The following is a 71,753-nucleotide window of genomic DNA, read 5'->3' on the forward strand; positions in this document are numbered from 1 at the left end:
CGAATTATTGTAAAGCACAAAATTATTCAATAATCCCAAGGTTCGCGCGGCTAAATGAATAATTTTCCTCATTCCAGACCGCCTCTTGATTTTCTCCCAAGCACGTGTGGGGTGTCGAATGGATCTGCAGTACTAGTATGTCTTATGGTCATTGCCTTCCCTGGTTACAACTTACAAGGCGCATTATACCAATGGTCCCATGAAGTAGTAATTTTTTCCCCTCTGTTTGGCCTTTCTGATTTCTTTTTTCCACTAGAAAACCATTTTTGGTACTCAATACTCAATAAGACAGTAGTTTTTTGGTAGGAATAATACTCTCTAATTTTCTTGTTCGACGTGAATCTTGAGCATCCTGCGTGGATTGGATACTTACTCCATTTTATTAGCAATTATTTAACTTGAAGTCGCAAAATGAACCCAACAATATATAGTTGTTTTGGAAATCTAAGTGAGCTTCCGATTCATCAGATTGAGACAAATTAAAGACAATTCAGTCAAGAGTACGTGGTTAGATAGATACTGAATAATCATGAGCTCTGCCCAGGCGGCATAAACACTTTCTGGTGCTGTTTTGTGCAACCGAACAGTGCAGAAAGGAACAGCTTCCACAAACCACGCGATGTCCACAGAATCGGGTGCATGAACTTCAAAAAATACCCCTCATACATTCTTCCCATTTTTTCTCTTCCTTTTAAAAAGATAGATGGTCTTCTCCAGTGGTTAATTCGTTGACTTCCCATCCAAAGTATCAGAGTCGTAGTTGAAACTGCCCAATTGCATTTTGTCCTTTCTTGATACATGCATCCATCTTTTAAAGCGTGATATTGTTCCACAATTTCTTGATACGTGCTTGTCGAGGTGGTTTCTTATTCTTATATATAGGGCAATAGAGTTATCGAGCTGCTTCGTTTCTTTGCCCAGTTTCTCAATGCCGTCATGAAGTCACGTTTTACTTTGTTATTCTTTTACTATTTAACTGGAGTCTCTGGAGCTTGTTCGAACTACATCTTCTGCATAGTTCGTTCACTACAAAATTCCAGGCAGTGATAATTAAAGGCTAACATTGATTGAGTTAATCATTTGTTTGATTCTCTGATGGATGTGTGCTTGCTTGAGCCACTTTGTAGTTTACCCTCTCAAAGAGAGCAATTGATCATTTTCGATTAATTTTGTATGGAACTCAAAAGTCGTACCACATGCTACCATGTGGGCATCATCGATCATGCTCTAGACTTTTCGATTGGCGGCGTTATGCACAAGTTAGAAATGATAAAAAAAAAAAATAATATTCCGGTAATAATACGACAATTTGAGTCGTACTAAAGCGAAACACTGAAAATCCTTAGGTTGACACATGCATGATATTGATATAATCTCATCCCCCGGCTTTATTCTAAATCTTAAAGTTATTGGTATTCATGTCTACCAAGATATATAACAAAAAGGAAAAAAAAAAAAAAGAATAAATCTGTCGAGAGTACAATACAAGTTACGAGATCATCTATTGGTACAATGCAACACTCGATATTGAATTAGTATTTCGTTATATATATATATATATATATATAGTATTGGAGTCGTGGTATGGTCTTTCTGTTCAATATCATTCGATGGTTTGATTCAGTGAAAAGAAGATAGTAACGAAAAGGTGCTTAGTAAGGCCAGTCCGAGTTAAAATGGCCATGCACCATTTGAATAAGGTTAAAACCATGATCAACTTCTCATCACCACCTAATTGAACAAGTGCAAACCTGAAAGACCATCATCTGTTTGAACCTAATGAACTTGCTCCATCAGACATACGCTAGCTCTTTTCCGGCAGGCAGGTTTATTAATTTCGATGGACACTTGTAGTTTTATTCCGCCAACTTTGTGACACATATACGTACATATTTGAGCAACAGTATCATTCGTTCGTATTTAGATTTTCTAGCGGCAAACTCCGTATGAGTGCATGTGAGTTTGACATTCGTACAACCTCTATTAAACTATGTCTCCAACTTCATAGACTACCAACTCTATATATTACTACTAGCTACTACTTTGGTTAAACGGCCGGGCGTGGTCAATTAAGGGGAGACATCAGGGTTCGGTTATCCCCGATAAATTTGTTTCATATGATTAATACATCCATTTCAAGAATTCTTGTCCGTATTATACTGGCAAAGCCTTTGGCTCAAGGCAATGATAAGATAAGATGATGAATAATCAATATACTACTACCTATGCCCCGATAGTTTTGACTACTTTAGGAAGCCAAGTCTTTTTCTTTTTTTTTCCTATTACGTGCTATGTTTCAATGAATATAGATACTGAAATGGGTTATAATTCATTGCGTTTTAACCCTAAGAAGTGGGCAATAAAATGCTTTATTTCATCTTGGGATTAATTGTATCGTGTTATGCCAGATCGTCTTCAGATTTGAGCAGGACCATATACACCAAAACCTTTTGTGTTGTCGCTGATGCTACTGTATGATCTACTTCCTCAATCGCTTTTGATAATCAAAATTTTTCTGGTGCGAATTGGTAGGCAGGACAACCAACTTTCGGCGTGGAACTTTCAGCTGTGAATCCACTAGGTCGACATTTTCTTGCTACATCAAGCATTTAAACAAAGAAGAAGAAGATGACTAGGCCAGTGTTACCAACGAAAAAATCAGGAAAGCCCAGATTAATGTTTCAGCCCAATCAGGGAAGTGTTACCAAAGCGATGAATGTAGGCATACAGGAAACAGCCCACCTACTTCGTCCCACTAGGGGGCTGCATACAATTAGTCTGTGGCCCAGTCCGAGATACTCCTTCGTGCTTAGTAAAAAAAAAAAAAAAAAAAAAAAAAAAAAAAAAAGGCATGGGAAGACAGGAGTATTTCGGTTTCGATCGGATTCCTACGCACTGAATTCTTTTTGTTTTCTTTAGTCCGCCTAAGGATTCAAAGCTCTTACTTTTTCATTAAAAAACAATATCATTTTTAAGGATCACACTAAGAGTCAGAGATCAAAATTCCCTGTCAAATCCACAACATACCCCACTCTTCCAAAAGAAATTCGAAGAATTTTCCAGATTTTACCTTTCAAATGTTCGAAACTCAGTCCGTCAAGCAATTAGGACAACAGTTGCTAGATATTTAATGCGACAAATGTTTGATTCGATTTGTTTTGACCCAATCCACAAAAAGTAATAATGATATCATATTTAATTTTTTGTAAAAAAAAAAAAGAAAGGAAACGATGCAGTTCTATTCCGCTTGTGACTTGTGAGGGGAGAGCAGCAGAGCCTTTACCCATCTCTTTACAAGTGAGTTCCTCTTCCTGTCATGAATTTTTGCAGGTGAGTTCGTACCTTTTCTATCCTCAGTCCTAACTCTAATATTTCTTGGGTCAACAAAATGTCAGCGTAGAGAGAAGAGGGGGAAAAAAAAAAAAGGGAGAAAGAAACGGAAGCACAACCACTTAGCTAGTCTTTCGAAAAGTGATATAATCAGATAAAACCAAACCAAGAAGAAAACAAAAGGTGGGTGAACAAATCTCTCAACCAATTGGTAATTGTCCAACCTTGAAAAAACAGTCTCTGTATCACACAGAGAGGAGATGGACGTATTACAACGTAAACAGACGCAAGCTTTCCTGAGGAAATTTGGATAGCTGCATTGGCTTCTGGTAGTGGATAGAATCAAAGCCAAAGATAGAAACCACCAAAAATACAGAAATTATCATGCAGTAAATTCGTCTCAAATCAAGTGCCACTTTATGATTTTGTCCGCTTCAGGCCACTGCTATCTTTTCGACGTTCCCTTGCCTGCTGCTACATCACTGTCGACTGTCGATCATAATGGAAGATATATATATATATATAATCATAAGTACCATGTGATATCATCACCATAATGGAAGATATATATATATATACACACAAAATTAACATGGGATCGAGAATATGATATCATCAAGCCCAGGAGAAGGAAATCGGGTTGTTGCAAGATTTGTTCTCTGGGACCATGCAACTTCAAAGAGGATTTTCCTACAAATCACATGCTTTCAAAATGGAATTAATTGAAACGGAAATTTCTTAAACCCTGCCTGCTATGCAAGAATGTCCTCTGACTCAAAAAATTGGAAAATGTGGAATTTAGCCAAAAAGAGATCCATAAATTCTCTTCAAGTTTAAAGTCAAGAGGAAGAGGAGGAAATATACCCTATCACGGGCTAGTGCAAAAAAGCACTCAACCCGTTAACAGGATGATTACAACGACTAGGTAAATAGTGCAAGTGTACGACAGAAACACCCGCAAAAAGTGCAGGTACGTGCAAACATCCGTTTATACTGCGCGAGTTTATGCTGAGATTTCAGGATTTTGTAACTGAACATTAGCCCCTACTCCGGTTCATCGTTTCTTTTTTTTTTTTTTTTCTGCCTTTCCATGCTAAACAGGTACAAACATAATCATGCAAAGGTTGCACACCGAATATCGAAATTCGACAACAATGTTCACTGGCTACCTATTTCTCCGATTGATACTTCGCAGGACTCAATTTTGAAGGCCCCAAAAAAAAGACAGACAGATATATCTGATAGTGAGGAGTTCAACAGGAAAAACAAATTAGCGAAAGTTAGCACCAAAAGAAAAGAAAAGTGCAACAGCCCCAAAAAGGAAAAAAAAAAACAAGAAGAAGAAGAAGAATGGGAACTTTCAAGTATGAGGGATTTTTTTTCAAGCATGAGCGATACTTCATCAAAATAATTATATAGCTGCAAACGGGGAAAGTACTCCGGCGGACATTCAAGATCAATCGTTTGTTGGGAGGGGGAGGTTCCTGAAACTTTGTTGGGCAAAATCCCCAGGAAGCAAAAGCATAGATGACAAGTATAAAGTATAAACATACCTACTACGTCCGTGTAGTTGTATGATCAACAAGATTAGAAAGAGGGCAACCAAGGAAAAAGGAGATCGGAACATTTCTGAATTAAGAAAAGTTTAAACCAAGGCATTAGAACCCAAACTACATATACGTTACCCCCACATGGTCGGCTAAGATTGCTTTGGTGAGATCCAAAACAACCCTAATTGTCCATATTATGTCAGGCACTTCTGCTTAAATAGGCCTTGGTTGCACACTGATACTCGATTGTTGATGTTGAAAACTTTGTACATAGGAAAGGCAAATGAAAAGCAGCACATACGCGCATATATAGATATATTTATCTATAGCCATTCATTGCTGCTGCAGCATCATCAAGATTCCCGAAAGCAACGAGTTCTTGGAGTCAAAGGGAAGGACCAAATCATAATCATGATTACATTCCCCAATCACCACTCCAAAGAAACCCTAGTAAAGGTTCGTGAATCTTGATGATGCTCCACCCGCAAAAACTGACTGGGTCATATTCAGATCCTTATGAATCCTCATCACCTTCATCAATACATGCAATACAGGAAAAGGGGCACCAAACGAAACCTACAGAAAACCCTAATCATGACTGAAGCACATCCCCAGTTGAAAAAGAAAACGGGGAAAAAGGGATGTGAATTCAAAGCTTCAACCTCCTTGAATACAAAGAGATCTAGTTTGTAGGAAAGCTATTTGGAGGAGGTACTCTAGCTTGTAAAGCTATAAACTTTTACAATCAAAATACGGAAAAGAAGGTCTACAGCTGATGAACTAATTAAAGATTAAGTTGAAGAAGGGAAGAGAAGGAATAAAGCTTATGGGTCAGGGGTGTTGAGATGGTGACTATTTATAGAGTAGATCAGGAGGAGATATTAGGATTTGTTGGGTGTCAATAGATTTGTGAGGAGAGAGATAAAGAGAGTACATCACAACAGTTAGCCATCGCAATCCTAGGAACCAAAATATATCTGTATCTTTAATACTTACTGACTCTGAACAATTCCAAAGATGTCATGGGAGAGTAAAAGCATCTGACTGAAAATGAAAGGAAAATGAGAGAACCAATTAGCTAGTAATGGTGCCATTCAGGTTTGGAGATTTGTTACGTCCTCTACAAGCATTTTCAGGTTGGGAGAATTGATGGGGATTGAAATGATATCATGATATCGTTTGTCATCTGATCTCGGTAGGTTTTGGAAGGTTACGTGTTTTAGTTTCTCATTTTTTTACCACCTCCGTCATTTATGACTTTTCATTTTCGATGGAACCCTATGAAGTAAGTGGGCTTAAATGGATCTTGATCGAGTATTATGGTAGATGAATCTAACCTTTTTCCCCCCCTTTTCTCTTGCCTGCTATTACCTAAAGCTGTTATGTCTTCCTCATTTTTGTAGATAATCTGAAGCCCTTCAATCCTCTAAATTACAAGATCGATTTTGCGACCGAAGTAGAATTATTAATTTGCTTTGCCCTTTTTTGGTTGTCCCTATATTTTTCGCTTGGCATGCACTAAACCAAGTGTACAGCGAGAGTAGTTTCAAATGTGAGCAACGAAAGAATAGACAGAAAAAATCCGATTTCCCCATTGATCAGACTTGTAGAAATTTGTTCACAGAAGTGCTCATCTTATGTTTTGGGTTTAAATCTCTGGACTAATACGAAGAGATATTTTGTACCAGGCCGGCAAGTCAAACGTTTTATAGCTTAAATTTTTGTGAGATGAGGCAAGTCAAACGTTGTGAGACAAGTAATTGCCAGTACTCTTTTAGTTTTTGCTACTTGGTCTACCGAAATTTTCGCACCTTAGAATTGGTTGATATTTTATAGTTAACGAACTAATACAAATCCTTGAAAGCGATTGCCAGTGAGACTATCTGGTCTTGTTCCTTGTCTCTTAGGTAGCTGCTTGTTTTCTTGCCAGATTTCAGAAATTGACTTTTTATCTTCTTTTTTTTTTTTTTTTTTTAAACGCAGTCCCTGAGTCTTAAAATATTTGTCCTGACAAATTGAAAAACAAAAGAAAAATAAAAGATGAAACTGAAAAAAAAAAAAAAAAACCTTTATGTGTATCGCAATAATCAGTTCGAAGCTACAAATATTTTAAGAGCACCGATTGTGTTCTACGAGCACAGCTTCCTTTCTTTCCGGAATTTTTTTATTATATATTAAGATTCAATAAAAGAAATTATACATATTGATTCCCATAGAAATAATTAGCTAGGGCTCATAATTAGCATCTCCAAACGTTAGGCTTCTTTAACTAAGCTACAATCTAACGCATCCAATAGGAAACATTTCAATTACTGCTGGATCTAAAGGCCAGCTAAACATTTCAATTACTTTCGGGCAGTTGTACATGCACAAGTCTTATGTGTTGATGATTCCTCCTTATGCAATTAGCACAAATGACATGGCTGTCGCAATAGGAACCCTTCATGATTTGAGCCCCTATTCATGATCAGACCATTTGTAACCAAATTCATAGGATTGTGGATGCGTTGAACAAGGTGATGGATATTTGTTTCTAATTCAAACCTGAATTGTCATGTACGAGTGAATACCACTCGATAGCAACATTTATTTTTCTTTTTTATGGTTTTCATAGCCGTACGTGCTAATAATTTCTAGTATGAACTCTTATAATATCTCCACCTTTCCGTACCAGGATGATTTTGCATGTATTTTTTTTTTTTAAAACAATCCTATCAGCTTTTAACAAAATCTTTTGCAGGTTTAACGTGCATCAGCTTCTACATCTATCATGGTGTCCTAAATTTTTCATTCTATCAGATTTTGAGCAGAAAACTTTCTTCTAACTTGGTCTCTCACACATATATTCTTGCGCATAATTCTCATACTCGGTGACTTGACTCTAGCTACATTTGTGGATGTATAAAACGTGAGCAATAAAAGCTAGTGTATTTAGTTTTGCTCTTCTCCAGCTAGTATTATTTCCTCATTCATGGGTAACAGTTGCGATAATAAGGTACTTTTTTAAATACGAAAAATTAGGGTTATTATCACTTTATCCCCTTAAACTATATCACTACTATCGGTTTATCCCCTAATATTATCTTTTAGTCACTTCATCCCCTTAAGCAATTCAACTCAAAGTGTTAAGAAATTTTGGACAAAAATAACCTTTTATTCTATAGCATTACTACATTGTTATTAATAATTTATCCCTTTAAATTATAGTGATATAATCGCTTTGATTTCTAACATTATTTTCTAGACATTTTACTTCACCATTAATCTAACTAGTATGGTCAAAAATTTTTAAATATATTTACCCTTTTATATATAATTAAAAATAAAAAATTTGGAATGGTTATTCTTCCTTTTTTTCACTTTAAGAGATCCAAAAATATAAAAATAAAGGATTTTTGTCACACTTATTAATACTAAGAAAAGAAAAAGAGATAAGATAGAAGAAGACAGAAAATTAGATTTTGCAAAGAAAAAATAAAGAAGAGTCTAACATTATCATATTATTTTAAGGTTGTTAGGATTAGGATTGGAATTTAATCGTAAACAAAAAAGTGAAATAATTTTAAAATAATAAAAGTATTTAATTCTTTCTTATTTGTATTTATTTTAAAAAAAAAGAATCGAGCTCTCTCTCTCTTTCTCCCTCACTCTCCCCATCTTTTTATTTTTTTTAATATTAATGAGATTGTCAAGAAGAAAGAGATTAATTTTTTTGACTTTTTTTCTTGATATTAAAAAAGAGAAGAGCCGCTCTAAATTTTTTATTATTTTTATTATACAAAGAGGAGGGAATTTTCTTCTAAAATTTTTTTAACTTGCTATGTTGGTATAATGGGGGGATAAATTGTCTAAAAAATAAATTTATGGGGTAAATTGATAATGAGATTATAGTTTATGGGGGTAAAGTGATAATAACTTTAAGTGCTAAAAGACCATTAGTTTTGGATGTAAGGTGACTAAAAGATAACGTTAAAGAGTAAATTAATAGTGACACCAAACGTTAACGGAGTAAAGTGACAATAACCCGAAAAATTATGACCCTAGTTTACCTTCATCACTTAAAAAGATGGAAAGTGTTGATTCAAAGTTGCAAATATCTTGTTCCATACTAAAACATCTTGAAGTTTCATCATATTGGCCGATTAGAGTATGCTTCTCTGAGAGAGGGGACAAAACATGACCAGGGTAACAACTCTAGATCTTGAACCTTTTTATATAAAATATAAAATTCTAAAATTCTAATTTTTCCTATCTATTCTTACTGACACATATCTTCCACAATTGTTACTCCATTTCTCTTAAATCTGTAGAGGGAGTGAATCATTTATGGCACGTCATTGACTAGGTCAAGCCACATATCCTGGGAACGGCTCAGTTGTATCGGTGTAGCTTAGGCACTTCTTACGCATTGACCAAGTTTGGCCTCCTGATCAAGAGTGGTGCTCTTAGGTTGTTGCCATTTTTTCCGGCTGATATCCACACCTTATCGTAACTGTTGAACTAATAAGCCATGGATTTTCATACTAGTTTCCATCACAATCAAACACCAAAAGATGAATGGCTGATGTCAAATAATGATTTTTTTTTTTTTATCTTTTACGACAAGAACATCATTAAACTTGTCGAAGAGTTTGGCAGCTTAGATTGTTTTGCTAGAGTGATCTCCAACACTCAATAAATAATTTCGTTAATCATGTATGCCTCCAACCCTCACTTGTTTGTTAGCATTAACACAACCCCAGGATATGAATTACGAATGTGATTATTACAATTGCTGTGGATTAGCAAAGGTTGCGTGTTTGTTTGCAAAAATGTCAAGACCGACCCACCAACCAACCTCTTGGGCCAGCCAAAGAAAAAAAGAGGGGATATTTATATGAGACACGGTATGTTTAACCAAATTAATTGATTGGACTCAAATTAACAGAGGGTCCGGGGAGTAAGGCGGTGTAGTGGCTCTGGGGACATTCACTGATTTACCTCCGCTTTCTCTCTCTCTCTCTTTTATGCTCGTACGGAGCACAGTTTTTAAAAGTTATACTACAATTGATTTGACCACCCTCTTCCTCTTGGATGAGCATTTCCACCAGGCGTCGGTGGTTTCCCTGATTTCCTGGACGCCCGTTTTAGCTTGCCTGTATTTCTGCCTAGGCTAATGCGTAGAAGTGTTTGGTTAGTTCAGAGCTTCTACAACGTCCACTCTGGATTTACGCCTTTACTAGTTCTTTGCGGAATGAAGCAATGGAATGGCTCACTGATCAACTTATCGTACTCTAACTATTTGTTCCAAATATGTAGGTGATGTTCGGATTGTCAATTTTTGCCCAAAAATTTTTGAAAATATTTTTTCAATCATTTTTTTTATCTTACATATAATAAATTATTATTGCATATTTTTTTTCTGAAGGATTTATTGTTTATTTTTCAATTAAAATTTTAAAAAATAGCAATTCAAACGCAACCTTACTTTCCACTATGTTATGCAACTAAAAGGGTAAATGAAGAAATCGTCAGCTTAAGCTCCAATCTCTTTGTTTCTTTTTCCCAAGAATCATATAGTTTAATAGGTATGAAACTTCTTCTAGAAGAGATAAATGGTAATATTTGCTTCTTCTTCTTCATTTTTTTTTTTTTTTTGGTAGAGGGAGGTTTTGAACTCGTAACCTCTTACTTACTACATTTCTTTTTTCCTAACCATCCAACCCATCTGTCCCTGCTTTTCTTCTTCTTTATTGAATGAACAAAAAAAAGATAAAGTATAGAGCCTTGGTTTGGTGAAGGATAACAAAATAATTCATTTTTTTTTTTTGTAAATCAATAACAAAGTAATTTAAGCAATAGTGACCAGAAACAGAAACTTTCCTGCACCAACTAATACCAAAAAGATCTGTTTTGGCACCTTTGTTTGGATAGGGTATTATTTGAAATATTAGTTGGAATAATTACTGTAGCACTTTTTGTGATGTGATGTATGTGAGATAAAAAGGTAGTTGGAAATATAAAAAAGTGGATTGAAAAATGTATTTATGATGCAAGCCAAATATTATTTGGGATAAGCGAAATATTTTAGTAAGACATTATTGATAGAAATATTCTATCACGCGTTAGGCTTTACGGCCCGGGAAGCTGAATTTTTTAAAAAGGTCTTTTGAAACAAAACAATTAGTAGTAAGTTTAAGGTTCACTTTGTAATGAGGTTTGGGATCGTCAAGTAATACAGCTTCTCCACAAACAAGGAAGTGGGAATATATCAGTGAAAGACAAGTGTTACGAGTACAACATTGCAACAAGAAAGCCAATGCTCGTCCCAGGATTTTATGATTATATTTCAGTGGAAATCTGAGAAATTTCAACATCAAAAGAACCCGTACATTTGTATTTCAAATCGCACTTGTCTTACCTTTTGAATCTTAATAATGAATCAAATGCCTTTTAGTGGTCAGGTCCATTAAAAATCTTCCCCTACGCTATCATCACATGCCACCCAGACTCAATTGTTTACAGCTGACAGTTGATCCTCATCAGAAAGACAACAAATAGCATCTGAGAGTCTATCAGTTTCAGGTGAAAATAATAGGAAACAAATTGTTATGCAGATATGCTTACTTCTTGATTTGCTGGAGCTCTTCTTTACACGCCAGTGTGGGCTACTTGCTGATCTTCCCATGGCCTACAACATTTCCTCTCTATCGCCAAATTTCAAGCTCTCGACAGTTTCTTTCTTTTTTTTTTTTTTTGGAGCTTTGTCAATTGTATATATATGCACTTTGCCATCCCCAAATTTCGACCTCATTTACCAGCTACGTACTATTTCTATGCTGGATTGTTTTAGATCTCGTTTGATAACTTAATTCAACACTTAAATTTAATGGATTCAAATCTTAACATATTCAGACGCATTTGATAACCAAAAATTAAACATCTGAATTAATTAAATGACACTGAATTTCTTAAGCAAAACTTGCTTCCAAAAATATGTGATAAGCTACTCACTTATCACTGAATGTAATATACACTCAAACGTATTACATTTAATACTTAACAATTTAAGTAACTTAATGGATTCAAACTTCAAATTTCAGTTTTATCAAATGCACCCTTAGTCTCTGTTAAGGTTTTAAGCTCTTGTAAAATTGATGGTGGATAGGTATTCACTACTTAGCGATGCATGAAGCATCCTTCTCAAAATCAGGAATAGGAATCAATAAAACTATCATCGCTAGCTTAGCATTTCCTAAAACTATTAAATTGGCCTTGTTTGATTTGCAAAGTGAACAAGATAATTACAATTTACAAGAAACAAGAAACAAATTACGGTTTGACTACTTTATTCTGATCTCCTAGTTTTATACATCTTTAGGCAATTTATTCAGTTGATTATTCTTGTCGCATAATCAAAATAATTCCTTCAAACACCAAGAAAAAAATAGCAAAAAAAAAAAACATGAAATCAAATTTAGCTCGTACCTTCGTGGACGAACCGAAGGAAGACGGAAACCCTAATGTACCTCGAGTTGCTTGGTTTTTCGCAAGCTAAGTAATTGATCTGATTCATCAAACTCGAGCCCAGAAATTCCGCTGATGGATTGAAGAGGACAGGACATCCTACTATATATTGGACAATATCACGATGCAGCACCGCACAAGTTAGAGATTGCTTTCTTCATTTGGAAACTCACCAGTCCTCAGCCTGTACGTGTCTATGGCCCTCTTTCAACACATGCCACCAAAGAGTAACTGCCTCGTACACTTTTTCTGCCTCCTATTTCTTGACCTTGTTCAATTTCCCTTTTTTGTCAAACTTTATTGCTTGTTGAATCCCGTGCAAGTGCAACCATATCTTTGTCTTCTGTCTTTCAGATTTTAATACCAGTCGAATGGCGTGGTACAAATGAGACGCTAGTGTCGTTGCTCGTTATTAATGTCTGGTTGAACTATTTTCGACCTGACTCCCTTCATCTTGAATGAAGCCATGTCATGCTAACATGATTTTGGTTTTTTTTCGTTCCTTATGTTGATCCCCCCCCCCTACATGGTGGAACACTCTTTAATATTATTATGTTTTAAAGTAAATTGGGACCTGGCTAATATAGCATATGTTGATACAATGGGACGGCTATTGCATCCGGAATTAGGAACCCTTTTTATCCCCATGGAAGTGAAGGGAGTCGATCTCTGGGAACAAGAACTTTAAAAGATCAACTTGTTTTTTAGAGGCCGCGAGCAGCGAAATTGAATAATGATAATGAAGAATATTTAGGTAGTCGTGTATGCCACAAATTTATGAATCGCATCATGATCACATATCGAGAGATGAGAAAAGGCCGGCTTTAGGTGCGGGAATCTGAGGAAGAGTTGGTACTCGACACTATCTGTGGGGTTCATATTCAAAAGGTAAACTATGTGCTTCTCTGTGGAATTGCTATTTTCGGTTTTATTGACGCACATCTTATTGTTCATCAGACTTGAGAAAGCAAACATGGTGTAACAATTCATTTTTTGTGCATGCATTCATTAGTCTCTGTATAAGCAACAAGGCCTTAATTGTCTTTACCAATAAACATTCATGGAGTGACATGACGTTCATGATCAATTTCATGAACAAATTATATGAATTGCTGAGATCTTTTGCAGTACGCAATTAAAGTACTTTGAAACACAAGTCGACGTTTTGAATGAAGTCTAATTCAATGTAATTTTCTTAGACAACATGGGTTTTTTTTTTTTTTTTTGCCTTGAGAGAATGTAGGCAATTCTCTCTTGTTTTACGTGTTGTACATGATGAAGCCTATATTTTGCCTGTATTTGACTTCAAACATTCCCATTTTCACAGTATAACTTCTTCTCCATATTGATCAAGGTCTACTGGCTTGCACTCTCATTTACTATTGCATAAGCAACGCTTACTGATTTGCTCTTAAGGACGACTGTCTAACTTGAATAGTGGAAGACTGGAAGTGGACTGTCTTAATATACGAGAGAAATGTCAATGGAATCGCTTCTTCTTTGATTTTTGTCGTACTGAAGACTTGATGTTGGATAATTCTAGCTTAAAATAGCGCACAACTCCAACAGATTTTTTGTTTCTTTTGTTACGCTAGTTTAAACAGATTTTAAGAGTCAAATTCTAAATATGTATATGAGTTGCAACGAAGGATGATTGCCGCTGGGCTTGAGACCGTGAGGTGATCGTACCATATCGGTGACTGCCATCACATGCATAAAGATGCGGGAGTTTGGCAATGATGGCATTTGTGGGATGCGAAGAAGGGGATTGATGGTTTGATATCTCTCCCGTTCAACCTTTGTTTAGTTCCGTCAAGTTGTACAAAATAACACAATTTTGTTGTAATCCGGAGTTTTGCATACATTGAGCACAAAATTTGTGTTTATTAGTATTTTTAGCACACCCTAAGTGGGTGCTTAATTCAAGAAAACGTATGATTATTTTTTTCATACTAAGTTACATATCATGACAGACATATATGTATTTATCTAAAAAAAAAAAATCTAAAGTTCCTACTTTAGAGGAAGTTATTGTATTTAAAATCATAGTGGAGAAAAAAATAGGGATGTAAACGAGTTAGTGCGATGAAGCGATTGTGACAAATTTTTTTTTAACAATATATTGGTATCAGTTTACCCTTATAATTAAAGGTAAATTAGAAATTTTAAAAGTGATACCGTATGTTTACACCACGCACCGTTACACTATATATACTATTATCCAAGGCACACATTAATATATGTACAACTAGTAAGAAAAATGTTTGTCAAATTTGTGGAGTACACATATAGAAATTTTACCAAAATAAAAAGTATAAAAAATAGTTATTTGGTAGTAATTCAAAACCATAATTGGTAGTTACCAATGAAAATTAAGATTTATTAAATAAGTTGAAAGTTAAAATAAAAAATATATATTACTTGACAGAAATTATATTAATGGTGGATAAGTGCATCAAGCGTAGTTTGGACACGCACCCACTCGGCGAATTTTAGATCTGTTACGTAATTGGACAAAATTAGAATTGGAGAGGCCCATTTCTGATGGTTCGTTGGTTAGCTACTCAGCTTTTGCGCGCTTTAAGCCTTGAACGCTTGAATTCGCTCTCACGAACAAAACGTCCCTTCCTAAGGATCTCTCTTATGATTTCTAGTTCCATCTGACGCGACTGACACCAACAAATTGTCTACATATCCTATCAATCACTGGAGTCGGCATAGTGACATCAAACCTTAACATGTGTAAATAATTTTTGTGAATTTTTATGGCCCATATCACATGTGCTTTAAATTTTTTGGGCCACTGCATATTCTCGATATGTCGATTAGGTGCAGAAGACCCCACACACCATTCAAGTGGGACAATTGTCATACGCTTTCTTATGGATCACATACAGCACCAAAGCCTAGATAAGTTCGTTCAATTGGTAAAATCGAATAATTTTCTAAAAAAATAGCTCGTGTGTGTTTAAATTTTGTTATCGACACGAGAGCTATATTAATAAATAATTTGTAAAAATTTTTATAAGCAACTTATAATTTCAGAGTCATGCACTAATCCGTGATGGTGATCGAGTCGAACTCATCCAAACTTTTTATTATAAAAATAAAAATGAAAAACAGCACCACATGGTTTCGTCCACATATGTTGCATTTTATGTTGAACCAATCTATGCACATAGTTTAGCTAAAGATTTTGCCAAAAGAAATGAGTTGGGTGGAGGAATCGTGAGAAACTAAGCTCCGTAGATTCTATACTCTTTTTTTTTCCTTTTTTTGACAATACATTTGCATGGGCACGAGAAAAGAAGAGCAACGATTTCTGGTCTGTCCATTTTAGCACCACGGGGCAATCAAATTTTGTCCTTGCTATAATTTGTGCCATGGACCTGAGTTTGAGATCCGATCATCCAGCCTGGAGTTGGACTGTCGAGTCCACCTACCCCAGCTTAGGCCATATCAGTCAATTTTAATGGGCTTGTCTCTGCATGAAATGGGGCTGTTTTGTTGCGCAAATTCTTGCTCACATGTGCAGAGAAGAGTCTCCGTTCGGTAACGGTTCACTTCATTCATTTACCCATTTGATTTTGAGACCCAACGAAAAAGAAATTATCCTTCCGCAGGTATCCTCGGGACTGGTTCTTTATTACTCCCTCCATCCCACTTTGATAGTCCCGTATTCCTTTTTTATCTGTCCCAAATTGTAGTCCACTTTCCAATTAAATAATGTTGTTATATTTTAATTTTTCTAAAATACTCTTATTCAATGTAAGTAGTTGTTAGTATAAACTTACCCCATTTAATGAGAGTTGATTCTTTTTTTACCATCAATTTAAGTTCCCATAAAATTGTACCATATTTAATGTGAGGGTATTTTAGGAAAATAGCAATCTAAATTTACTTTTCTAACAAAATTAATTATTTTTTCTTAAACTGTGTGAAAAAAGAAATAATACTATCAAAGTGGAACGGAGGGAGTACAAATTTGTAGATGTAGATTCGGCATTCACTTTTTGCATTGCATTTACATTGTGTTTCAGAAAACGGCCTTCTTTGGATTGTTAATTTTGCTCACAAAAAGAAATTTTTTGGTGAATATTCATTTTACATATTTCTTAATTTTTTTTACCTCACATCTCATAAAAAGTGCTACAGCAAGTTTTTTCCAAAAAACTTGCCGAAGGTGCAATCCAAACAACCTCTCGTTTACAAAACAGGTCATAGTTTTCTAAGAAGAAAAAGATTATATACTTGTAATTTATGAATTATGATATCGCCTGGAAAACATGGTTTTTTATTTGGAAAATAAATTTTTTTACTACATCATATACATGCTTCCAATTATCTTTCAATCTCATTTGCATACATTACAAAAATATATATGTATATATATATATATATATTATGAAATTATTTTAAAAGTTTTCCCAAATAATTTTCTATCTCTATAATAATTAGCTTTTGTTTGGATACACCATTTTCTTTATAAAAAAATATTTTGCTTGTATCATAAATGCTTTTCTGAATCTCTATTTTATTTTCTCAATTAACCTTTTTTATTTTACACACATCATATTACAAAATATATTACAATAATATTTCAAAAAAAATTATAAATAATCGTCTTTGTAAACACACAAGTATCTTGAACTCGTTTAGTCGATGATTGCAATCTAGGATCTGTCTGGGTGGCCCTTTTTTGCTTGTTTAAAAAAAAAAAATTGATTCAAACACTGTCTACAGTAAATATCAAAGACCCGTACGGTTTCGAAAGCATTAAAAAATACATTAAATACGAAATCGGTAGCAGAGGCGAGTACAATGGTGAGTGGCAAAAATTCGCGATGGTGGTTGACAGGTGCTGGAGGGCGGGAGAACAGTGTTCTTGGTATTTTCAACAAATATCAATATATTAAAAAAAAATAAGTACATTTGTAGTAATATTTTAGATAAATACTCAGAAGAAGAAACAGACTACTCGAGCAGAGTCTGTAGAAATATTGAACAGCCTGAAACTACTGGTCCATGCTCGAACTCCAGAAAAATCATATACCAAAATGCTTTTTATAGAAAACGAGGCTGACATCTCAGAGGCAGTATGATTACTAAATCCTTCGGCTTGTGGGTAGGGACGCTAATAAGTCGTCGCTCATAAAGAAAATTCCAAAAAATTAAGAAAACAACACCGCTAAGGAAAAACTCAGGTCAATTCAGAAGCAGCAATGGTTAGACTGAGTGCAGAAGGGACCAGCCAGCATAGAAGGCCTACCGAATAATTTGGTGTTCTATAGCAAATACTGGGAAGCATGACCACTGTTACAAAGCTTGACAGCTGAATTCCGAGTCTTTGCATTTACTTGCGAAAAGCTTGACATGGGCAAGTGTTAAACGGCAAAGAGGATGCTTAATCTGACTACTTTTCGACTCTGATGGGGCAACAATAGTCCTCTAGCTAGGGAACTCATTATTGATGAACATCTAGCTTACCTCTCCCAAAGGAAAGCCCGGAAGAAGGGCAGGAACGGTTGGATCCTGCGACCAATTCCTAAAAGCTCACGGCCAAGATTTAGTTAAAAAAAAATATAAAATTCATATTTTATCTTATATTTGATTTTTCACACCATGTATGGGATTCTAAAATTTTATTCTATAATTGCATATTATTAAACATGAGTTATGTCGTGTGCGGATAGCGTTACACCGTGTGCATTTTGTACAAAACCGCATCCGAATGATTTTCCTGGTTACCGTTCCGCCCTTGTCCTCACCTTCATTCAATGCAGAGGCTGAAAACAACAACCAGAAATTTTAGCAACAGAGACTGACTACTTCTGCTCTGAGCATCCACCACAAGCCTAGAAGCCTCTGTTATTTGAAGTATTATCTTACAGGGGCACCTTTGAAAGTAGTTCTTACTTTTTCATCCAAAAAGAATCTACAAAAACTGTTAGCATTAAGCGCATCAATGGAGCCAATGCTTCTATAATTTGTGTTTATTAATCCTTTCTTTTAATTTTAATTTTTTGGGTAATTCCCTTCTTTTAATTTGATCTTCTCGTGGACTTTGTTCTAGCTAACAAAAAGTATTGAACTTCTTGTTCCACGGCTCTGGCAGGTAGTGAAGCAAAAATTGCCGGAATGCATCATTTCCCCTGTTGACCGCAAGGGAGAACCTGCAAACCATGTCATAGTTAAAAGGGAAAAAAAAAAAAAAAAAAAAAAAAGCCCAAAACAGAGAACCGGGTGAACGGTGGGAGGCTGTGTTTAATAGAAGGCTTTAACAGTTCAACGTTGACAATAATGTTAGTTCCTCATATTTGTAAAACCATCCACAAATAAATTAGAAAATTACAGAAGCCACAAACATAGATGACCCAAAAAAGTAACTTGGATCAGGAAAAGGAAAAACTAATCCTAAATCCTAACTCCTACGGCCTAACCAACTTCAGCAGTAATGTTCTGCAACATTAGTACTAATATACAAAAAGTAAGATGAGCAACAAACAATTAATAGCAGGCGCTATCAGGTCTCCTTTCAAAACAAGACTGGATTTCGACATAAGGTTCCCTTGTCGACATCATTTTAAATAGAAGATCAAGGTCGGGATGCTGGAAATACCCATCCTTGGGCTTCTGGGGCATGCTCCTCTGCTGCTGCTTCTGCTTCTTCGTGTAAACTCGTTTCCTTTTTGGGGCTGGCGGACACTCCGCCGCCACCACCGGAATCCTGGACCCCTCGTGCGTCGGTGTCCTATAGCCTTCCTCCACCTCCTCCTCCCCCATCATCATCCCACAATGATCATATCCGCCACCGACCTCCATGTTCAAAATGTCATTCAATCCTCTCGGCTAACCAACAAAGATGCTCAGCTGCTAGTATGCAAAGTTGCAAACGAAACAAAATGGATAGATATGAACCGGGTCAGGGTCTCACTCTATATATACAGAGACCAAAATTTAGGTGGCAGTAATGGTTGGCAATATACGGCCTATGGCTTCTTGCGGAAGCTGTCAAGCTTAACTGCTAAGTGTAATTCTTTGCATAACACATTTTGACTCATCCAATCTTTTGGTGGAAGCAACTCGTGACTTCGTCCTACTGGGCTTCCACGTGGCACAAAAAAGCTACAGCCTTTCTTTGGGCACCAAGTGGCAAGTGCAGTGACCCGTTTCGCTTGCATGGCAGTGGTTGCAAATTTGCGGATAAGGTGTCGGTGTAGTTGTGTTTTGTAAAGTTCTGCTCAATTTATTAATCGTGTTCAAATTTTTTATGTGTATATATATATATATATAAATATTGTACTAAATACATGTTAAGTATTTTATTTTTATACATCATTTTTTACTAAAAATATAACAATGTAATATGATTATATACCAAATAATATATAAAGTATAACAATTAGACTGATTCCTTTCCCCATATTTGCAATATTTGCACGGAAAGCAAGGATCAATTTCATTTTTGTTTGGATAGATGTTTATTTGGATTATTTATTTGAGATAATTACTGTAGTACTTTTTGTGATGTGATGTATGCGAAATAAAAAAAGTAATTGTAAAGATAAAAAGATGATTAGAATTTGTGAAGCAAATTATTTTATCTCAAATCACCTCAATCCAAACACATTCATTGTGTAATTACACCACGGTAGAACAAGATAAAGGGTCAAGTTAGTGAAAGGTTTAAAAGAAGTTGAGGGATGATTGACACCATAAAGCATAAGGTTTGTTTGGATTGCAACTTTTTGAAGTTTTTGTAGAAAATGTATGTAACAATTTGACATATTTGAGATAAAAAGATAATTGAAAAATATGTTTACGAAAACGAATAGATTTTTTTGATAAAAAGAGATTTTTTGATAACTTTTCTTTTAAAAAAAAAATTTACTCCATTCAAGAGAATTCTAACTTCTTGTTGATGAATGTCTTTGTATCTTGTAAATAAGTTATGAGCCATGTTGATTGATTTATTTAATGCACTAAAAAAGTTAACTATAATGGACACACCTTTTCATTTCCCCCGAGAGCCAAAATAGAAAAAATGCGATTTTAATCAACATGATCAACTACTAATAAAGTGCTCCTGTAAGTTATTTTATTGCATTAATTTGTTACGTCTTGTTTGGAAAGAGATTTTTCATTAATAAAATATCTATATTTTTTTATAAACATATATTTTTAATTATATTTTTACTTCATACATATCAAATCAATATAGTATATTTTTTTATAAAAATATCAAAAAATTTACAATTCAAACACAACCTTATGCTTAGTTTTGGAGTTTATGAAGGAAGAGAAAATAAAAGAAAAGATAGCTTAGGAAAGAAAGGAAGAGAAGGGAAAAGATGCATATTCCGTTTGGGAGTTTAATGAAAGAAAAGAAAAGAAATATCTTTCTCTTATTTGAGAGTTGGAGAGAAATGGATAGAAAGGATTTTATGAGAATACAATTTTACATATTTACCCTTTCAATTTGTAAATCAAAGTCCAAAAAATAGCTTTCTTGTTCCTATAAATAGAATATTTGAACAAGATAAATTTCTAAAACAATTGTATTTGCATTCCCACAAGGTGAATAATAAAACAAATTTCTTGCTAGACTTCGATTCTCTTGCATGCATGTAAATCGCCTCAAGTCCTTGTAGTATCTTTTAGGTATTCTTGACATATGATTTTTGATATTGGTCGGAAATGCCTAATAGATTATCTATTTAACATAAATTAAATATTTTTTAAAAAAGAAATATCCCATAAAGTACTAGCTCTTTATGGTTTTTCTCTATTACATGAGTCAAGTACCAGGTTTTTATGGATATTTTATTTTGAATAATTTAATTTATGTTAAATACATAAATATTTGCAAATAAAATTCAAAAGCCGTTACACAAATATTTTTACGAAAGGAAAACTAGCATGTTTTGTATTTAATATAAATGAAGTATTTGAAAGTAAAAAAAATTTGTCCATAACATACCAGTTCTTTACGAGTTTCTTTCATTAGATGAATAAAATACTAGCTATTTATGAGCATTTTACTTTGAATCATTTAATTTATATTAAATACATAAATTTAATTAAGTCAAGTTCAAAAAGTGTTACACTAATATTATTACGAAATGAAAACTAGTAGGTTTTATATTTAACATAAATTAAATACGTGAAAGTAAAAAAATAAAAAGAAATTACCCATAACATATCAGCTCTTTATGGATTTTTTCTATTACACGAAATACCTTTTGTTTGGTGAATTAAAGAAATACCATTTGTTTGGTGAATTATGAATGAAAAACAGAAGAAAGCCAAGTTTTCTCAACTTGCTGGAAGTATTGAAAGTACAGGACACATGACCGAGAAAGCTTTGCGGTGCTTTTATAGAAATCAATTTTAGGATATATTGGGAATAATAAATTTTTGTATCAGCTTTTAAAGGGCAAACTTGACATATTAAAAATGTTTTTTGGAGCCCAATAAGTTTCCATCCTTTTCTTCCCACTTTTGGGCGGAAACATTTTCAATAATTGGAGGGAGACTTTTATCCATTCATTTCACTTTTCTTCTGTCTTGTTAAACTCCCAAATGAAAGAAATGACCGTTCTTTCTCTTTGAATACTTTTTTTTCTGTCATTTTCTCCCTATCCAAATGAAGCCTTAGGAGGGATCCAATTTAACGAGTAGGAACCTTACTTAGGTAATCATCAAGTTTTTAAACAAGGGAGAGATAAAAGGGGGAATAAAAACCGTGCAGGGGAGCCGTATTGTTGGGGGAGGGCAAACGACAAAAGACAAGAAAGGCGTAAGGCTCAAGACGAAGCGCGCGAAGGTGCACGGAAGCGGTGGCTCGAATCTGAACCTCTCGCTTAGACTTTAGACTTTATAGAGTGGGGACTGGGGAGGGGATTTGCTTTTAGGCTTTTAGCGAGCTCGATCAATTTGATGAAAAGGATAAGACTTTATTCGTCGCCTTAAGCTGATATAATAAATAATTATTCTCTTTGATGGGGCCGGACCAACAAACAAGTAATGGGCTAATGGGCCAGGCTAAGGGCTATAGATGGTAACACGTGTAAGAAGAAGGGCTGATAACGTCGTTTTCGTGTGGACTCAGGACTGTGCCTACTTTTGGAGGATGCTACCCCGCGTGGTGTTACGAAGTGACTCGAAAGTTTGGACTTTTGGCACCACGGCGACTCGAAGGGTGAAGAAGCTGAAGAGGGGCGCGCGTTCATTTCCATTTTCCACCTTGCCTTTCGAGTTTATCTTCGCTCCTGATATGACGTGATTGCTCGGGAGGCCTTTTTGGTTGAACTGGATTCTTCTTCTACTTTTCTTTATGATGATGGGGTGGAGAAACATTTTACAGATGGTCTAAACATTTTACAATATATGATATACATTTTCTTTCGTATTATATGATATACATTTTACAATAGATGTTCATAAGAGTATATTTCCATCCTGGGAATTCTAGTCTTGACAATTGGTTGAGCCTTTTCGGTTAGCTTTTCTAATTTTTGGAAAATTGGCTTAATTTTCCAAAAATGATCTTCGCACATCGGAATGAGAACTGACTGTCATGTACATGAAATTGTATTTTGAATAATTACTAACTACCAGTCTTTGGGCTGTTGGCCACCACTAAGCCATTCAAATTTACCTTCAATCAATTGTCATATTAAGTGGCTTCTTGAAAAAAATTCAGACAGATGCGTAGTGTATCCGTTTGGTCCGGTGGTGGTTCAATCCCCATCGACCCCCGTAGACCCAGTTGGATCTCCTCCTTAGATTATATAATAGTGTAGGATACTATAAATAAAGTGACAATTGACAAAAAAAAAATTATTAAAATGTGATATATGTAAGATAAAAAAATGGTTGATAAAATTTTAAGAAATTAATTAAGAATTACGTTTGTTGTGCAAATAAAATATTATTTGAAATAGAATTTCCATCCAAACACAGGCATATAATTTTTCTCCGGGAACTCCCAAAGAAACAGACCAAACGGGCTTGGTAATGCTTTCAACAAGTGGCCGAATTCGCACTACTGGGCCAAGGATCGTTTCCTTTTTGGTCTACCGGATTGTTTTGGCAACTGATTAAACTTTGTGATATTGGACCGGCCCTGGTTTGCTGAAGGAAGTCATTAGTCAACAAAGATTTGTTGGAAAGATAGAAGACCATTGAAAACAAAGCATGTCAAGAGTAAATACTTAATTTAAATAGTAAAAGGTTGTTAATACTAGTAAATACTTGTATTATACTACAACATTTAACCCTTTATGCACACATCAAATGTTCTCTATCAAAAATATGAAATCTCAATTTGATGAAATTATTCTATTTTAAGAAAGCAATTGCTTGAGAAATAAACTTTTCGACATAGGATCAACACTTATTAAATCAACTCATAATAAAGTTTAGGATCTATTTTGATTTTTTTCCAAAATAATTTAGGAAGTGTGTTTGGATAGTAGATTATTTGAAATATTTTTTTTAAAAAAATATTGTATCACTTTTTAAATAAAATATATGTAAGATAAAAGATGGTTGAAAGATGTGTTTTGCTCCATCCAGTGATAATGGCAGGTAAGTTGACTTGTGGTTTGGAAATGAATTGATGAGTTCAATCAGAAAGGCCAACTAGTTCACGTATTGGTCAAAATTTCTAATACGTGAGTAAACATTTTCTATTGCAAAACAAGATCATTTAGTATTTTGCACTAAAATATACTAGATTGTTTAGTGAAAATTTGTACTGCAACAAAAGTGATGGTTTTGTGCAAGCATAAACAAATAAAATGGGATTGATGCAAGTTATAAATACCTTTAGTTTAAATATCACAATTTATCTGTATCCTCAAACTTCTTTTTTTGTTATTTATTTCTCAGGTCAATGAGATTGCTTATAAAGTTATTGAAATAAAAAAATTATATTAAATTCGATTAAAAAATAAATCAACATTAGAGTTTATTTCTCACTGCAATGAAATTGCTTATAAAGTTATTGAAATAAACAAATTATATTTAAATTGGGTTAAAAAATAAAATCAACGTTAGAGGTAACTCATGCAATTGGTTGCACATTGATCTTTAAAAAAAAAAAAAAAAAAATTCTCTGCGTTTGAGATTGTAGTAAACGTTCTTCCATTCTATGCTTAAAAAAAAAAAAAAAAAAAACTTCCATTCTAATTTCACGCTTCATGCAAAGTGCTATTGCATGTGCCACAAGAATTTATGCAAAAACGTAAACGTTAAATAACTCGAATTTATTAATTCACCATTATAGTTCTAGAATTCTACTCCTGTCCATCCGATTTAAAAAATGTGTATTTCGATTAGAGTTCTAGAAATTTACTCCAGTCCATATTTTAATAAGAAATTATTTACACAAATTTATCTGTTTACATTATAAATATATTTTTAATTATTTTTTAATATTATATATATTATGTCAAAAAATATTTTTAAAAAAATTATTCCAAATAATCTTCAATCCGGAGGCGTTCCAATGTAACTTAGCCGGTTCAATTAAACTGGTAAACTTGGAGGAGGGATGGACGCAGAGCTGAACCGGTCCGCCCTCACCAGGTAGACGCTAGGAAAGCCGCTTCATGAAAAAAGGTTCTTCTTTCTCTGCAATAAAACCTCTTCACCATTTGCAGTTGAGGTGGGAAAGTAACTAGGGTTCACCCGCCACATCTACAGTAAATACCACCAAAAAAGAAAAGGAAAGAAAAATGCCATTCATATCGAAGATAGAGAGGCAGACGGATTACACCCAGTTCGATTCAACTGTCCCCATCGTCATCGACAATGGCGGTTCATATTTCCGCATTGGGTAACAAAAGCCCTAATTCTTTGGTTCGCTTAGATTAATTTGCGTTGTGAAGTTGTGTTTTGATAAAATTACCGATAAATTACATCCTTCAATTATGATTTGGTCTGGTGATAGCTGGGCAGGGGAGGATGAGCCTCGGGTTATATTCCGGAACATTGTTCAGAGGCCTCGCCATAAAACCACTGGTATCTCTTGATATACATATATTCACATATATTTGTAATTTTCACTAGTGTAATTTTTCGGCATTATGCCAATGTTAATCTCCCTGCCTCTGAAGTTGGATTTGAACTGAATATACCATTGTGCTAGATTTTTCCCCCATCTTCTTCTTCTTCTTGGTTTTTTTTTTTAATTTGAGCATGACATGAATGATGGAAAACTTGTTTTTAACGGGTAGGCTAGATATCTCTTTTATATACTCGTTCAACATAAGCAAAAATTTATGGGTCATGTGCATACCAAACTTCTTTTACCAAAGTTTTGATTTTTGATTAAGATGAACGAGCTTCAAATGTCTTCCACCCTCAATTTTTGGTGATCTCCTGTAATTGAATTCTTTCAGTTTTATTTTTATTATTATTATTCCTGTAATTGCACGAGGGCGCAGTATATCTGCTTCTTTGTTTTTGCTGGAGCACTAGATTTGAGTGTAATTAATACAGTCAAATGATTTATGTATTTACATTTGTGGTCTTTCCTGTTCCACTCAACCTATAATTTATGATCTGAATGGAAAGAACAAAACCTCTGCATTCACATGTTTTAGATTGCAGAGATTTTGGACTCATGGGTTCAAAATGGTAGCTTCACATGTTTGAATCTACACGTAGTTCCGAACTTCTACTTCTTTATAATTTGATTTTACATCAATTAAAAGTTTTTTCTGCATTCTTTCTAATGCAGGTGAAACAGTCACAGTTGTTAGTGATCATAACCCAGCGCTACTAAGATATTTTGATTGCACACGTTCAGGACCTCGTTCGGCTTTTGATGGCAATGTCGTGTATCAGTTTGAGATAATGGAATATGTAAGTTTCATTAATTTTGAGTAGTAAATGGGTTTCAAGTTACCTTGCTGAAACTTTTCACTCTATATTCTCCAATGAATACTCTTTACTGTAGAATGGTGATCAACTTGTTTCATAATTCTAATAGGATAGAAAGCACGCCCTCTGTGTCCATATGCGTCACACAGTTAGCAGTTACTTTCACCCTGTCAATAATGAGATACTAAAAGTCGGTACTTTGTTAGACTCCTAAGAAGCATGTGTTATGTGTTACATATTAATAACTTGCTTTCTCAATCTGCATCACAAAACTTACATCTGTCATTTTGTAGAAATTTTCTCAGTGAATTACCATCTTGATTTTATGAGTGTTTACTAGCCATATACCAATCTTTGGAGTTTGTTAAGCATACAAAAGCCCCAAATCATTCTAGCCTCTTACTGCTTTATATAATATTACCTGAGGTCATATAAGCAGTATGTTTGATATTCAAGCAGTTTCCTCTGAAATCCACCTTACTCTTTATACAAGTCTGAACTGACTAATTAATGCCTAAACGCTTAGCTTCAGTTATAGCAATTGTACATCTTACAAAATGTAAAGTTTAACAGAACAAAGAAAGTCTGATTGGGGGCTGTAGATGAATGTAGAATAAGGCAGAATACATGATACATAATGTAATTTTCCTTTTATTTGTTCAGCTTTTCGTTAATCCAAATTTTTGGATATTTTAATATGTTCCATCAAGTTATCTTCAACATGTTTGTATGATGCTATTTTGCATTGATTGGAAACTGAAACATCTTTGTTTCTTACATCTCCTTTATGTTCACAGATCAAGTTGCTGAGTTGTGTGTTTTTTCTTGTATGTATAGATTCTTGACTTCGGTTTTGATCGATTAGGTGCTGATCAGTCGCAGGTACTGCTACATCACCTTTCAATTCTTTACTCAGCTATATCAAAGTTATTTTTGGTGTGATCTGATGTAAAATGCAATGCGAGGTTTATCAATTCGGAAGCTGCTGGTTTTTCTTACTGTCGTCATATTTTTATGTGATTATTCAGTTTTGCTTGCAAAGCTATTTATGTTGTATTGCGTGAATAGATAGTAGCTTTATTCTTGGAGATCTGTTTGTCATTGCGTTCATCCCCCCTAGTTTTACTTATTAAACTTTTGTGACATTTCGTACAGACCAAATGTTTCGTGTTGATTTTTTGCGTGTCAAAAGTCAACTGTTCATATAAGCAGTTGAGATTCCGATTTGCACTTTATATATAACTGAGGTAAATACTGTGGGCTCAAAGCATTGAATGTCTTCATTGATCTCTTTAAAGAACTTACAAGCTTTCTTTGCAAGTTCAAGCAGGCAATGTTTGACATCCCAAAAATTCTGTGGTTTAGAATAAGCTTTTTATGTCAATTTGATTCATTTCTTCATGTTTATTTTTGTGCAGCTTATACATGTCTGACTTCATTTATGTTGTTTGCAATATTTATCACTTCATATTTGATTCCTGAATTTCTTGATTTTAGATATCAGCATTGGTAATATTCATGTAGTTGATTTGATGGCAGAACAGATTGACCATCCTGTTTTGATCACTGAGTGTGCTTGCAATCCTATCCAGTCTCGTTGTAGAATGGCAGAACTTCTTTTTGAGTCTTATGGAGTTCCTTCAATAGGTATGCTTGCCAATTGTTAGTTAACTGAAGCTTCTGCTTGTTTGGGCAAATATTTTAGTTTGACTATGAAACAGGGATGCAAACCCTTAATATTATTGTCAACTGCATGTTTTATCTTTTTATGGATGTAGCATGATTGACACACCATGGTCACAGCATATTGTACTTGTATTTCTCATTTTATATGGTCTGATGCCATGAGTGCTTGGACTGTTGCTATTTTAATGTATCACTTACTTTTTACTTTCCCTTTAGCAGCATTTGGTGTCGATGCCGCATTCAGCTACAAGTACAACCAACAACTTGGAATATGTAATAGTGATGGTCTTGCAATTTGCTCAGGATTTATGACTAGTCATGCTATTCCGGTATGCTTCACTTGTTTTTATTGAAGTTCATAGTGATTTTGTGGATAATTCCAATTACATGGAGCATTGAGTACAGAAACATAACCATCACAAATCTCAACTATGCGTCACTGCCACAATTCTTTTGCTGTTCCATTAAAGGTTAGGTTAGTTTATTCTGAAGTTCAGTGCCATACCAAGTCACTATCTTGATCTGGTGCCACTGAGACTACTATTGGTATTAAGTATGAAAAGACCTACATGGAATAAATTATGTTCTTCTGGAAGAAACATGTTGTGCATGTAGGGTACACCCATGCTTAATAATTTCATGAATTTTGCCATTAAATTTTTGTAGATCAACACAAATATGCTTTGCCTATGACCTATTAAAGAATTAGTTATCTATCTGTATTTGCCGAAGTATTTGTTGGATATGCACAACCTGTAGGCCTGTCCTACAAACCAGCCAAACACCTAAGCTTGAGCTTGGCATCATGGATTCAGCCAAGTACAGCATCAGGTAGTTCACATGTTGCTCATAGGTGGATGCTGAAATTTTACTTTTAGTGGGCAACCTATAATTGACTTGTGATAAATATTCTCAAACTCTACGGGGGCAATACTTTAGTTTTGTAAAGGAGTAGTTTGAAGAATTCCAAATTTTCAAGGGGTGGAAAGGTAATATCTTGGATAAGTAGGGTGGTGGTCCTCCCCTACACCCCTGCAACCAAAGGTCTGGGATGGATTGCTCGAGATTATTTGTGGTGCAAGGTTTGCAGAGTTTGGTGTTTGGCATATGTAGTGCCTTGAATATAATATTTTAGCCCAGGATTGCTTATAACCAGCTTAAGATGCTTCTTTAAGGCTCAAGCTAGAAGAAGATGAATCACTGAGCTATGAACCAAATTGAGCAGCATCCTTCTCACTGGGGACTGGGAATGTTTGACAGCTGAGCAATGGTTTACTGCGGGGAATTATGAAGCCAGAATAACAAAGTGAAACATTAACACCTGCATGTAATACCAGTTAATGTATTCAGTCTCTGATACTTATCCTAGTGTTATATGAAGTACTGCACCTTAACAACTTGCGATGGTCTACAATGTATATGTGTAAGTTTGAATTCTTATCCATTTTTCCTATCACAGTTCATAAATGGAGAACCTGCTTACGAAGCATGTTGCCGAACTAATGTTGGTGGATACCATGTTACCGATTATCTGAAGCAGCTTCTCTCACTTAAATATCCCCATCACATGTAAGCTTGAGAATGCCGATCCCTCTGTAAATGCAATTGAAACTTTTCTTCATTTGTTTTTTTAGTCTTGATCGCTTATTTTTTTCAAACAGTTCTAAGCTCACATGGGAAAAAGTTGAAGACCTTAAGATGGAACACTGTTACATTGCACCAGATTATACATCAGAAGTCCGAATATTTAAGGTAGTGTAGTTTGGTCTTTTTGACTTGTCTGCAACTACTCTGCTTTGCTTTTGCAATCATCTAAGCAATTCTTGTAACAGAAAGGGGCTAAAGAAGCTGAAGAAAAGACCAGGTGCTGGCAGCTTCCTTGGACTCCAGCACCAGTGGAAGAACAACCTTCAGAAGAAGAGTTAGCTAGAAAGGCAGCTCTAAAGGAGAGACAGGGTCAAAGACTAAGGGAGATGGCTGAAGCAAAGAGGTCCTCTCGAATTAATGAGCTTGAAAATGACATTAGAGGTTTGGAATTCCTCTTAAAGCAGCTCAAGCAGGTTGAAGAGAATAATGTTCCTGCATTTCTCAGAGAGACTGGCTATGCCTCTAAACAGGAAATAGAATCTAATCTGGCAAAGGCAATACAATCTTTACGCAAAGCGAAGGGTGAACAAGTTGAAACTGAGGAGAAGATGGACGCTTCCACGGCTGACAAGTATAATCTTGTCAATGTGCCTGATGATGTGCTGACACCGGAGCAGGTGTGTGTTCCGATTCCAAGTGTTCTAACAGATCTTTGTTTTATAGTTTCTGTTGATTTTGGTATTTTCTACTGCACAGCAATTCCTAGTTAAATAAGATACAAGACCAGTGAATGGCTGCTAAATTGGAACCACAGTATGGTTTTCATATTCTGTTCGTAACTTTCAGAAATTTAAATTTTGCACTCTTGTTTCCATGGCAGCTTAAAGAAAAAAGGAAGCAGTTGTTTCTCAAATCCACAACTGAGGCCAGGCAACGAGCTAAACAGAAGCGGATTGAAGAGGAATTAGAAAGAGAAAAGCAAATGAAATTGGAGGAGGAAAAGCGCTTGTATGTTTTTGATAAGCAATCTTAACTTGTCTAATCATTGCTTGATGATATTGTAGATATGTAGTCTCTTTTACGTTGTATTATTATTACATTATGCTTTGCTTCTGAATGTAGAGAGAACCCAGAACGTTATTTGGAGGATTTACGTGCTAAATACCGAGAGCTTTCTGAGAAAGTGGAGCAGCGAAAACGCTTGAAGACAAATGGCAACAACACAAATGGGAACCAAAATGGTTCTGGAGGTGTGGGCCGTGGTGAAAGATTGAATGCTGCTCAAAGAGAAAGGATGCGCCTCCTGACAACAGCTGCATTTGATCGAGGGAAGGGCGAGGACACTTTTGGTATCAAAGATGAAGATTGGCAACTTTACAAGCTAATGAGTAGAGATGATGATGAAGAAGATGAGAAGTCAAATGAGGATGAAGCAGACCTTGCTCGCGTCTCTTCAAGACTGCGGGTTTGTGATTTTTTTAGATCTCACGTCCTTGTGCGTTCTTACAGATATTTCTTTTAGCAATTTCATCCATTTTTGCCTGTCATATCTGTACAGGAAATAGATCCGACATTTTTTCCCAAAGCAGAGTCAGGATCCTCAACTGCGGAGCCGCCACGATTTCGTCCTCTAACTAAGGAAGACTTCCAGCTCATTCTAGGAGTAGAAAGATTCCGGTGCCCTGAGGTTCTGTTCCAGCCCAACTTAATTGGGATAGATCAGTCAGGGCTGGATGAGATGGCTGGGGTATCAATAAGAAGGTTGCCGTGTAAGAACCAAGGGTTGGAAGAGAAAATAACAAAATCAATCCTTATGACTGGTGGGAGCTGTCAATACCCGGGAATGGCTGAGCGCTTGGAAGCTGGGATTAGGATGATTAGGCCATGTGGAACACCTATAACAGTTGTCAGAGCATCAGATCCAAGTCTTGATGCATGGCGTGGAGCTTCTGTTTATGCTGCTGCCATGCAATTCCCCAATCAGACATTTAGTAGGACGGATTACTATGAAAAGGGCGAAGATTGGTTGCGGAGATATCAATTCAACTACACACTTTGATTGTTGTAGATGAACTTTATATATTGTTAGGGGCTTCCTTGGCTTGGTGCTATTGAGAAGTGCTCATAACTTGGGAATTTGCTATTTTACACCATTCATCTATATATTTATGGGTATAGATTGATGCATCTGAATTCTCCGAGCTGTCCGGCTCTGCTCATTGATGAACTAGTAGGGAACTTTTGTAGTTGTCCCGGATATAATATACGAAGTACTTCCGTAGCCTCGTGATTAATCTGCCAGGTTCTGCCTCCCTCTTGCACTTGATTAATTTATTATTAATTTTACAGTGCTATTTTGATAGATCGTTGAAGTTATATTTTTTAAAGTTAATTTTATATACACTAACAATATATATTATATCATGGTTAGATGTGTATCACATTTAAACATTGAATTGCTAGTTAGATGCATGTCACGTTCATACGTCTATTTTCATCAAAATTATTTTTCCTTTCAAATCCACTTTAAAGAAACAAGACCTTGATAATAATAATAATAATAATAATAATACGAGATGTCATAATCTCTTTATGAGGATAATAATTGTACGACAGATGAATGTAGTGATCTACAAATTTCATCTTGACGAACAAGACATAGCGAACTCCATGGCTGATCTCCCCGAATTTGCTTGTTCAGATTTATAGATTTTTCCCCCTCCATGAATGACTTCCTTGGTCCTTCCCTCCCAAAAGGGGTTAACTAAGAGCTGATATCTCCACTGAACTCTCCAGTAAAGAATAACAACATCAGCCCGGTCCACGAACGGCTACTTTTTCGCAAACCAGCCCAAAAAATAAATCAGATAATCAAAGAGTTAAGGCTCCTCCGCCCATATGACAAAAAGTTCCACAAGGCTTCCCCGGCACAAATGACCGTTAGAACATGACCAATCTTCTTCAAATCCCTAAACGCCCTTTACGTTTCCTTACACAGAAAAATACGAAAAAAAAAAAAAAACTAACCGTTGAGCTCCCCTCCCACCAGCTCAGTCCGCTCCATTTCCATTCCTACACTGCCCACCCTTCCCTGCTGACATTCTCCTCCTCCCGACTAAAACTCTTGAAAAAGCCCTCTCTTAAACTCTCTTCTCAAACAGAGAGGGCCTCTTTCAAATTATTCTTTAGAAGGTGAAAGAAAACAGCAGAAGTTACAGATCAACAAAGGAAAAAAGTTGAACTCAGAAACAGAAAAATGGACTCAACTCAAAGAAGAAAAAGTGGGATTAACCTTCCAGCTACAATGTCTGAGACCTCTCTTCGGCTGGAGGCCTTCTCATCCGCCTCCCCGGCCCGATCAGTATCGAATTTGCCATCACCTATGACAATGTCACCAAGAACTATATCCAATCTTTCATCCCCTTCATCAAAATCTACGAGTTGCAGTGACAGGTTTATTCCTTGTAGATCATCATCGAGGCTGCACACGTTTGGGCTGATAGAGAAAGCGTCGCCAGTGAAGGACGGAGGAGGAGGAGGAGGCAATGAGGCTTATTTGAGGTTGCTGAAATCTGAGCTTTTTGGGACTGATTTTGGTTGTTTTTCTTCTCCTGCAGGTAAGGGGTCACCACTGAGTCCAAACAAGAATATGCTGCGGTTTAAGACTGAGGTTTCTGGGCCTAATTCTCCTTATTCGCCTTCTGTCCTGGGGCAGGACAGTGGGCTTTCCGCTGAGGTTTCAACCCCTCCTAAACCGCCTCGAAAGGTTCCCAAGACACCCCACAAGGTATACGACTTGCTTTAGCCTTCAATTTTGATTGTTAAAAATTGTCAATTTTGCAGACCCTAACAATACTAACATAAATACGTGAAAATCCAGCGATAAATTGTCAAAAAAGGATTGAGAAACGTTAGCTTGGAATTTTTAGATTTTGTATGTATTAAGTAATTGGGGAAGTGAGCAAAAAGGGTGGAGCAAAGTGCATAGTGATTGTTAATCGACCATGTGATAGGCTGCCTATTTACCTGGGGGACCCTCCTTTAATCTACTCCTGAACACCATTAGGCAAAATTGTACTAATTGATTATAGCGGTCTTTGGTTTGGTACAGATTTTCAATGCTTTTCCATGTTCATAATACCGTCTGGAAAAAAGGAATTGCAGCTTAGCAATAGTTTGATGGTCCAGAGAATTTTCTCTGCTTTGTTACGCTATTTTGGCTTGATGTCTCAAGGAGGGCTGCCCTTCTGGTGGCTGTAGTTAAGCTTTTGCCCTTATTCATTTAACTTGAAGCAAAGAGTGATAGAGTATTGTTCAATCATTAAGGCCTCTACGACTGCAGGTTCTTGATGCGCCAGCACTTCAAGATGACTTCTATCTAAACCTAGTTGATTGGTCATCTCAAAATGTCCTTGCAGTTGGCTTAGGAACTTGTGTCTATTTATGGAGTGCCTCAAACAGTAAGGTGAGTTGATGGTTAAAAGATCTTAATCTTCTTTGTTTCATGAGGTTTGAAGTATGTGATTATAATTTGCTGCAAACAAGAAAGTATTTATCAAAAGCAGCAGTTACTAATTTTCCTCTCAACTCCATATTTCTTTTTCCTTCTAAACCATTTTAGGTAACAAAGCTGTGCGACTTAGGACCTAATGATGGTGTCTGCTCAGTCCAATGGACCCGAGAGGGTTCCTACATTTCAATTGGCACAAATCTTGGTCAAGTTCAGGTATAATGTTTTTTGTTCTTTCTTTTAAAATATTAGGGGAGGGGTAGTACATCGTGCGCACCTTTTGATGTCTCGCATATAATTCGAATTTGGACGCGACTGAGCATTTATAGTCCTATCCTCAGGTTTGGGATGGAACTCAGTGCAAAAGGGTCAGAACCCTGACTGGGCATCAAACAAGAACTGGAGTCCTAGCATGGAGTTCACGCATATTATCTTCAGGAAGCAGAGATCGGAACATACTACAACATGATCTTCGAGTACCGAATGATTTTATAAGCAAACTTTCTGGCCACAAGTCTGAGGTAACAGCCACATTGTCATTTGGCTGTAGAAACTCAAATCTAACCAATGAGTACTTCAAGGGAATGTCAAGATAGCTAACATTTACTAATGTCCCCCGACTCAGGTATGTGGTCTTAAGTGGTCTCATGATGATAGGGAACTCGCATCTGGAGGAAATGACAATCAGGTAGGCAAGCTGAATTCTTCACATTGACAGAAGTAACTAAGCAATGCTGTAATACTCTTCTTTTATAAGTGACGTGCAGCTTTTGGTCTGGAATCAGCACTCCCAACAGCCAATTTTGAGACTCACAGAGCACACTGCTGCTGTAAAGGCGATTACCTGGTCTCCTCACCAGAGTGGGCTCCTCGCTTCTGGTGGAGGAACTGCTGATAGGTGCATTCGATTCTGGAATACTACCAATGGCAATCAATTAAATAGTGTGGATACAGGAAGCCAGGTTTGTGGTAAAAATTTTTATGAATAGCCAAGAGAACTCTCGATTGCTTACAATGGTTACGCTACCACATTTAACTCCCAACCACCACCCACACCCAAAAAAAAAGAAAGGAAAAGAAGAAAAGAAAAACAACGTTTGGAAGTACCATGCAGCGTATCTTGAATTTCCAGAGGGATTTTGTGAGCTTTTCTTATGTGTTCCATACATACCTGTAGGTATGCAATCTAGCATGGAGTAAGAATGTGAATGAACTAGTCAGCACTCATGGGTATTCGCAGAATCAAATTATGGTATGGAAGTATCCATCAATGGCAAAGGTAGTAGACTTCCTGGGCCAATTTTGAACAATCAATATTCTTTGATTTTGAAGGAAACCACCCTGAATATGTTATCCAAGCTCCATAAATTGTTTTTCTGCATTGACTTCGACAGGTTGCAACTTTAACTGGCCACAGTTTGCGGGTGCTCTATCTTGCTTTATCACCTGATGGCCAGGTACTGCAGCATGAAACAGAAGGTCCTGTTGAGAATATATTTCTCTTGTGCATAGTAAACAAATGAATACCACAACCTTTTTTTCCCACAGACAATCGTGACTGGAGCAGGTGACGAGACATTACGGTTCTGGAATGTGTTCCCATCTATGAAAACACCTGTAAGTACCAAGTAGCCGTAGAACAGAATTTTGTGATCAAGATATGCTATCATTCAAGAACTTCCTCTTATCATGCCTTTCCAAACACGGCGCATGCATCTAACTAGTAATCTTTCAGGCACAGGTGCAGGATACGGGGCTTTGGTCTTTGGGAAGAACTCATATTCGGTGACAATTTAGAATAATTGTTCAGGGTGCAAGCTGCTGGGCAAAAGGAGATTTTAGCAAGCTGTCCATATGTTACTACTCGCTTGTTTTAAGTTGTCCATCCCTTGCTTTTTCACCAACAGATTTATGGTTGAAAAGTTTGGCAAGAAAAATGGAATTCTTCTGAAAAATTTTTTCAATTCATTAACAAATTTTTTTTTTCAATGCATACAATAAATTCGTCTGATCTTGCAATTTTGCAAAAGAAAAATGTAAAAACATAGACCTAGAAACTAGCTTCCCAACTGGAAAAATGTTGCAATGCATTTGTCACATCAGCAACTAGAATTCCTGTATCTGAGTTATCATCATCATCATCATCGTGGTTTCAAATGTGTGAGAAATCATTTTCAGCATTTGTGTTGTAATGGGATGTTGGGGGACATTTTGTGATACAATCCAGTATGCATGTTGGATGAATATTTCCGTCCCCGTTACATTTGTTAGCACACCCGGCGGAGCACTCCTCATAGGCGCCCTCCGTACCGATTTTTTCTTTAGGAATTGGCGGGTCTGCTATTGCCGCCGCCGCCACCACCATCCCAATTATCATCAGACCAAGAAAACTCATCTTTCCGACTTCCATTGGCTGCATTTCTGTCATCGTAGGCTGCAAAAAGAACAGGACACATTTTCTAACACAACTCGGGAGACATTTTATACTTGAAAACATTGAAGAACTTGCTTGTAATTGAATGTCTTTTGCATGTAAATCGCTTGCTCCCACGACCGGATCCCTAGCAATTCAAACAGTGGCACTAGAGGTGGCAAAATGGATAAATGGTTTATTATTGGTTTTGACTTAATGGATGGTGGATGAAATTTATCCAATCCATTTAGATCCATTTATTAAATGGATGGATCTAAATGGATTAAATAAAAACCAATTATTCATTTATAATCCATTTAAATATTTTTGTTACTTTTTTTTTTGTATTACCATTTCTTGTAATATGAAAATACTTTTTTATGTACTTGTAAATTTTTGGTGTATTTGGATGAGAAAAAGGACAAATGAAGGCAAGACCTGATTGATGAAGCCAAGACCTAATTATCACTGGTTTAAAAAATGAGAACATTGAGCAGCATAAGACACCAGTAAATGAACAAGTCCAATTTGTTAGATAGCGAATTGATATCGTTGGGAAAAAGTAATGGGTTTGCTTTATATCGTTTCTTAAAGATAATAGAAGGAAACCACGGAGCAGGTTCTTTCAAAGCTACAAATATATTTGTTCGCTCAGATTCGGTCGCCTCCATTTTAGGATAGCTCCTTCTTTAGTCATTTTCTTTCATTTGGTATTTAAGTAAATGGATATATGTGGTTTTTGTAGGTAATCCATATAAATTCATTTAATTTAATGGTTTTACTTTGGTCAACCATTTAAAACCAATACTATAAATGGATAATTCAAATCCATTTAATTATGGTTTATATGGATGGATAAATGGATCTCGATCCAAATTGCCACCTCAAAGTGGCACAACACGGATCTAGGGCCAGGGATTAATTTTCGACGTCACGTCAAATGTAGTTACGATCAATATGTGTTATATAACATTTTACATTTTTCCCTTATGTTAATTAATTATATTTTGAAGTCTAAATTGTGCTAGTTTAGAAACGTAGTAGCAGTCTCGAACTTCTAATTTTACATCAATATCTCTAATCTTAATTAGATCCAACGTTCTTTCGAAGTGTAAGAATTAAGAATTTTTTATATTATTGAACGGACAATATAGATGAGAAAAAGACTTGTCAAAATTTTAAGGGAGCAATGTCGACAAGAAAAAGAATTTAAAAAATTTTTGAATGTGAAAATAGGGAATAGCTTAAAAAATTTCCAGAGTTTCCGAACTTTAAAAAAAAAAAAAAAAACTCTGTCAAAGTTGAGAGGATGCAGTGCCGATCCTCAATTACAATTTTTTTTTTAAGAAAAGAAATACCCTCCACTGTGCCTAGATGTGAGTGCAGGCGGTAATGATCAACCGAATTCCAAGGCTCGTCGTCTACGGTAATTTATATCTATATGTATTCAAAAAGGGATTTTTAGTAGAAACCTCTCAATGACTTCTAAACTTCTCATTCTTTTTTTTTTTAATTTTTATATTTATTTTAATACATAAAAAGTAGTGGGTTATAACCCACTTTATCACCAATCAAATTTAAATTTAAAATATTCTCATTATCTCTTAACTCATTCTATAACTACTCCTACAAATTCTCTAATCATCATCCCACGTTTTCCCCTACATTTCCTCCCACGTTTTCCACTCCAATTAAGAGTTTACTCCAACTATCTCTTAACTCATCCTACAAACACTCCTACAAATCCTTTAATCATCATCCCACGTTTCCCTCTATATTTCCTCCCACATTTTCCATTTCAATTAAGAGTCCATTCCAACTATCTCTTAACTCATCTTACAACCACTCCTACAAATCCTCTAATTATCATTTTATTAACACAGTTTGACAGTAGTTTGATTCATATTGTGGGATAAATTTGCTAATGATGATGCTGAACGGTTATATCAGTCTGCTACAAAAAATATTATTTTACTAGCATGTGGTATTTGCGTACGAAATTTCAGAGGTAAATCAATTGCTTTTAGTTATATTCTATATATTTTGAATAGCTTTTGGCGAATATAACCATACTATGTAAGACCATCACTGTGTACAATTGGATCTAGCAAATTGTATATTAATTACAATTTAAATTTTGCTCGATACCTGCGCAGTTGGTGAGTTTCTCAGTAACACTATATCAAACTATTAATATTGTTTCGTACTCTTATTGACATGTATTTCAAAAAAATTGCAGGTTTGAAAATAATACATATGCCCGCAAGTTAGTTACGTGGCTGAGATCTAGCAATTTCACAACACCACAAGCACCGTTGATAGCAAATTCAAAGAGAATATGGAAATCTGAATATACAATCATACCTACGGTAAGCTTACTCTATTTTAATTAATTACTGAATGAATTTTTTCAATTTATAATTATAACCTATATCTGCTTTCATTCGTATTAAATTAAATATTTTCGAATACTTGCTTACATTCAGAGCATTAACATAAAAAATATGTTTTACGAGCTATGCAAAAATTGTGGACAACCATATGAAGGTCATTTTTCAAAGACAGTGTGTATGCATTGTAATAACGTGGTTGATACGGTTATTAGGTAATTAATTTCATATATATTTAACTTCAATATATTTTTTTGTATTGCATATAATATTTTATTTGTCAAATAGGTATAATGTTAACATACAAATCAAAGATTTCAGTGGTAACATGTATTTTAATCTACAAGATAGACATGCACGATTTGTATTTGGTTGTGATGTTTCTTATTTCAGAGAATTACAAAGGAATGTAGAATTTCTTAATATATATTTATTTTTTATAATAATATTTATAAATTATATAAAAAAACACTAATTTCGTACGTTCTTAATTATCAGGAAAATGGTGATAGGTTGTTCGACCAATGAATTAATTCATGCAAAGATCGTGCATTTTCATTTGTAGTACGCACTCCACAAAATTCAACAAAATTAATTAAATCACCAATTTTAGCATTCGTACTAAAAGTGGATTGATGTGAAGAGCGTTCGCATCTACAAGTAAGATTATCAAATCGAATGCTTAGTATTTGTAAGTATTTCATTTTAACAACATTCAATTACATTTATTTGTAGAAATATATCATTCCCTTTTTTAATATAAATTTTTATTTTTTTTTCAAGATCCATCTTTCGAAAAAAGACAGTTTTTGAATGATATACACATTCTATTATATTTTAAACTAGTATTAAACAGATATTATATTTTAATTTTGTTGGTACAATTTTTTCACCTTTATTTGTTCATCATTTTATTTTTATTTTTTTCAATAATATCAGTACCGTGCATAGTACGGGTATTCACACTAGTGATTAATTAACCAGAGAATGGGAAAAACATTTTTTTCGTTATATATTTGTTTAAGAAAGCAAATATGCGACATGGGATAAGAGAACGATAGCACATCATCATCAGGAGCTATAATCCGGAAAACAGATGTAACATCTCCGATCCTGTTTGAAAGTACCAAAATTCCACACATTATCAAGTGATGATGTAACCAAAAGCCCAAATGCTATTGGCCACCACCAAGCCCTCAAGGTTTGGTGAAGGTTTGGTGGGATAGAGGTCAAGGATTCAAATCTTGACTCTCAACAATTGCCACAATATGTGATCTCCATCTGGCTATCAATCCCTCGTAGGTAGGTAGGCGACAATGCAGTAAACTTGCAATGTAAGAGTTATTAAGTTGGGTATACTGATTAGGCCTAGTACTTGTGTAACACAAAAATAGTTTTCCACCACGTCCGTTTACCATTAAAATTTCTCATGCATGAATAAAAATTGAGAATGCCCAAAGAACACATCTTGGCTTTGCACATATAAAAACGGGACGTGCAATTAATTGCCCTGCCTCCTTCATCAATTGAAAAGCATCCCGGATGGCAGAGCAGTGGAGCGTGGAGGACAAGTCTGAACACACTCGTCTACACATGTTTGGTTGAGAAATCCTCTAGAAGTACAGGTAACATAACATTTGTAGCGGCAGCACTGATTTGGTGTATCTGGAACGCAATGCATGAGGCAATTGTTTGCACAGGTTTCGTTGATGAATCCCCCACGAGAACAGTTCACGTCGCATTTGTATCGGCAGCATTCATCAAGCGGCACAGCCTCAACTGTTGATGATTCTTTGTCCATCACTGACCGTGCTACTATTGCCACTGTCAACAGTGTCATGAGTTCTACAGCAATCTTCCCTGCCTCCATTTTTATCTACTGCTAGTTCTCTTCTTTGTGACTCGCTAAAGATAATTCATACTCTATATAATAAAGAAAAGGGTTCAAGAAGTTAATTCCAAGATTTGGGCATTTAATTGAGTAGCTTTGAATGGCATCAAATCAATTACACTTCATATGAGCAGTGTACAAATACCTTGCATACAATATGGTACAAGGCAACCTTGTGTATGTATTTCAGGCAGTAAATCTTGTTAATAAGTTGGCCAACAAACTATGGTCAGTGGGGACACTAACGGTACTTATTTGAGTCTAAATCGGTTCTCAAAAAACTGAGGAAAGATTGTAAATGTATTTCTTTTTCACATTATTTTACATTCCTTCTTTACCTAATTGTTAATGCCTTTTACAACAGGGATTAATGCTAATTTGATTTTGTTTCTATTTGAAGATTTTGTGGGTGTGTGTTAGTTCCTGTAGAGTAATTAACAAAATTAAATTGGGGGGAGAGGGGTGTTTGGGGACAACAGCCTACTTTCAACAACGCTATTGCTGGCTAACCATTTCTACGAAATTAAAAGCCAGACATGCTAATCTTTTCTAGCAATGATGCTTTGACCTTTCTGTATTTTGTTTTGGCATTTCACAAAAAGGACATACTTAAGGTTAATCAAATAAAAATCCATGTCCTTAAGATCCATTGCAGTTGAAAAGCACATTAATCAGGTAGTCTTTCCTTTTTCCCTTACCTCTAGTAATGAATTTCTTTTCATGAACATTAACCTCGTTAACAAATGTAAAAAAAATTTTTGGCAGCTAGACCACAATGGATAGGGTAAAAGTTGGAACAAAAGCTTAACTTCAGATCATGCATGTTCTCTCTTGATATCCGCATTAAATTTCTGACATGACGTTATGTCTTGTACCTGAAAAATTAACCAACGGCCATTTTGAATTATTGACCACCACAAATGCCTTTTAAGTGTTTTTGTGATAGAGTTTTTGGCTAAAATAATCTACTTTTCAAAAAATAATTTCAAAGTAATACTCTTTCAGATTTTATTCCCTTATTAATTTAGTTATTGCCATGTAGACTCTCCATCAAAGGAAAAAAATAACTTGTAAATATTTTGTTTATATATTACACAGTTTTTCTTTATTTAGTGCCTTAAGGACATTCTGTAAACAAATTAAAAAAGGAAAGTGGATCCACAATTAGTGTTTTAAAATTGTTGATCACCCTCCAAATTACAATGATTTTGCCGAAGAACTTTTTTTTTTCTGCCATTATTCCTCCCTAGCTTTGTTCTTGACTATTATATCACAAGTTCCTTTCTTTTTTTCTTGTTACTTGCAATTCTATATATGGTAGTCTTCTAAGTTTGTATATTTTAAGAAGTTTCAAGATAAATAATAATCATAGTTTACGTGAACTATAAAAATTCCACTATAAGGGGAAAGAAAATTTGAAAAAAATTCTCTTGCATTTTTTGACTTATATCAAAAGACATATACATTCCAAAAAAATAGGAGAGAGAAAATATAACTAGCTCAGTGTTAGTATCAAAATTAACACGCTATATGAGCCAATCTAATGTGAGAAACACTGATTAACTCAATAATAGATAGAGAAATATTTTTATTTATCTTTAGAATTGTACATAAGTAGAAAAATTTGAATTATTGAAAAGTTATTAAAAATCTATTGACGTGGATTGTACCTCTTAATATAAGATGGAAATGTGAATACTTTCCATACTCAAAGTCCGTATGGCAACAAGTAGATTAACAAGGGAATATATTTTGAAAGTGCATTAATTTGGAAATAGTTTCAAAGAATGAGGTTATTGTAGAAATAGACTCTTTGTGATATGAGAGGTCAAGGATTTGATCATTACCTCTTATTACTTGTCACTAAAATATGACTTCTCTAAATCTAAACGAGTATATGATTCGATAGTAATTTAGTTCTCGTCGTTCCCCATGACTCAATTGAGCCCTCACTTAGACAGATCAGTTTAATTGTAGGAATAGGAATAATATAGAAAGCATGAATTGATTAAAAAAAATGAAAAATATTTATCTAGACCCAATCTTGTGGATCATGTATGGTCTCACTGACGAACCCTTTAGTGGCCTATAAACTATACAAGTTTTTTTTAATCAATTAACAACATTTATTCTATCCATCTAAATAAAATGGGTGTTTTGATATCGTTCTTTGAATTCTTTTAATTGTAGGGTGCAAGATTTGAACCCCAACTTACAACTCAAAGAGTGATTTTAAATCCTTTTGGTGTCCATAAAATCAAAGATAACAAAATGTGCCAAACTTGCTTTCCCCCTAGAAAAATGAAAAAAAAAAATGTTAAACTTTAGTTATCAACGATCTTAATCCTTGGAACATTGCGTTTTGAGTTGATTTGCAATTTTTTTTTTTTTACAAAAATTAAAGGGAGGAAACTAAGGCTTTATTTATCATATGATCACTAATACAAGAGACCGAAATTTCAAACAGCACAAAAGCTTATCCGTAAAGCTTATTTTCCGAAAGAAAAAACTAGCCAGACGGCTTTGCATGAGATGCCGTTGCAATGGATTCTGGAGGACACTTCTTGAGACAATTCTCCACACATTGTTCATTGATAAACCCACCAAAATCACAGGCAACATCGCATCGGAAACGGCACTCGGAGCTTGGCGACTCCTTGCCGATGGGTTCGCCGTCCCCTGCTGAGCTTGCCATTGCCACCGTCAACAGTATAGTCAGACCTACGCTTACCGTTCTTGCCTCCATTTGAAGTAGCTCTCTTTTTATTACTCCTCTTTGCCTAACTTGAGACATCTGATATGATGACCACGAGGTATTTTATACTTTCAACACAAGATGCAAGAAGTTAATTCAAAGATTTGAGCAATGTAAATTGAATAATTTTGGATAATGTCAAATTTAATGAGTAGATTCTGACGCGTGATATTATCTTTACATCTATATATTTTATCCTAACAATATAAACATGCAAATCGGTTGGATGAACAGTGAATTTCGTCTCCTATCAACACCATTAGTGTGTGGATTCTTTGGTCATTTCACACGGATTTTATGCTAATGGGTTGCCACGGTTGCACATATTTTTTGGCTGCAATTCGTTGATACCTTTTTCCTGACCATGCTACCCTTGGATGTCACTTTTACCCCTGATGGAGTAATTATCCAAAAGAAATAGAGTTGGCTTTATGGTATTTTGGTTCGGTCCAACTCTTTCAGACACCTGCTGTATTATGACATGGCTAAGCTTCCAATTTTCCGGTGCGGCTAATTTAAACCGCTTCGCACATAAAGACTCTTTTATGTTCCGATGAATAGATTATTTCTGCACAAGTCTGCTTCCAAGATATCTGGATCTTTTCCATATAGTTATCTATAAGGTTAAATTATTTTTGTTTTGCTAAAAAAATGCCAAAAATGTGGGCATGAATGAATGTATCACAAACAAGTAGAAAACTTCGGCAATAAAACCAGTGATCTGCATTGATGACTAACCACGCGATTCAGGGTGCTCAGGTATAAAGATTGAAACTGTTGCAAGTTTTTGTGACCATGGCACATTAGATTTTTAGTTGTGACTATGACCATATTCTAAAATCTCCTCACTTTTTGAAACTTACAGAGAAGGAAAATGAGGACAAAAGGTATGTTACTTGTCCTTGCGAGTTCAAGATACTAACATAGCAAATATCTTGTGGATTTGGAAATGCTCAAGACAATTAGTATCACAGGCAGACTAAATCAAGGAATTATCAAGTTAATCACATTGCTATACAGTTCGTTCATGCCATGCTTCATAATCTTTGGGAAGATTTTATAATAAAAGCTTAACAAGTATTAATGATATTTGCCATATGCAAGAAAACCTCTTTTTATGGTTCTTTGTCGTTGCTTATTTTGTATTCATTTTAGACTTTTACAACCATTTATCATTTTTTTTTGTTTTCAGAACTAAAATCCTATTGTTTCACTTTTTCCTCCGCCACCAAATAGCATTTCTATAGATGTACCATTTTCTTGGTTGAACATTATAGCTATGGTTCCTTTAAACATTGGTTAGGTAATGCAATCATGTCCCCTTATTCAGTTTTGCTTGCTTTCTTTTTCAAGTTTACACAAATAGGAAACCAAGAATAGCCATGGAAGGAAAGCAACCATGATTTCTACCCTCTATTGTTGTTCTCCTTACCAGTTGTTTCATCTAAGCCACTATCAGTACTGTGACCTCTGCCTCAATCTCTGCTCCCACTTCAGCTCAAGCTAACTGAGCTCTCAAAGAAAATAGAGAGCCAACTAAAACAACACAAAGCGAAAGGAACCTGCAAGCAGCAAAAATCCACTAAAGCATGCAAAACTAGAATAAATGCCCTCTTCATCCCCAGCTTCAAAAGCCTCCAACTGTTGTTATCAGCCTTTGCAGACCAAAGAATAAAAGCAGCAGAGACTCCACTCTTTTGTCAAGGTTATATTTTGGGTACATGTCAAATATGGCACATGGTTTAAAGCTCAGAACAACTGGAAGGGTGAAAAATAAAACTAAACCATGCCGTTTGCACTAAATCCACATATCATCTACAACGTTGCCTCGAGCTCTTCCAAGTAGGATCGAATACACTATTGCCAACAATTTGGCATACGCTAATCTATGAATTTCTGCATTCTGTTCACATTTGTATTCATGCTCTATTAAATCCAGAAGAAACAAGCAGCGTCAAACATCTCATTTTTTCAAAGACAATAATCCTTGGCAAATCAAGTATATTTCTCTGGAGTATGACCTCGTAGCTTTAGGTCTCAACCATGCTGCCTTTTTGAAAAGGGGTTTGCAGATGTGGCTAAAATCTGCAAAGCAAATGATAATACTTCATAAGTATATTATACGCAAATTACTTCAGACCAATAAGAATAAACTGCTCTGAGTAACAGGAAAGCAACCTTTAACATCTTCACTCTCCAAAAGCTTTACAACAAGGTGGCCTCCAGGCAGCAGAATCCCACGATGCTCTGGATCAGAACCAGAGACATCTGATTGTTCCTTTTGTTCAACACTATCATCAGCTTGCACCAAGCCAGCCTCCCCAACAGCCAATTCAAGTGTTCGCATGCCCAATTCTGCAGACAAAGCTGCATCCCTAGCTCTGATCCCAGAAACCAGCGGACACATATCAGACACAATGACTGAGAACCCTTTTTGCTGCACAAAATTGGAACCAATTAAGGACCAGCTAAGGAGTTTGCCTCCAGAAAGCATAGAGCTGACTCACAGATATCATCACAAATGCAACTATGTCATGATGTCACATAGAGCTGCAGAATACAAGGACATCTACAATGCCGAGAAAGAGATGTGCATGTGCAAAATAAGGAGAAAATTTCCCTTTGTCTACAAACATAATTATTATTGCAATGCCAGAAGGTTCCGGGCCCCAAATCAAATTAGTAACATAATTCTTGGCATGATATAAGTAGCATATTTCTTCAGCAATCACTACAAGTATTTACTCTCGAGTCCATATGGTACAAGCAAAGAAAACAGACGTCTAGATTGCAACTAGGAAGACACATTTCTTGCCCAATAACTCCCCAATTCACTGCAACGTTGTTATCAACTCTGTCCAAATATTGGGTACTCCATCTATTATCATGGAATCCGTTGAGAGAAGGCCAAAACTCAGCTAACTCTAGAGAGGGAGGATCATCATAGATTCTTAATATATACTCTGTTCTTCTTAATCAGTGACGAAGATGACCAATGCACTTTCTAACTCAAGAAAAGAATCAAATAAATTTTCTATTTCAGTTAACCACAATATATCAGAAGTCAGAACTGCAAACATGAAACTCAATTTTTGACAATACCTTGGGGGAGAGAGCCCTAATTTGATCTTTGGGTAAGTTCATTACATCAGCACAAACAGTCTGAACCCTTGCATCACAATGCATTGACGGAACCTTCACCTTCTGCTCTGCACCACAGCCATAACTCTCATTAAGTCACAATCTCTCATTACCCCACCAAGCTTAACGAAACTACCAGCATACATTCACAAAATAAGTTTCACAAATACACCAAGATATAATAAAGATTGGAACTTGACAGTAACCTTAAGATCGATCCCCACAACAGCCCCGCCTTTCTGTAATGGTCCCAAGCTCTGGCATGCCACCTGCATCGCAATTACAGATAAATAATCCTAAAAGCCATCCAAGAAGCCCACTTTTTTCTTCATCAATCCGAAAAAAACACCTACTTTAGATGAAAAGAAAGATCAAACTATCAAAAAAAGAAAAACGGTAGAACCTGAAGCCAAGCACCAGGAGCACAGCCCAGGTCAAGAACAGAAGAACCAGGCGTTATCAATTTGTACTGTTTCTGCATTTGCAGCAACTGCCCTTCCCATCACAGAATTTGTAGTTTTTCAAAATGTCAGAGCATGACCAAATCCAACTACCAAATGGGTTTTTCTCGTAATGTGTTTAAGATTACAAATTTCATATTCAATTTGTTCTGGTAGCATTTCATATCCAGTTTTATGATCTCTTCATTTTTAGCTCTTTTGTGGGGAAAAAAATTCAACAAAATTTACAGAAGTGGGGAAGGAGAAAAAATTGAACTGTACCTTGAAGGCAGAGCGAGCGACATAGCCAAGGCGTTGAGCTTCTCTGTAGAAGAAATCGGGCGATCCTGCTGCTCCACTCATGGTTCCTCTCCTTTTCTGCTTTTGCTGCTACATCCTTCTTGGGGGTTTAAAATAGGGCTTATGGAAATTATTTACGTTTTGAGACTTGAAAGTCTGGGGCGGGGTTAGGGATGTAATCGAACCGGGCTACTAGCGGATGTAATCGAACCGGGCTAGGATGTAATCGAACCGAGCTACTTGCGAGTAGCTCGGTCAAAAGCTTGACTCGAACTCGGTCAAATCGAGTTCGAGTCGAGTTCGAGCAGCTCGATAAGGCTGTCGAGTCGAGTTCGAGTATCCAGAAGCAATGCTCGAAGGTTCGACGAGCCTTATCGAGTATTTTAATTTTAATTATTTAATATTTTTAATTTTAATTATTTAATATATTATTATTATAAAATTACCCTTATACCTAAAAGAATTATCGAATTTACGAAATGTTTCAAGTCATATAAAAATTTTAAAAGGACAATAATGTCTTTTTGCTTAAAAAATATTAAGAAAATAAAATTTAATAACTCGAACTCAAACGAACTCGATAAGGCTCGAATGGATTCGAGCTCATGCGAGTCGAGCTCGAGTACTGCGAGCAAGCTTCGAACTCGAGCTCGAGCACCCTAACTGTATGTCGAGTCGAGCTCGAGTATGGCGATACTCGAGCTCGACTCGACTCGATTACAACCCTAGGTGGGGCTAGTCGATGTTGGATCAGGTCCGAAGAAAAAGTAACACATGCTACTTCAAACTCAACTTGGAGGCCCAAACGCAGAATTGGAGTTGCTAGACTCCAATTGCAATAAATTATCACAACTTGTCTTTTTGGTACAAAAAACAGGTTCCAAGATTAAATTTGAATTGTATTAAGATGCATCTTCCTTAGTATTATTCTGCATAACTGGCCATTTGGATAGCTCGAGCTGTCCGCTCCCCCTCCTTAGGGTATGGTGACCTTTCTGACTTGTCCGGGGTTCGAGTCCTATTGTTAACATGCTCGGTGTGGAGTGGGGCCCACGGGATAGCTCGAGCCGTCCGCTCCCCCTCCTTAGGGTATGGTGATCTTCTTGGCTTGTCCAGGGTTCGAGTCCCGTTGTTAATGTGCTCGGTGTGGAATGGGACCTCCTCTCCCGGGCCACAGGGGATTAGTCGGGCCCCGTAAGAATTGACCCGGACATCCCTGTGTTGACAAAAAAAAAAAAAAAGTTATTATTCTGCATGCTATATTAAATGGGATGTAAATAAAAGATCGATGGGCTACCTATGCTATTAGGTGCTTAAAATGAAAAAAAAAAAAAACGCTATTTCTGTATTCAAGGATGGAGGGGCCACCTTCTACTCAGAGCGAGCAATTGCACTCCCTTAAATTTCATGTTGCAAATATTAAATAAACAATTAATAACAAAATTTTGTTATTAAAGACACATAATCTCAAATTGAATAAAAAAAAATTTGTTTTTGACATAATGGCAACATCATTATAAGCGTACAATTTTGTCTCTATTGACTATAGGTCAATAGACTCCATCCATCATTGTTCATATCTCAAGATTTTCTTGGAAAATGGCTCTAGTTTGTTAAGAGCTGCTAGAAACATACACGCTTCAATGAACATATATTATTTATGACCCATCTTAGGTCAGTGTTAATACAAAATTTAGGACAAAGCATAGCCCAAAATTGAAAGATCCTTCCTGCGCGCACTGCCCAAAATTGAAAGATCGGATCGGACCATTTGCATGCATGACTTGCTGAGATCGATCTTGCTCAAACACTTCTCTAGTTATGGCCATTATGTTATGGCAGGTAGCCTCTATCGTGGCTAGTCAATGGGCGTAACTAGGGATAGGGGAAGGTTCCTCGGGTGTTTTTGAGTAGGGATGATATCTGCATTGCATGTTGTTCTCCATCACCAATAATATTTACAATGTCGCTGATGTCTTCAATGTTACGTTTGAGAGGGTTTGTTTTTTTTTTTTAATTTATTTTTTAACTGAAATCAGGGATTATGAATTAATCATTTAGAAGCTTGAATACTACTATATAATTTGCACGACATCTTTACAAGCTTTTTCTCTTTTTTTTTTTTTAAAAAAAAAAAAAAACTTATATCCACGGATCAAGTGCTGGATGGCTACTTACTATCATTTAAAGAAAGAAAGAAAGAAAAAAAAAACAAGTGCTGGATAGCTGAATAGTTAGTAAAAGTTGTTTAATTAATTAGGTAATCTATGTCAACACGCACGTATGATCACGAAGTCTATAAACTTCTAATATTTTAGATATAGCATTCCTTTATTATTATTGTTATTATTAATTTTGTTTTTTTTAGCCTAGTGGATGAACAGAGAAGAGTGGTTAATTAGTGACGCACATTAAAAACATATTATTATTGTGTTGAGAAGGCCTCAAAAAAAGACACAAATGCTAAATCACACAAGAAAGTTGGGGAACGTCTTTTGGGTCTCATGAGAATGGTGCGCACTGACGTTAGTAAAACAATTAAATTGATGGTTCCAGAAGTTGGTCAAACGAGTTGTATAGATTGGCAAATAAAATACTCACTCCACAACAACTTTCAGATGCCTCACTGACCACTGGTATTGTGGCTGCGAGTCTCCCCCGACGTTACCATTGTACTGCAGCATTGTTGCCACAAAGTATGCAGTACAAAACCACTAATAATCATTTGGGGTCATTCAGAGAGCTTTAAAATTTTATTTGGATGTATGTCAAACGATCAAATTCCTTGATTTACATACTGAACATCCTGAAAATATTTCATCAGCGGATACGTAGGTATCCATTTACGCCGGTAGTAGCCAGTCCCCTCCGAGTTCCTCGCTCGACCCCTTTGAATTCCCCTTCTTCCCCTAGTATAGAGTACGAGCAAATGTAAAATAGAATCTATTGTGTCCGATTAAAAAAAAAACCCTAAAGCAATGAAGCAGTGACACGCTTTAACAGTCAAAATGGAGCCTTTCAAAGATGGCTAGTACTAGTAGTAGTGTTTATGTTTCCTGGATTGTGAGATGAGTAACGCGTCTCCGCGTTTAGCAAGAATTCTAATGAGTGGTCTGCCAAGTCTACCTATTGGAGCGTTATCCGCAGGCTTAGTCTAAACAGACGGTAATGAAAATGCTGATCTTGTCGGCGCATACATTACAACTTTCAAAATACATATACTAGTAGTAGCCAATCCAATTGATGCATGATTACACGGTGCATTGGTTTGTTAAATCGTCACGTGAGTCTATTCCAAGATTTGGAATGGAACAGAAACAGTTGGATTCAGGTATGCACCTGCTTCAACTAAAGAGAAAACATACAAGTCAATTGCTTGTGCAAGTGAACTGGATGTTTCCACTCGTCCTCAAAGAAGCTGACTGAAGCGAGCCAAGACCAGCATATCTGCCCCTAAAAACAAGAAACAAGCACTAATTTTTAAGAACATGAGCAGTTGAATCAATGTGAACTTCTTCATAAGGCAACAACTATGAAAGTTAAAAGGCCCTCAGAGTTCCAATGAACAGTTGGAGGAGGATGTTATTTTGGCTGTCTGGCAACAAAAATTCTAAAACAATCTTTTACCATTTTCGTTCACTGAACTTGACTGCTAATTACAGATACCAGAGAATGCATGTATAAAAGCTCTCCAGTTCTACTTTATTTGACTACTACGAATCTTGTCACACAGGACAAGCATGGATGTCTGTTATAGGAATCCTATGACAACATAACACTGCTTCTAGTCATTCTATGTCGACTTGACAACCGCTGGAATTTCCAATTTCTAGTCCCCGTAGCAGGATATACCAAGACAAGAATTGGGAAATCTGCTTCCAATTAGCTTCTTGAAGAACGAAGAATAAAAAACAATCTCGATTATATCGCATTATATATGCTGACACTGATAATTTGCTGAAGTTGAGAAGTTTTTCACATCTAACCAGAAAGTCCAGAAGTTGATCAGTACCTCGTCTTCAAAAACTAATGCATGTGTGCAAAAATAAGATTTGGAGGATTCGATGATATCTGTCATTTCAAGAATAATAACCAACAAATTCAATCAGCTGGCGTCCAAGAAGAGAGAGCATACAGAATTCGTCCCTTCCAACCCTGCAACAGCCACTGGCTATCCTCGTCAATCACAAAATCCTTGTCATAGGACACTGCCCGTTCTTTTGCCATCCTCATGATATCCTCGTTCAATGGAAGCTGTCTGAATCCTGCCCGTAAATTTCGAACCAGCCATTGCTTGTAAGTCTCTGGTCGCTCAACGCGCTCAGCAGCTTCACATGCAATGACATTCATTGCCTCTCGTCCAAATATTGTTTTCTCAAGCAGCATTCTTTCATGAATTTCACGGGGAACATTAGCCTCTAGCATATCAAAGAAAGAAGAATAATGAAATAGAGCCTCTCGGAATCGAGTGACAAAGAAAGGAGCATTATATGCACCGTTGACTATCCCTAGCACGAAAACGTCCGGTTTCATCTTCCGAATGAGGTTCAAGACGATGTTTCGCGGACTATTCACCACAACAGTCTCATCGAGTAGATTCCTCATTCTATAGAGACAGTTCACGGCAAGCACCTCATCTTCACGGATCTTCAGATCTTCAATCCTAACAGTTTCCCACTTCTGTGCTATAGCAACGAACTCAAACGGCACTTTGAAAGTCTCAGCATAATTAGCCAGACGGCGACCTGTCTCCTCAACCCTCTCTGCTGGTCGAAATCCAGGATGTGGAAGATCAATCCCCGTGATACGAAGTTTGGGAGGGCCACCTGATCTAGATGAGAGGCGTTGTATGAGGCATGGCCACTGGAAACCATATAGAATACCAAAATCAATTATGTGTAGCGTTGAGCCTTTCTCAGCAGCATGCCAAATCGTCTTATTGGAGAAGAAATTAGAGATCTTCCTAAATGGGCAGGCAGCAAGATAAAGCTGGTAAGCTTTTAAGACATCAGCAGCTGATGTAGGCATGGTAATAAGGGCTTTGTAGATCTGAGTGCCGGAGCCAGCCATACGTGCTTCAAGACCATCAGCGAAATATTTGGCCAATCGTTGCATCCCATCCCCAGTTGGAGAACAATGTTGCCTAATCTGCTTCAAAAACTCATTTGCAGTCCTTCGATCATCAGCAGCAATCGCTTGAGCACAAAGGGTCAAGAGGGTTCTCAAATCGACCACGTTCCTTTTGGCCCCTTGTTTCTTGCTACGAGATTTCCCACCACTAGAACCCTTCAATTTATTGTTCTGTGGAACATTTTTAACCGCCATATCCTGTAATGCTTTACGGAGATCAGACTCATTTCTACCTTCACTGCATAACAGCACCTTATCAAACAGATCCGACCTCACAGTTGATTCAGTGAACACAGCTGACTGCTTGTTACTCCTACCTCCCTGTTGTTGCAAATCTTCATGAAGTGGATTTTTCTTCCCCCTCGACTCATCAGGTGAATATCCATTTTCACTCCTCTCTACCTTGACAGTCATAGGCCATTTTTTCTGGACCTTATCCAACAACCCGTTCTCTTGGGAATCAACAAGCAAAGCATTGCCATTAGGAAGGAATTTGCTTGCTTCCTCAACCCCCTTCTTAAATTGCATAGCAGACTGGCTATCACTAAATATATCAGAAATCCTAAGGATACTATCAGGAGAATCGATATGCCCATCAGCGACAGTCCCACTGCTATTTGATGAACTGTAGGGTGAGAAATGTTGTACGTAAGTAGAATCCGATCCACTAGTATCATTATTCCAACTTGGGCACCAAATAAGACCACCATAACCCCCAGGATAGCTTTCCTCCCTGCTTGAAACCCTCAGATTCGAACTGGGGACCTGATGATCAGGTGGAGGATACTTCTCGCCAAGAACATCATAGAATGATTTTTCCGCCGCTTGAAGAGCGGCCGACTCTTGAAACATACACCCCTTATCCTCCATCTCCTCTTCCATAAGCATGTCATTTATATACTTAAGTACCGCATCACTAAAATCATAATCCTCGTTCGAATCACCGCTTGACAGGGGAACAAATACATTTGGATATAGGTGAGATTGGACTGACAAACGGGAAGCATAATTTCGTTCGACTACATTACCATCGAGTCTTAAACTGCCAATCAGATTGGGATTAGGAACAACAGAAACACCTTCATCATTAAGCTCAATTCCAGAGGTGGTCCCATAGCCCACTCTTGAGTTTCCATCCATAACCATGGATTTTTTGTCAGCAGCAATACTTTTTAACTCCTAGAGCTTTCCAACCTCGATACTGTCAGATTCTCCTTGAAACACTCTTTTCCCAACTACTTAGAACCGGCACATACGGCTAGAATTTCCAAGGTACAAGCTTTGAACATCAAATTCAGAACCCAGAAAATAGAGCCCTGAAACAAGTCAAGAACACAAAAGTACAACTAAAAGTCATGATAAGAAGAATAAAAGATTTAACTAACTATCGACAAAATCAAAGAAAGAGCATAACTTTAAAGGAAAGAGAAAAAATGGATAAAAAGCAAAAGAAATCCTCAGAAATTACAAGTCACATAACATTTCCTTACACCAACTCTAACAATAGAGCAAAATCAGATTCAAAATCTTTGACGGCTCCAAAAAGTCCCAGATGGGAGCGAGATCAGATAAACAACGGTTAGCGTGCTTGTATACCAGTACTTGTATGTGAACACTTGAACTTTCAACATAGAACTTTCCATGGGATGGCGCAATAGGATAGCATTTTTCCCAGCATACATACTACTATCAAACAGTAGGAAAATGTTAAGCAAGTACCTGAGAGAAAGCGGGGGAAGCATGGGACCGAGTAAAGAATTTTAGAATGGATCATTTCTGCTAGTAGCATTCAAGCTAAAGGGTCTGAGGATCACAGAGGAAATCTGAGCCGTTGAATATCCAAGTGGGAAGGCTGGGAGTGGGGACTAGGCAGGCAGATTGATGAATGGGAGTTTTATATTTTTGATGGCAGATAGTCAACTAATTGCTCTGGTTGTTTCTTCTTAATGGTCATTAAGTAGTACGGTACTATTTATCCTGCAGCCAAAAATAGAAAAGATTTCCATTAATTTTCTGCAGCTCCATGGTACTTACTATTTACTATTTTCAACCCGTTTCGTCTCGTTCTCTTGGTCGTCAGTTTTCCATACGAGAAAGTTACCTCGTCTTATCCCCGGACTTGGATGCCACAGATCATGTCTTCATTGCTTGGAAAGTGGGTACATGCATCAATTCGCAATTATCCTCGTTTTAGAAAGTATATTAATTTCTCGTCGCTTCTAGTCGAGAACTGGATGAAATCTTGACCATCTTTTTACTCTACTTGGCAAGTTGTCATCTTCCTTCCTTCCTTCCTTCCCCGATGAGCCCCTCTAGGTTTTGATTCGATTTTGAGTTGAATCAAATTAACCAAAGATTTTCTTAAGCGCAATTTATTTGGATACAGACTGTAACTTCTCTTTGGCATCTTGGTCACAATTTCTTGTTCTTCTTTTCCATTTTTATCCCTTCCTCCTCCTTTGTGTAACGTTTGAACATAGTATTATTTGAAATATTATTTAAAATAATTATTGTAGTATTTTTTAAATATAATTTTAATTTAAATAAAAAAATTATTAAAAATATATTTATAATATAAGCGAAATATTATTTAATAAAATTGAGCTATTCAAACACACTCAGCAAGTGTTGTTCAAATTGGTCCAACTTTGTATATCAAATTTCGACAGTATCATAAACAAGTTTTTAAATTACATTTTTATCAAAAAAATTTTTATTTTACACATATCAAAAAAGTTGTATCATTATCATATAAAAAAATTTCAAATAATCTTCTATCCACATAAACCAGAAATGCTTTGGCAAACAATTAGTAAAATTTTTCGAACTCTTTAAAGTTGAAGGAGTAGTTTGGAAGCCAAATTTATTTAAAGAGAACGAAAATCGGTATCGCATAAAAACACTTTTTGCCAACCACCCTTGCTGTTTGGGTTGACTAACACGATAAAGGGGAGTGGACAAACTCCATTAATTGAGATTCTGTCAAAGGTCCAATAATTACCGGCTTGAAAGTTAACACTGAAGGCTGCGTTTTGCACATGTTAACAATTGCCCCGCCAGCCAATAGATTCCGTATTTTGGAAATTTAAATTCTACTGCGTCCAGGCCATGCTTACTCCTATGGATTGCATTCTGGATTATTGTAGTGGGGGACTTGGAAGTTGGGACACAGTAAAACTGCACAACAGACAAAAAATGATTCATTATCTCTTATTTCTTTCGTTCCACTTTGATAGTTTTATTTTCCTTTTCGTCTGTCCCAAATTATAATCCACTTTCCCATTAAGAAATGTAGTAATCTTTCAAATTATCTAAAATACCCTTATTAAATATCTTGTTATTAACACATTGTTATTAAATACTAACCCACTATATTGAATACATTGAGCTTTTCCAATACTAACCCATTAGTTGTAACTGATATTAATTGACACTCTTCGTGATTAGCATAAGGGTATTTTAGGAAATTATTAATCTAAATTTATGTTTCCAACCAAATTAATTACACTTTCTTAATCTGTGTGAAAAAAAATCAAGACTAACAAAACGGGACGGAGGGAGTATGAATTTTGTAGGGCAAAAACAAATTATCTAATTGGGATACGCAATCCTGAATAGGGAAGAAATTCTTTATGGAGGACTTAAAAAGCAATAAAATAAAATAAAATTCTATAGAAGAAGGGCAATATACATTATGTGTAGAATTAGTAGCCCCAAATCAACATGGATTGCATCTCATAAAAACTGAAAAAAAGAATATCAACTTATCTTTTTTCTTAAGAGGAAATAAAAACAAACAGTGATTTTATTTGTGGAGAATGCTTTAATATGATAAAGGTGTCAAAAGTTTTTATTTTTGTTTTATTTGGGGTGAATAAGTAGTCTAATACTTGAATATTTATTTAGGGATAATTTCAGAAACCTCTCTTGAGGTTTCATGAAATATCATCTATCTCTCTTAAACTTTTTAAAATCTCACTTAACACCCTTGAAGTGATAGCATGGCCATATACTAATATCAAAGGTGATGAATTGTCAATAATACCCTCATATTTACATTTTATAAACTTGTTTTTCTTTCTTTAAATTTTCTACTTTTCTTTAATAATGTCTATACAAACATACATACATACATATATATATATATGTATGTATAATTGAATTGCAAATGTCAATGAAATATTCAATACATTTGGAGAAGAATAGCTGCAAGTTCTTTTTTATTTTTTCCCTTTTTTGGTGTTTCACAACTTTATTTATTTATTTATTTATTCCTATTCATGTAGAGTGCAAGAGAAATAAAGTAATTGAAACTCCGAATAGTTTTTCAAATTCTGACTTTTTCTATAATAAAATTTTCATATTTCACACCCATAAAAAAAATCTGTCTATTTTGAGTAAATTTTTTGTATGATATTGAAGTTGAATTTTATCTATTACTAAATTTTTTTTTGCTCAAATGTATGATTTTACATGCTAATAACCTTCAACACTTTGAAAGGTTCTATTTGTAGAAATAGTTTAAAAAATAGTATTTGCTTTTACTATTTCTTCCTACTGTAGAAGTGACTATTGGTTGTAACATAAAATCTTATCAATTTTCATCTCCTCACTTTTAAGATGGTTCCAATTTAGTACTTTTTTTTTCTTGGTTTACAAAATGTTTATTTTTTTTATAGCTTAAGGGTATTAAAGACACTAAAATAATCTCTCTCCTCAAACATGAATTTTTTAATATTACTTTGGTTAGAAGGGTTTCCAATATTATCAAAATGTCAATTCAAGAGGTGTTGAGTGAGATTTTGAAAACCTCAAGGGAGCTAGGTGATATTTCATAAAATCTCAGGAGAGGTTTATGAAATTATCCCATTTATTTATCCACGTCCTCATTTCTAGAAGCAAGTATGACAGGCACATGCCAATGTTGAGTGGAATGCTTACCATATTTTAGTGGGTACCAGTTGTTGTTGCCCACTTGGCCCTCGTTATATTTTTTCCGGTTCACAAGTTGTTGGCACCGTATAAAAGACAAATAGAACAGTTTGATGAAAATTGGGGACCAAAATTTTCTGTCTCTTGTAGAAAAGCTCATCGGAAGAATGCATCCACGCCAATTTTACGGCGTTTTCTTGGGTCATTCTTCATCTTCGTCACCGTCTGCGGATCGGATCTTCGGGTGGCGAGCGCATATGCCTTGGTCCACCCCGGTTAACTGTTTGTCACAGAGATGATAGGCCAAAAATGTGGATAATTGCGATTTTGAATGATTTAATGGTTCAAATTGTATGGCACCATCACTTAATGAAAAGATATGACAAAATTTGGACAATTAAAATTTTTAAAATTAGGTTGAATATTTAACAATTGAATCTATTAAGTGTGAGTCAAAATAATATCGGGAGTGTTTGGATACACATATTATTCCAAATAATATTTTACTTGCATCATTAACACATTTTTCAACCCATCTTTTTATATTTTCAATCAATTTTTTATCTCACATACATCACATCACAAAAAGTGCTACAGTAATTATTCCAAATAATATTTCAAATAATACTCTATCCAAACAAACCCGTTTCTCAAAATATTTGAATGACTGATAACGTTTCTCATATCCTCCTCTTTAAAAGTATCGAGTTTTTGTTGACTTGACAGTCTACAGTGACGCAGTATGGTTATGGGCTGTAATTTAGAGCTAAACCTATTTTCCATTCAAGTTTTTTTTTTTCTTAAAGGAGAAAAACACTACTATGTCATTCATTCGAATCATTCAAAAGTAGCAAGATACAATAGAAGATAGAAATTTATTCCACCATACAATTTGATTGTCCAAAGTAAGAGCTAAGTTAGCTAAAAGATGAGTTAGTAAATTACCATATTTGCATACATGCAAATTTTGACTATTCTAGAAATTATCCCTTAAATATCGAGCTTTATCCACTAGATGTCCATTTGTAGATAAATCTTCCTCTCCCCTATTTAAGCAATCATTTCAGAACATAAGTTTCAATTCCAACTTTACCCTCTCCATTGCTAGTCATTGCGCACTTATCAATTCAGAAATTACCAATACCTTTTGTAAATGCTATCAACCAATATTGTTAAATTTGGACTGGACAACGGCTTGACTAAATTATTGGGTCAGGGATCAATTGGTCGGATCGTTCTAAAAAATTCGCTGACATTAATTTAATGTTATTGAAATTAAATTCTTGGTTACATTTGGTCAATCATGAAATTGTTTCAAAAATATTAGACTTGCAATCAAACATAAAACTAATAATTATATATAAAAATATAAATTCATGATTAAAATATATCTATTCTCCAAATTACTTGAAAAACTAAATAAAACAAATCAATGCAAGTTGAAATCACTAATGTTAAATTAATGAGATCATAGGGATGAAAACATCTTGATTTAGATATCATTTAAGAAAGTGGATGATTTTGATATTTACATTTAATGAGTGACATTTTCTTATTCTTATTAATAAATTAAAGTGTTACAATTTAGATAACTCAAATTATGTTTGAAAAAAAAAGAAAGAAAAAATTGAAAGCCAGATCAACCAGTCGAATCGGGTAATTGATTTAGCCGATTTTTGATGATTTTGACTGATTTTTTATCAAAGCGATTCTATACTATAAATCAATTCGAAAAGAAGTCCATTTATGATCGGACTGATCCAACCAGCCAGTATGGTCCAGGTCTAACAACTTTAGTCATGGCTTGTCTTGCTTTATCTCTAACAGTCACTCCAATAGTTCAACAATCAATAACTATCATGTTGTTTTGCTATTTTAGAAAAAAAAATAAAGTTGTGGTCTGACTTTACTTGACATTTTATTGATGTGTATAAAATTAAAATGTAGTGGAGAATCCGGATATCATGTCCAAATAAAGTAGGCATAACAAATTTGCTCGAATATTCATCACAATCAATGAAGTCAACAGTCAAGGGATTGATGGACCTTTGCAATGTCAAGTGAAGCTACCCAAGACCAGGGACGTTAACCAGATGATTGTAAGTAAAGGATAGCAAAAGGGACAGGTGGCTAATGGAGCGAGGGTGGGGCGGGGGAGTGCACCCGTGTCTGGCCACCTGTTTTAAAAAAATAAATATAATATATATATGTATATATTTATATATATAATATATAATTTAATTAATTATAAATTTATGATAATGATATTATTAATTATATGTATTATATAATATATATTAATATATGTAATATAATTGATATTATCAATTATATTAAAAATTATATATGTGTACTAATACAAATTATTAATTGGTTATACTAAATTTACTAATATATTTATACTAAATCCCTAATTACACTTAATACAATAACATTTTTTTCTCAAAATAAAGCACAAGTACAATAATAAATTAGTGATGTATTTGTGTCAAAAGTAAAAATTTGACTACTTTAGTTGTATTTATTTCATCATGTTGGATTGTATTCAAATAACTTTTGTTTGATTATTTTTATAAATTTTAATTGTGAAATTATAATGAATAATTTGGTGATGTGTTGATATTTTAGTACTTGATTATTTGCTAAACTTTAACAATAATAAAATTATATAACAAATTTTTATTAATCCCGTGGGTAAAACTGGACGGAGCGGGGGGAGTAGGGGATGGGTTCCCCGCCCCAACCACACCCTGTTGCCATCCTTAATTGTAAGATTTCTTCTTCGACTTTCAATCCCTTTCTTTTTTTCTTTTTTTTTGGGTATCCTCCGAAGTTTGTATTATTAAAATATTAGAACTTTTTCAACACAGTTTGTTATCTCTTCCTCTGCTACTCTACTAACCCAGCAACATCAAAGATCACTTTTTCTATTCTTTTTAACACATTTGTCATTGTTTATACAACCCTAGTTACTTAATATTCTCCGATCTTAACAAGAAGAAAATATCAACTTCATTTTCTAAAAATGTTTCCATGTATTTGACAAGTGAAGAGGTGATTTTTGGTGGATAGTTAAGCCGACCTAAATCAGCCCTCTCTGAGGTAGTAGGATAGATCTGAAGTGAACCCTCTGAGCTGAGGTGAGTGGCGGGGCTTCAAATTGAAGAGGTGATTTTTGGTGGATAGTTAAGCCGGCCTAAATCAGCCCTCTCTGAGGTAGTAGGATAGGTCCGAAGTGAACCTTCTGAGCTGAGGTGAGTGGCGGGGCTTCTCCCCTGAGATCACTCCGACGATCAAGTTAGTATGAGAACGAGAAAATGCTGGAGTATAAGCAAATGAACAGTGTGCTTACTTGTTGGGAGTGTGTGTGGGGTATTTATAGGAGAGTAGTGGACAGGACGGAAAGCTCATGCTGGTGGGACCCACTCTCTGGCATTACGGCTCTGTCCCCTGTCAGGAGGTCTGACCCTGACACTGTAGCTTTCTGGGTATGATGACGGAGAGTATTGGGCAGGTGCCATTAAGTGCCTCCAGTGCTTTTCAGATAAAGCACTGGTCTCGGGTGATGTCAGGTGGCCTGACATCATCAGCGTGCGGCCGAAGTGGGGGTGCCGAGGTCACCCACACGGTAGATTAGGGATCCGGCCGAGCTCAGGGGTTATCCTCAAGACGGGGATGACCTCTGTACAAACCGTCTGTGTTGACTCGAGGGACGAGGTGGATTCACCTCGGACGTGCGGGGTGTCCGAGGTGAGCATCCTCAATAAGCCCCCCAAGCCTCGGGAGTTTCGGGCCAGGGAGGTACCGAGGCTTCCTGGTGCCGAAGTCGTGAAGAGTCGGGGTCCCGAAACTGCTCCGGAAGATGCGGGGAAGTGACACGTGGCCGAGTCAGTTGATAGGACGTGGTCACTGGTAGCCGTCGCGTCGTGAAGTAGTGGGATGTTTCGTGCAGAAGGTGTCAGTCGAAAGGACAGGGCATTAATGAGGAGAGAGAGAGACAGTAAGGCAGGTACACTGTATCTTGAATTCGAACGTTTCCGCCATTCCATATTCTTGCCGCCTCTTCGGGTTCCCCAGAACCCCTATAAATGGGGGGTCCCCCTCATCGCACTTCTCACACCTTTCATTTTCATTCAAGACTTGTAAAGTTCGCGAGCGAAGCCGAGGTCGGTCATATCAGCCGAGATCACAGCCGAAATCATCACCGCGCACGATACCGTAGTCAATAGTAAGTATCTTTCTTTTCATCTCGTCTTTCACATATGGCAAAAACAGCCAAAACCCACAAGGAAACCGTGACACCGAGCTATCAGGCCGAAATGAGGCCCGATCCTGAAGAAGTGACGACGTCCAGCTCGGAGAGGTCGAAACCGAGTTCCGAGGAAGGATCAACCGAAGTCAGAGCCGGCGGGGCAGGCTCGGAGATGGAGTCTACCGAGATGAGCGGAGGTGGTTCCGAGGTCGACTACGATACCGAGCTCGGGACCGAGATACCACATGACGAGGGCGTACCGGAGCCAGTCGCTCCAAAGGACGCAATCAACATCAACTTCGGCTAGATGCCGAAGTTTAGGAGTCGCGTAGGAAGAGATAGGGCAGAGAAGGTGATAAACAAGTATCCTTTCCGGCCGGGGTACGAAATTACACCGCCCGAGGTGGATGACACAGCCGATAAGCCCCCCTTTGGAGGCCGGGCTGAGGATGCCGACGTCGAGGTTCCTCCGGGACTTATTTCGTCACTTCCACGTGACGATCACCCAGCTCACCCTGAATGCGGTGCGCATCATCGTGGGGTTTTGGATGCTGTGCCGACATCAGGAGCTGACTCCCTCTGTCGACCTCTTCCGCCGATGCTACACCCTCAAGGCACACGGGACGGATAAGGGATGGTTTTATGTTTGTAATCGGAACAATGCCATCCCGAAGTTGGTGATTGGTGCTCCCAGCTCGATCAAGAATTGGAAGCGTGACTATTTCTTCGTGTCCGGAGTGGACTTCCCGAGGGGTTTTTGGTGGAGGCCAATTAAGGCGAAGGCCGACCCCTCTGCGGAAGATGCCGAAGAGGAGTCCTTCCAGAAGCTGATGAAGTCGGAACTTCGGCTGTTCAGCCATGACTACCCCGAAGTCGTGCTCGTGGATGGGGGAATAAGTCGAGCCGTGATCAATACTACCAAAACTCCCTTCTTTTCCACTGAACTTAAGAAACCTTGTAATTTTCTTTCTTTTCTTTTCATTTCGGCTAAGGCATGTGATAATATTTGTTTCTTGTGCAGTTGTCAAATTGTCCGACATCGTCGTATCCAACTCGTCCGAAGTGGCCAAGAGGCAGAAGAGAAAGAGTTCTGACGAGACATCGGCACCTCCGCCGAAGAAGAAGTCACAAGGATAAGTTGCCAAGATTTCGGTAGCCAAAAGCACTCCCACCTCGGGAGGTCAAAGCAGCTCGGCCGCCGCGGCCACTGGGTCCACCTCGTCTGTGACAGAGGGAGTGCCCCTTGGAATCGTCACGGCACTCCCGCCTCCTCATGGCCGAGGCAAGCAGTTGAAGGCCCCGGTCAATCCAGTCTCAGGGATCTCGCTATGGAATCGTTTCCATAGCCCCCGGTGTTTCTCGGGGACGAGAAGACGCACCCCGGCGGGCATTGGTGTCCGAACTGGAAAATTTCAGTTAACGACAGGTGCCAGCATTCTTGGGTTGCCCAAGAGCTAGTAATGCACTCCCCCTTGCCAAGGGACTTGGAGTTCATGAAGAACTGTCCCCGGCTGAGATGGTCCAGAGCCTCATGGTGTCCACAGCTTCCACCTCGGTCTTTGTGGCCGAGATGACACACCGGTACTACGCTCTGGTAGAGGAGCAGGACACCGGCATGTTGCAGAATCAGATCTCCAAGTTGGAGAAAAAACTGGCGGTGTCCGAATCCGAGAAATCGGAGCTTCAGAGGCGATTTCAGGAAGCCGAGGCTAAGATCGAAGAGGCCGAGGCTACAATGAATAGTCTCAGGTCGGCCCTCGAGGAGGAGGAAAAGAGGAGGGACGAAGTGAAGAAGTCCCATGAACAGGCTCTCGAGAGTGCTGGAGCCTCGGCCGTGGAGGCTTTCCGGAAGTCCGAGACCTTCATCAAGAACCTCGGCCAACTACTTACGCCTAACTTCATGTTTGGCTTCACATCGGTCATTGACGAGGCCGCAGCTCACCTCTCCTCCGAAGCCTTGGAGTTTTTGAAAAACCATGCCAGCTACAATGAGAATTCCAAGGAGTTATGTGATCGGATGGCCGAAGGCATTCAGGCAGGAAGGAATTTGGCCGAAATCCAAAACGAGTTCAACAAGTGGCTGTCCAAACTCGACGAAGTGCTCGAGGAAGGCGAGGAGAAGAACACTGAAGAAGACCTCGGCGCAAAGGTGACGAAGTGCATGAAGGAGATGAGTTTCACCTCAGCGGGGAAGAGACCGGCGAGAAGGCTGCACAGGAGGGAGCCAAGACCGGGGATGGAGCCGAGACGGGGGTCTAGGCTCGTAGGCCTTAAAGTGGTGGCCGAGGTGGAGAATGTTTAGTAGCATTCCGACCTCGGCCTTGTATTTTTTGTAACACCTCTTTTCTGTTGAATGAAAGCTTATTTCTTCTCATCTCAGCACTTTTAATTTCATGCTTTGATTTCGTCCCTTGCTTGTCCCCCTTATTTTTTGAATAGCGTAATAACGATGTTGAGAAATAACATAACATCCGAAGTCATAACTTCATTAAGAATTCAAGTATAATACAATTTGAGGTTCTCGGCGTGCCAAGACCTCGGCACTAATGAGCCATCTCGGTAACTCAGTTTACAATACCCCTTAGGGTCAGATTCCACAACTCAGTAAGGGCCTTCCCATTTCAGGCACAATTTTCCTTGCGGTTCAGCTCGGCTGACTGAGTTTTTTCTAAGAACCAAGTCTCCAGGATGGAATGTACGATGTCTGACACGGGCATTGTAATAGTGTGCCAGTGTGTTCTTGTATGAAGCTATCCGGGCTGAGGCGAGGTCCCTTCGTTCTTCGACGAGGTCGAGATCCAGCTGTCTCTCTTCATCGTCCACCTCGGCTGCATAGGCTGCCAGCCGGGGGTTGGGGTTAAGGATCTCGGCAGGGATGACGGCCTCGGCGCCGTAGGTCAAGGAGAAAGGGGTCTCTTGCGTGGCGGATCTCGGCGTGGTCCGGTAAGACCACAGGACACTTGGAAGCTCTTCCACCCAAGATGACCCAACTCGGTGGAGTCGGGTCTTGAGACCATGCAGGAGAGTCCGATTGAAGTTTTCTACTTGACCATTGGTCCGGGGGTGGCCTACCGAAGTGAAGTGTTGTTTGATGCCAAGGTTTGTGCACCAGGCTTTAAAGGGGTTCTCGGCAAATTGCCTTCCATTATCCGAGATGGTGACCTGAGCTATGCCGAAGCGGCAGATAATGCATTTTCAAAAGAATTTTTGAATGGCCAGCCCGGTGATGGTCCTCAGAGGCTCGGCCTCAACCCACTTGGTGAAATAATCCACGGCGGTTACCAGGAAGGTATAACCCCCGACGGCTATAGGGAAAGGACCTATGATGTCTGTCCCCTATTGTTCGAACGGCCAGGGTGAAGTGATGGGAACCATGAAGTTTGAGGGCTGGTGGTGCTCGGGTGCGTGGACTTGGCAGGAAGGACAGCCGAGAACGAGGTCCTGGGAGTCTTGCCGAAGTGATGGCCAGAAATATCCAAGGAGCATAGTTTTCTTGGCTAACATCCTGTGGCCGACGTGAGCTCCGCACAGGCTTTCGTGGATCTCGTGGAGGACGTGACGTCTGGCCTCGGGAGTTACACACCTCAGCCATGGGCCGAGGTAGGAGCGTTTGTACAGCTCTCCATCGCGGAGAACGTACCGAGCCGCCTTGCGTTGTATTCTTCTCGCCTCGACTCGGTCTTCAGGGAGTGCTCCCTGACCCAAGAAAAGGATGAACGGGGTCATCCAGGTATCTTCGGAGTGCACGGGGCATGCCACCTCTTCCACGTATCCCGGTTCATCCAGCACTTCCACCAAGACTGTCTTGTTGAGGTCAGAGAATGAAATGGAAGCCAGCCGGGATAAGGCGTCGGCTCGCTTATTTTGGGACCGGGGTATTTTTTGGATTTCGAAAGATTCGAAGTACGCGAAGAGTTGGTGAACTTTGGAGAGGTACCGTTGCATGGTCTCATCCTTGGCCTCGTATTCATCAAGAACTTGGCGTACAACGAGTTGGGAGTCACTGCGGACGTGGATTTGCTGGGCACCGAGCCTGCGGGCCAACTGGAGTCCAGCAATCAAGGCCTCGTACTCGGTTTCATTATTGGTGGCCGGGAAGCCAAAGCGGAGGGCGTATCAGCACACTTCTCCCTGGGGCCCTTCTAGGAGTAGTCCAGCTCCGCTGCCGTCTCCATTAGAGGATCCATCTACATACAATGTCCACAGGGATGGGGTGGACACCTCGGCTAAGGCGGAGGTGGACTCCGGACCTTCCGTGAAGGTGAGTTCAGCAAGGAAGTCAGCTAAAACTTGAGCTTTTATGGCGGTGCGTGGCTCGTATGACAAGTCATACTCCCCTAATTCGATAGCCCACTTGGTGAGGCGACCGGAAGCCTCGGGGCGTACCAATATTTGCCGAATGGGCTGGTCAGTCCGGACGGATATGTGATGGGCGAGGAAGTAGGGCTTCAATCGCCTAACTGCGTGGACTAGTCCCAACACCAGTTTTTCCACCTGAGTGTATCGAGTCTCTGGCCCGCGGAGAGCTCGGCTGACGTAGTAGACCAGCACTTGGGTACACTCATCTCAGATGAGTACAGCGCTGACAGCCTCGTCGGCGGCAGAGAGGTAGAGGTAGAGCTTCTTCTCGGTCCGAGGTGAAGCGAGAGTTGGCAGGTGATGGAGATACTGCTTCAACTTGTCAAAGGCAGCCTGGCACTCCTCGGTCCAGGCGAACTGATCAGACTTCTTCAGCACCTTAAAGAAGGGCAGAGCTTTCTCGGCGGACTGGGACAAGAAGCGATTCAACGCGGCCAGGCGTCCATTCAGCCTTTGGACTTCTCGGACGTTCCGAAGTGGGGACATGTCCTGAATGGCCTTGACCTTGTCGGGGTTGGTCTCGATTCCCCGGTGGAAAACCAGATACCCCAAGAATTTTTCCGATGTGACGCCGAAGACGCACTTCTTGGGATTCAGCTTCATCCTCGAGTCTCGCAGGACACCAAAGACCTCTCTCACGTCTGACAGAAAGGATGAAGTGGCGAGACTTTTGACGAGGATGTCATCCACATAGGCTTCCACTTTGCGGCCGATCTGATCCTTGAAGAGTCGGTTGATCAGTCTTTGGTAGGTCGCCCCGGCGTTCTTTAGCCCAAAGGGCATGGTAGTGTAACAATATGTACCTCGGTCGGTGTAGAACGCCGTTTTCTCTTGGTCCTCTTCACTCATTCCTATTTGATGATACCTTTTGAAGGCATCTAGGAAGCAGAGGATTTCATACCCCATTGCCGAGTCGACGAGGGCGTCTATTCTCGGCAGAGGATAGCAATCTTTGGGGTAGGCCTTGTTGAGGTCGGTGAAATCTACACACATCCTCCATCCGCCGGTGTCCTTTTTGACCATGACTGGGTTGGACAGTCAGGTGGGATATTGGATCTCGTGAATTATCTTGGACGGAAAGAGCTTGTCGACCTCGTCCGATATGACCTTGCTGCGTTCGGGGCCGAAGTGCCTTCGTTTCTGCCGCACAGGTCGAGCCTGTGGGTTAACGTTGAGTTGGTGAGTCATGAGCTCAGGTGGCACTCCGACCACTTCATCTGCGGACCACGCGAAGATGTCTCGGTGGTTCTTGATCAGGGAGATCATTTCTTCTTTCAGGGGTGAGAGGAGTCCGGCCCCTACTTGGATCACTTGGTCAGGTTTGGCTTCATCCAAGACTACTCGTTCCACCTCATCCCCAGGCTCAAGCCTGTTGGGCTTTCCTGCCTTCTTAGGGTCGATGCAGTTTATGGAGAGGACAGCCGGCCACTTTTTTTCTGACCTCGGCGAGGGCCAAGGTGTGACTGCTGCTTGAATGGTGGCGAGGTAGCACTCCCGGGCTGCGCCCACGTCGCTGCTCACCTCGGCATCCCTGCGGGTGTTGGGAATTTGAAACTCAGGTGGTAGGTGGAGTATACGGCTCTCAAGGCGTTGAGCGTGGGTCGGCCTATCAGCATGTTGTAAGGAGAGTCCGCTTTGACCACCGCAAAGCTGACAGGCACAGTTCGGCAGCGGGGATGACGCCCGATAGTCACCATCAAATTCACCATGCCCTCCGGGTGGACGACGTGTCCCCCGAAACCAACAAGGGGAGTTCTAACCGGAGTGAGTTGCTCTCGGGTCAGCTTCAAACTCTCGAAAGTTCTGTAGTACATGACGTCTACCGAGCTTCCGGGGTCAACATAGACCTTTTTGACTATGTAATTGTTAGTGAGGATCTCAATCACGAGGGTCTCGTGATTGCTGGAGGCGGCGGGGACAGGGTTACGGGGACCATAGGTTATCACCTCGGACAGCCTCGAGCTCGGCTCGGCCACCTCCATACCGGCTTGGCGGTAGGTCCGCTTCCGAGAGTTCTGGCTGTCTCCTCCCGTTGGGCCACCTGAGATGGTGTTGATCACACTGGCAATATTTGGGCCGTAGCCCGGCGATCCGTCGCGCGGAGGTCTCTGATCCCCCTTATGGTCCTCAGGACCTCGGCAATGGAGTTTGGTATCCCGCCTGTCCTCTCGGCGGAGACCTCGGCTCTCCCGGTGGGAGGTACTTCGGTTGAGACCTCCATCTTTGCGGACAAATTGTTTCAAGTGTACTTGTCGAATCAAGTTTTCGATTTCTCGCTTTAGGTCGTTGCAATCTTCAGTTTCGTGCCCCACATCTCGGTGGTAGGCACAGTAGAGGTTGGAGTTCCTCCTATCCCTACTCCCTGGAATCTCAGGAGGAGTTCGGCCGAGGTGATTTTGCCTCATCACCGCCAAGACGTGAGACCGGCTAGAATTGAGCGGGGTCAGCTCGGCGTCCGAGGTGGACGACCTCCCCTTCACAATCCGATCGAAAACACTCCGGCGGTCCCGGAGTTGGGTTGAAGTGCCACTTGGGCCGGGTTAACTTCGGCCGGTGTCTTTCCTCCTCCGGGGATCTTGCCCCGTACGAGATGCTTGTGCTTCTCGTTTCATGCGATTTACATCCTCACTTCGGATTCCCTGGTCTACTCTTTCCCAAAGTTCCCGAAGTGTACGAGGGAATTCCGGACTACTAGGGAAACGTGCCGAGGACCCGCCTCGGCGCCTAGCTTCTGACTACATGAGGGCTCCGCCCTTCACCGATGACATCAATGGGGAGATGGTGCCCCCGAACTTCAAGCTTCCAAACTTGCACACTTATGACGGCCGAGATGACCCCGAGAATCACCTCCGCGCCTTCATCTCCGCTTTCCGCCTCTACTGCGTCCCTGACGCCGTGATTTGTCGGGCTTTCCCCATCTTCTTACATGGGACTGCCCGAAAGTGGTTCTGGAGTTTAGAACCAGGGAGCATTTCCTCCCTGGATGAGCTGATAGACCGGTTCATCCACCGCTTTGTGTCGTCTCGACCAATAACGAAGACTTCAACTTACCTCTTGAACCTGCAACAGGGTCAGGGCGAGTCACTTCGCTCATACGCCCAGAGGTTCAACGAGGAGAATGTACAGATACCTGATCAGAACGAGCAGGTAACTATTGCTGCCTTCACCAACGGGTTAGTAGCTGGGATCTTCAACACCGAAATCCATCGGAATTACCCTCGTACACTTCGGATTCCCTGGTCTACTCTTTCCCAAAGTTTCCGAAGTGTACGAGGGTAATTCCGATGGATTTCGGTGTTGAAGATCCCAGCTACTAACCCGTTGGTGAAGGCAGCAATAGTTACCTGCTCGTTCTGATCAGGTATCTGTACATTCTCCTCGTTGAACCTCTGGGCGTATGAGCGAAGTGACTCGCCCTGACCCTGTTGCAAGTTCAAGAGGTAAGCTGAAGTCTTCGTTATTGGTCGAGACGACACAAAGCGGTGGATGAACCGGTCTATCAGCTCATCCAGGGAGGAAATGCTCTTTGGTTCTAAACTCCAGAACCACTTTCGAGCAGTCCCATGTAAGAAGATGGGGAAAACCCGACAAATCACGGCGTCAGGGACGCAGTAGAGGCGGAAAGCGGAGATGAATGCGCGGAGGTGATTCTCGGGGTCATCTCGGCCGTCATAAGTGTGCAAGTTTGGAAGCTTGAAGTTCGGGGGCACCATCTCCCCATTGATGTCATCGGTGAAGGGCGGAGCCCTCATGTAGTCAGAAGCTAGGCCCCCGGGGCGCCGAGACGGGTCCTCGGCACGTTTCCCTAGCAGTCCCCGGGAAAACGCCCGGGAGATGGAGACAAGTTTAGAGGTCGTCTTGGAGGAGGCGCGCCTAGAGGTACTCCGAGAGAGACGCCCCTCATCAGAGTCCTCACCTGAGGGCGCTTCAGGAGACTTCGTCGGCCTCCTCTTGGAAGACTCGGCCTTTTCTTTCCCCTGTCTCTTGAGGTATCTTCCCAGCTCCTCAAAAATGTTGGGGTTGTCTGATACGAACTCGGCCATCTTGGCGATGGCGTCCTCGTTGTTGGGTTGGGTCCTTTGGGACCCTTGCTCTTCAGAAATGCGATCTTGCTGGGCTCCCGAGGTCTGCCCAGCCTCGGTGGAGGGAACTCTTCCGCTTCTAGAGCGCGTGGATCTCATCTTAGCAAGTCTCGTTTCCCACAGACGGCGCCAATTGAAGAGGTTATTTTTGGTGGATAGTTAAGCCGACCTAAATCTGCTCTCTCTGAGGTAGTAGGATAGGTCTGAAGTGAACCCTCTGAGCTGAGGTGAGTGGCGGGGCTTCAAATTGAAAAGGTGATTTTTGGTGGATAGTTAAGCCGACCTAAATCAGCCCTCTCTGAGGTAGTAGGATAGGTCCGAAGTGAACCTTCTGAGCTGAGGTGAGTGGCGGGGCTTCTCCCCTGGGATCACTCCGACGATCAAGTTAGTATGAGAACGAGAAAATGCTGGAGTATAAGCAAATGAACAGTGTGCTTACTTGTTGGGAGTGTGTGTGGGGTATTTATAGGAGAGTAGTGGACAGGACGGAAAGCTCATGCTGGTGGGACCCACTCTCTGGCATTACGGCTCTGTCCCCTGTCAGGAGGTCTGACCCTGACACTGTAGCTTTTTGGGTATGATGACGGAGAGTATTGGGCAGGTGCCATTAAGTGCCTCCAGTGCTTTTCAGATAAAGCACTGGTCTCGGGTGATGTCAGGTGGCCTGACATCATCAGCGTGCGGCCGAGGTGGGGGTGCCGAGGTCACCCACACGGTAGATTAGGGATCCGGCCGAGCTCAGGGGTTATCCTCAAGACGGGGATGACCTCTGTACAAACCGTCTGTGTTGACTCGAGGGACGAGGTGGATTCACCTCGGACGTGCGGGGTGTCCGAGGTGAGCATCCTCAACAAGTTATGTGTAAATTGAGAAAACGTGTTTAATTAATCCAATCAAATGACTGAATTTTAGATTACTGATTTATAACAAATTGTTCTTTTTCAATCGTTTGTTTCTAAAAATCTTTTGTTATAACATTCAATCTTTTTTTATCATGGAATTCAAATTTTTTACTGACGTTGCGACTTTATTAGGTGTTGTAGAACATCTATGAGTAGTTAGTTGTTCCGTTTAATTGAATGTTATTAACTTGAAATAGACATGAAGTGAGTTCGGATTTACTTATAGTAGGCCTGATGCTCTACTTTTTTTGTGAATCGAGCATGAATTATAAAATGTGAATAAGACCGAATTGAGCTCAGACTTAAATAATGTTATTTTATATGAATTAAGTTTGAATATGTTAAAACCTAACTCAAGTTACCCAGTTAATAGGCGTATGTGACACCAAGTCAAATAATAAAGCAACAAATTTTTTTACTTTTTTTTTCTATTATCACCATTTATATTTACTCCTACTAAGGAGGTGACCCAACAGGATCACGATGAATCGAAGGAAACTACTCGCGAGAAGTCGATGGGGACTACTACTCCTGTTAAGACAATGATCTAACAGGGTCACGGGGAATCGATAAACATTATCGGATCATACGGGTGTCTAATCAACGGGAACTACTACTCCTACTAAGGAGATGACCCACCAAAGTCACGAAGAACTGACGGAAATTGAACTACCATCAAATCATACGGGTGCAAGAGACACTCA

The 71,753-nt window shown here is 38.2% G+C and overlaps 4 protein-coding genes across 15 annotated transcripts; 2 read left to right on the plus strand and 2 right to left on the minus strand.

The window, feature by feature from the left end:
- The first annotated feature begins 24,882 nt into the window (after nt 1-24,882).
- LOC113725451 (actin-related protein 5-like) lies at nt 24,883-31,846 on the plus strand. Of its 9 annotated transcripts, none has more exons than XM_072073908.1 (12): nt 24,883-25,230; nt 25,345-25,415; nt 26,137-26,261; nt 27,117-27,161; nt 27,824-27,926; nt 28,182-28,294; nt 29,425-29,534; nt 29,627-29,717; nt 29,798-30,229; nt 30,433-30,560; nt 30,675-31,017; nt 31,111-31,846. In XM_072073908.1, the coding sequence occupies exons 1-12, from the start codon at nt 25,130-25,132 to the stop codon at nt 31,609-31,611; spliced, it is 2,163 nt and encodes a 720-aa protein (XP_071930009.1). In that variant the 5' UTR covers nt 24,883-25,129; the 3' UTR covers nt 31,612-31,846. The 9 variants fall into 9 exon arrangements, with proteins under 9 accessions (XP_071930009.1, XP_027104403.2, XP_071930010.1 ...); XM_027248602.2 differs by having other exon boundaries at nt 28,185-28,294; XM_072073909.1 differs by having other exon boundaries at nt 25,353-25,415.
- Nucleotides 31,847-32,245: 399 nt separating this feature from the next.
- LOC113725452 (B-type cell cycle switch protein ccs52B-like) lies at nt 32,246-36,051 on the plus strand. The gene is made up of 10 exons (XM_027248607.2): nt 32,246-33,339; nt 33,895-34,017; nt 34,174-34,278; nt 34,404-34,583; nt 34,688-34,750; nt 34,830-35,024; nt 35,240-35,341; nt 35,457-35,519; nt 35,611-35,679; nt 35,798-36,051. The coding sequence occupies exons 1-10, from the start codon at nt 32,809-32,811 to the stop codon at nt 35,849-35,851; spliced, it is 1,485 nt and encodes a 494-aa protein (XP_027104408.2). The 5' UTR covers nt 32,246-32,808; the 3' UTR covers nt 35,852-36,051.
- Nucleotides 36,052-45,086: 9,035 nt separating this feature from the next.
- LOC113725453 (uncharacterized) lies at nt 45,087-47,548 on the minus strand. 3 transcript variants are annotated; one of them, XM_027248608.2, is made up of 6 exons: nt 47,375-47,544; nt 47,056-47,142; nt 46,859-46,921; nt 46,614-46,715; nt 45,690-45,948; nt 45,087-45,596 (listed from the first exon to the last, which is right to left on the minus strand). In XM_027248608.2, the coding sequence occupies exons 1-6, from the start codon at nt 47,453-47,455 to the stop codon at nt 45,475-45,477; spliced, it is 714 nt and encodes a 237-aa protein (XP_027104409.2). In that variant the 5' UTR covers nt 47,456-47,544; the 3' UTR covers nt 45,087-45,474. The 3 variants fall into 3 exon arrangements, with proteins under 3 accessions (XP_027104409.2, XP_027104410.2, XP_071930016.1); XM_027248609.2 differs by having other exon boundaries at nt 47,056-47,147; nt 47,375-47,527; XM_072073915.1 differs by lacking the exon at nt 47,056-47,142 and having other exon boundaries at nt 47,375-47,548.
- A 3,400-nt stretch (nt 47,549-50,948) lies between these two features.
- LOC113725454 (scarecrow-like protein 14) lies at nt 50,949-54,480 on the minus strand. Of its 2 annotated transcripts, none has more exons than XM_072073917.1 (2): nt 54,242-54,480; nt 50,949-53,838 (listed from the first exon to the last, which is right to left on the minus strand). In XM_072073917.1, the coding sequence occupies exon 2, from the start codon at nt 53,666-53,668 to the stop codon at nt 51,494-51,496; it is 2,175 nt and encodes a 724-aa protein (XP_071930018.1). In that variant the 5' UTR covers nt 53,669-53,838; nt 54,242-54,480; the 3' UTR covers nt 50,949-51,493. The 2 variants fall into 2 exon arrangements, with proteins under 2 accessions (XP_071930018.1, XP_071930017.1); XM_072073916.1 differs by lacking the exon at nt 54,242-54,480 and adding an exon at nt 54,013-54,228.
- Nucleotides 54,481-71,753: the final 17,273 nt, after the last annotated feature.

Source organism: Coffea arabica, chromosome 2c (genome assembly GCF_036785885.1).
Source record: "Coffea arabica cultivar ET-39 chromosome 2c, Coffea Arabica ET-39 HiFi, whole genome shotgun sequence".
Classification (NCBI taxonomy): domain Eukaryota; kingdom Viridiplantae; phylum Streptophyta; class Magnoliopsida; order Gentianales; family Rubiaceae; genus Coffea; species Coffea arabica.

Excerpts from the sequence above, each read along its gene's own strand:
- LOC113725451 (XM_072073908.1), top strand. The coding sequence starts at position 25,130 with ATGCCATTCATATCGAAGATAGAGAGGCAGACGGATTACACCCAGTTC. Across the intron at positions 26,262-27,116 it reads AGTTTGAGATAATGGAATAT|ATTCTTGACTTCGGTTTTGA; the intron begins GTAAGTTTCATT and ends TTGTATGTATAG. Across the intron at positions 30,230-30,432 it reads ATGTGCTGACACCGGAGCAG|CTTAAAGAAAAAAGGAAGCA; the intron begins GTGTGTGTTCCG and ends TTTCCATGGCAG.
- LOC113725452 (XM_027248607.2), top strand. The coding sequence starts at position 32,809 with ATGGACTCAACTCAAAGAAGAAAAAGTGGGATTAACCTTCCAGCTACA. Across the intron at positions 34,584-34,687 it reads TTTCTGGCCACAAGTCTGAG|GTATGTGGTCTTAAGTGGTC; the intron begins GTAACAGCCACA and ends CCCCCGACTCAG. Across the intron at positions 34,751-34,829 it reads CTGGAGGAAATGACAATCAG|CTTTTGGTCTGGAATCAGCA; the intron begins GTAGGCAAGCTG and ends AGTGACGTGCAG.
- LOC113725453 (XM_027248608.2), bottom strand. The coding sequence starts at position 47,455 with ATGAGTGGAGCAGCAGGATCGCCCGATTTCTTCTACAGAGAAGCTCAA. Across the intron at positions 46,716-46,858 it reads TTGTGGGGATCGATCTTAAG|AAGGTGAAGGTTCCGTCAAT; the intron begins GTTACTGTCAAG and ends GGTGCAGAGCAG. Across the intron at positions 45,597-45,689 it reads GGAGAGTGAAGATGTTAAAG|ATTTTAGCCACATCTGCAAA; the intron begins GTTGCTTTCCTG and ends TTTGCTTTGCAG.
- LOC113725454 (XM_072073917.1), bottom strand. The coding sequence starts at position 53,668 with ATGGTTATGGATGGAAACTCAAGAGTGGGCTATGGGACCACCTCTGGA.